We start from the raw sequence: 72,089 nt of genomic DNA on the forward strand, positions 1-72,089 counted from the left end.
TTTGCCATTAAAGAACATCAAATAGTTTCCATATAAGGATTAGAGAGACTTATGATTGAAAGTCTTTGTAATTATTCTAGGTTTAAAAACTGAGGCATTACCACTGGCATAAGCATTTAACACTCAGGGTTACTGAGTTGTATCAAACCTTAGGGTTACCACAATTCTCTTCAGATCCACTACCTTACATTTAGAAACAACCTCAGCTCTCTCATATCTCTAATTAAATAAATATGGTCTATCCTGGAGACCTTGATTCCATTCTGATTTTTTTTTCCTGAAATTAAGAAATTTCAAGGGACATAGTATTATTATACTGTATGTATTTATTGAGTTCTGTTTTTAGCATAGTAAAATTAATAAGTTTATTCCTCAGAATTTTAAAAAATAAATATTTAAAATTTTTCTCATGGAAAGTCAACAAAGCATTGAGAGAACTAGAGCTTTAGAATTAGAGAAAGATGATTAAAACTCAGGCAATGCAGTAATACAACCAAGTATTGAACTGATCTTGCTCCTATGAATAAAGAACATTATATTGCTTTCTCATTTATTGTCCAGAACATTTTAACTCAGAGACAGGAAGTGTGTTTGTTAAGGTAACTCTATGATTGCATTCAGCATACTAATATATTTTGATTCAAGGCACAAGAATAGTGATAAATAACCTTCTGGATTTTTTAAGAGAAAAAATAAGACCTTGACATATTTCATTTTTGAGGTAGGAAAATGTGCCTACTTATGTCAATTTACTGTTTAGTACATAATATTCTTACAGGAACTCTATTTTTACATATAGAAATATTTACCTAAGTTACTTCATCTTAGTAATGACATAAGGATAATTTGAACTACATTATGACCATTTATTATTTCGTTATTCTTCTAATTTGTCTATAGAAATATATTTTTATTTCTAAAACTGAAATAAGGTGAAAAAATTAATTTTAAATTACATTTTTAGTTGTGTTACCCTTGAAATATCTTCACAATAATCATGAGTATAACAATAATTGTTTACAGGTATTGATCAATTATATGCCTGGCAATGTTCTAAAAGTTTTACACATATCAATTTATTTAAGACAAACAAAAATCCCTAAAATATACATACTATTTCTATACTAAATTTAACTGGGAGAAATAAAGTACAGAAAGTTTAAAATACTTTCCCAAGGTCACACAATTTACAAGTATCAGTGTCAGGATTTGAACATATGAAGTCTAATCCCACTGTCTGTAAATTAAATCTCCTGACGGTACTACTCAAGGCGTTCGGTTCCTGGTTAAAATCCTTCGTGTTTGGGCCTACTCTAGGCGATTACAAAAGATTTACCTGTCAGGTCTCACTGGAGAAAGCTGCCGCTTATTCCTAACACATACACCAGTGTTTGTGTGCAGTCTACGTATTGCAGTTAAAGATTCAAAGTCCCCTGGTCAATCCGGATCTTAAATGTGCTTGCATTTCTACCACAGATATGTGTATTCCTAGTCTCTTTACCTGAGGCCATGGATAGAAGTCTTTTTCAAGCCTCCTTATGATAAGCAGGGGAGGAGAGGGGAAACTTTTCTTCACTCTGACTCAGTATCCAGTACTTTGTACTTCTAGACCTTCCTCTTCATCCTCCAACTACCTTCCCCACCCACCTGATTACAAAGTCCATTTGGTCAGGGCTCCTTCAACAACTAAGACTCCTCCCACATCTGTACTGACCCACCGAATTATTCCATTCCATAGTAGAAAATGGGGCACCATCCCATAGTAGAAAATGGGACAGACTAGTTTGGTGCTTTCTTCAGTTTAAACTCTTGTTTATACCTTGATATAAGTGGTTAAAGGCTTAGCTTTCAATATTGGCTTGTTGTTTACTGGGTTCCTGTGAAACCTGGCCACTCCTCTCTTTCCTGCAACTCAGCTGAACTACAGTCACTCTTGTCATGTAATCAGATGTAAATTTCAGAGGGTGAGACTAGTAGTTTCTGCAAACGTTTAAGTGAAAACCTGTTGTCATAGACTAGGTTAGTGGAGTGTAATAGAGAAAAGTAGACATATTAGAGACATATTTAATAGGTGCCACCAGCAGGGCGTGATGATTGTAGATAGGAGAGTGAAGATGACAGAAAGATTCAAGATATGTTATAGGCTGAATTGTGTTCTCTCGAAACTTATATACTGAAGCCTTTACTCCCAGCACCTCAGAACAGGACTGTATTTGGAGGCAGGCCATTCATAAGGTAATTAAAGTAAAATGTGATCATTAATGGAGTCCCTAATCCCAAATGACGGATACCCTTATATGAAGAGGAAATTTGGATCCATGGAAATTTTTAACATTCATTCCCCTTGATTCTACACATTAACACATATAAAAAGACAAATTCAGACACACAGAAAAATGCATGCTTTTGTGATTTTGAATCCTCCTATAATTTCATAGTTGATAAAGTGACTTTTGATTTTAATCTAGGTGCTTGCTTCTCCCCCTTTGACTGAGAAGATAAAAAGTTGTAATAACGCTGTGTTCAAATTCATGAATTATTTTCCAATATATTTGACCCCAATTCAATGGTCTCCAATGATTTGAATTCCTTTTCCTTCGTACTCCTCTGTGGTGATGGCAGATTTTTGAGGTGCATGTGTACTTTTGCAATGAACATAGTAAAAGATTTAACTTCAAGAATCAGAACATAGAAATCATCAGAATTTCACTAAGTTATTTCCTGAAACTGTGGAAAACATCATGCATTTCTGTTTACTTTTTGAACATATAAAATAGGCTATTGTAAACTATGATGTGGAAAAACACACTCAGCAATGGCAAAGCCTTTTTAGAATTAGCCTCTCCAAAAGTCTACAACTTTTCAAGTTGTTGAAGTGCTGCTTAAAAATATCAAACTGCAAAGATGCACTTCTAGAAATTATAAGTAATTTGTGCATCAAACAATATGTACAATAGTACTATACAGTAAATTGGACCAGCTGCCTATGCCTACCATTACAGCTGGTTGCAAAGTATATAATTTATGTTTTCTGCAGTTGAAAGTGGGAAGGTTTTTTAAAACTGCGTTCATGCTTTTATAAAAAGACTTTTCCTGTTTTATTTTTTTAACCATTGTAAGCTCAGAAGAGGTGGCATTTTGTCATTATATTTAATATTAATCCATTTCTATTATAGATTGAAGGGTTTATCAAAATACTTTGCTTATGACCTCTTATTCCATCCTTATACACAGATGATTTAGACACATTTAACATCATATTTTTCTTAAAATATAAGCCTGTTTTCTGTTTAAAAAAGGGATTGGGAATAACTAATGGAAGGATACTTGACAGCAAATAATTGGTTCTTAAACTTCAGGAAATGGCATGTATTGCATCAAAAAGTTAAAGAAACAGTTATTTCTATTGTTGAACTCTGAACAAGCTTCTGAATGGCACTTTTGTAATTTCTTTTGCTAATTTTTAGGTCTACATTTTTTTAGTTGATAACAAATAATATGGAGGATATTTATACATTAATCATTGGCTTCCAGTGTGTTTAACAAAGTGTTTCAAAATCTGGGGAAAAGATTAGATGTGGTACAAGTGTTCAGAAAACTAATCTCTGACAATTTTTGATGTTCAAATAAGTTTTATATAATTACCATACACTGTAAACATGGTTTGAAAACAAAACGACCATAATATGGTCTAAACGTTTGTGCTCCTCCAAATTTATATATCTAAACTGGCTGTGGTTCGAACATGTCCCTTCCAAAACTTAGGTTTTGAAACTAAGTGGTCAATGTGATGGTATTGAGAAATGGGGTCTTTAAAAGCTGATTAGGCCATAAGGACCCCTCCCTTTTGAATAGGATTATGGCCCTTATGAAAGAGGCTTCATACAGTATTCCACTTGCTTGCCCTTCTACCTCCTGCCACATGAGAATCCAGCAGTTCTCCCCTTCAGAGGATGTAGCTTCAAAGTACCATTTGGAAGCAGAGAACAGTCCTTTCCAGACAGCCAAACCTGCTAATGCTTTCATCTTTGACTTATTTGCCTCTAAAGCTATGAGAAAATAAATTTCTGTTCTTTACAAATTACCCAGGCTTTGGTGTTTTGTTATAGCAGAACAAATGGACTAAGACAAAACCTAATGCCCAATATGATGACATTAGGATCTTACCTAGTATATTATCTTACCATACAATCTAGCAATTTCACTCCTTGGTATTTACCGAAATGTATTGAAAACATATGTTCATACAAAAGCCTGTATACCAATGTTTAAAGCAGCTTTATGCATACTTGCCAAAACTTGAAAGCAACCAAAATATTTTTCAGTAGGTGAATGAATAAATAAGCTGTGCTACATCTGGAAAATGGAATATTATTTAGTGTTAAAAATAAATACGCTGTCAAGCTGTAAAAAGATATGGAGGAAACTTAAATGCATATTACTAAGTGAAAGAAGCCCCAATCTGAAAAAGCTACATACAGTATGATTCTAACTATATCACATCTGGAAAAGGCAAAACTATGAAGATAGTTAAAAGATCAGTTATTGCCTGGGGATAGGGGTGGGAGATAAATAGGTAGAAAACAGGATTTTTAAGGTAGTAAAACTATTCTGTATGATACTATAATGATGGATAATGTCATTTTAAACCTATAGAATATATAACCTCAAGAGTGGACTCTAATGTGAACTATGGACTTTGGGTGATTATGATGTTTCATTCTAGGTTTCATTAGTTGTAACAAACGTCTCACTCAGGTAGGAGATGTGAATACTAGGAGAGGCTGTGTATGTGTGGGGGTAGGGAGCAAATGGAATCTCTGAACCTATCTTTTCATACTGCTTGTGGACCTAAAACTTCTCTAAAAATAAATTCTTAAAAAAAAGAGAGAATGTAAAACAAATGTGCTGAAAGTTCTGATTTCTTTACCCTTATAGTATTCACTGTTTATGTGTGAATGTATTTGGTCATATTATTTTCTTGTATTCTAGGAATTTCTAAAAAGCTTCATTTTGAAATTTAAAATATCTGTCCCATTTTAAAAATCATTCTTTAAATAATTTGAAAAAAAATTGATATTTTGGCTTGGATTGTAGGACATTTTTTAAGACAGCAGTGTCACAGAAAGCCCAAAATGTAGATTAATATTTAGCATGAATGTTGATGGCTTATGAAATTTTACTGATTATTTTATAATTTTAATAGTAAATTAACATAATCAAGTTTAATTAAATTTTAAGGTTTGGGGTATACATAAAGATATTATCTAAGGGTTTTCAAACAATTATTGCACATTCAGAATATATCCAAATTAGTTTTAAATAAATTATATCACTCCAATGATGAAGATTCAAGCAATATGACTTAATGAGTGATTTATATAACTGAAAAAAAAAAAAAACACATTAATTGTCACCTGGCTGACTTTATTAATTTACACCTTCTGAAAGTAAAATGTATCTATATATTTAAATATCTAATAAAATTCTATGAGAAATATTACCAACTATTTGTTTGTTTGTTTGTTTGTTTTATTCATTAACTCATCTGGCTTTATCGCAGTTTTATTTTGACTAACCATTGGTAACAAGAAATATATTCTCAACAATTTGTCCAGGTATCCAGGGTGAAAGGAACCTAATGGGAGGATTCAATGCCCATGCACACAAGTCCATGTGGAAGGCTCTGATGTGTGTGTGCATAGGGGGTGAGACCCAGGTCTACTGTGAAATAGAGGAAAAAAATTTCCTACCTTATGGTAATATAAAAGGAAAGAAGTTGCCCCTTTGAAAAAGCTATCTCCCACAACAATGTACTCTAATCCTTGCCATGCTAGCAGTTAAGACTGTAGTGGGAGAGGACCAACTTGGGTTACCAGTAGCCTGCCTAATGTAGCAGATAAATAAAGGTGGGCGTGAGGAGAAACAGAAGCAAATATTCCTTTAAAGTTAATCCTTAGAAAATGCTGTCAGTCTATTTTTTTGAGCAATAGTTTTTGCAAACATGTATAATTATGAAATTTATATATTTATGTACTTTTATTCAACTATCTTCTTTTCTTTTCTTCTTTTTATACTTTAAGTACGGGGACACATGTGCAGAATGTGCAGGTTTGTTAAATAGGTATGCACATGCCATGGTGGTTCGCTGCACCCATCAACCTGTCATCTACATTAGGTATTTCTGTTAATGCTATACCTCCCCTAACCCCCACCCCCAACAGGCCCTGGTGTGTGATGTTCCCCTCCCTGAGTTCATGTGTTCTCACTGTTCAACTCACACTTATGAGTGAGAACATGTGGTGTTTGGTTTTCTGTTCTTGTGTTAGTTTGGTGAGAATGATGGTTTCCAGCTTCATCCATGTCTCTGCAAAGGACATGAACTTATCCTTTTTTATGGTTGCATTGTATTCCATGGTATATTTGTGCCACATTTTATCTCTCCAGTCTATCACTGATGGGCATGTGGGTTGGTTCAAAGTCTTTGCTATTGTGAACAGTGCTGCAATAAACATACATGTGCATGTGTCTTTATAGTAGAATGATTTATAATGCTTTGGGTGTATACCCAGTAATTGGATTGCTGGGTGAAATGGCATTTCTGGTTCTAGATCCTTGAGGAATTGCCACACTGTCTTCCACAATGGTTGAACTAATTTACACTCCCAAGAACAGTGTAAAAGCATTTCTATTTCTCCACATCCTCTCCAGCATCTGTTGTTTCCTGACTTTATAATGATCGCCATTCTAACTGGCATGAGGTGGTATCTCATTGTAGTTTCTATTTGCATTTTGCTAATGATGAGTGATGATGAGCTTTTTCTCATGTTTATTGGCCTCATAAATGTTGAGAAGTGTTTGTTCATATCCTTCTTTCACTTTCTGATGGAGTTGTTTGTTTTTCTCTTGTAAATTTGTTTAAGTTCCTTGTAGATTCTGGATAGTAGCCCTTTGTCAGATGGATAGATTGCAAAAATTTTCTTCCATTCTGTAGGTTGCTTGTTCACTCTGATGATAGTTTGTTTTGCTGTGCAGAAGCTCTTTAGTTTAATTAGATCCCGTTTTTCAATTTTGGCTTTGGTTGCCATTGCTTTTGGTGTTTTAGTCATGGTCTTTGCCCATGCCCATGTCCTGAGTGCTATTGTCTAGGTTTTCTTCTAGGGTTTTTATGGTTGTAGGTCTTATGTTTAAGTCTTTAATCCATCTTGAGTTAATTTTTGTATAAGGTGTAAGGAAGGGGTCCAGTTTCAGTTTTCTGTATATGGCTAGCCAGTTTTCCCAGCACCATTTATTAAATAGGAGATACATTTCCCTTTGCTTGGTTTTGTCAGGTTTGTCAAAGATTACGTTTATTGATTTGTGTATGTTGAACCAGCCTTGCATCCTAGGGATGAAGCCAACCTGATTGTGATGGATAAACTTTTTGATGTGCTGCTGTATTTGTTTTGCCAGAATTTTATTGAGGATTTTCACATTGATGTTCATCAGAGATAGTTTCCTGAAATTTTCTTTTTTATTGGATCTCTGCCAGGTTTTGGTATCAGGATAATGTTAGCCTCATAAAATCAGTTAGGGAGTAGTCCCTCTTTTTCTATTTTTAGAATCATTTCAGAAGGAATGTTACCAGCTCCTCTTTGGACCTCTGGTAGAATTCAGCTGTGAATTCGTCTGGTCTCGGGCTTTTTTGTTGTTGTTGTTGGTAGGCTATTAATTACTGCCTCAATTTTGGAAATTGTTTTTGGTCTATTCAGAGATTCGGCATCTTCCTGGTTTAGTCTTGGGAGTGTGTATGTGTCCAGGAATTTATCTATTTTTTTTTTCTAGATTTTCTAGTTTATTTGCATTGAGGTGTTTATAATACTCTCTGATGGTAGTTTGTATGTCTGTGGATCAGTGGTGATATTATCTTCTTTATTATTTTTTATTGTGTCTATTTTATTCTTCTCTGTTTTCTTCTTTATTAGTCTGGCTAGCAGTCTATTTTGTTAATCTTTTCAAAAAACCAGCTCCTGGATTCACTGATTATTTGAAGGGTTTTTCATTTCTCTATCTCCTTCAGTTCTGCTCTGATCTTAGTTACTTCTTGTCTTCTGCTAGCTTTTGAATTTGTGTGCTGTTGCTTCTCTAGTTCTTTTAATTGTGATGTTAGGGTGTCAATTTTAAATATTTCCTGCTTTTACCTGTGGGCATTTAGTGCTATAAATTTCCCTCTAAATACTGCTTTAGCTGTGTCCCAGAGATGCTGGTGTGTTGTGTCTTTGTTCTCACTGGTTTCAAAGAACTTACTTATTTCTGTCTTGGTTTTGTTATTTACCCAGTAGTCATTCAGGAGCAGGTTGTTCAGTTCCATGTAGTTGCATGGTTTTGAGTGACTTTCTTAATTCTGAGTTCTAATTTTATTGCACTGTGGTCTGAGAGACTCTTTGTTTTGATTTCCTTTCTTTTGCATTTGCTGAGTAGTGTTTTACTTCCAATTATGTGGTCAATTTTAGAAGAAATGTGATGTGGTGCTGAGAAGAATGTACACTCTGTTGATTTGGGGGTGCAGAGTTCTATAGATGTCTATTAGGTCCAGTTGGTCCAGAGCTGAATTCAAGTCCTGAATATCTTTGTTAATTTTCTGTCTCATTCATCTAATATTGACAGTGGGATGTTAAAGTCTCCCACTAATATTGTGTGGAAATCTAAGTCTCTTTGTAGGTGTCTAAGAACCTGCTTTGTGAATCTGGGTGCTCCTGTATTGGTACATATATATTTAGGATAGTTAGTTCTTCTTGTTACATTGATCCCTTTACCATTATGTAATGCCCTTCTTTGTCTTTTTTGATCTTTGTTGGTTTAAAGTGTGTTTTACCAGAGACTAGGATTACAACCCCTGCTTTGCTTTTTTTTTTCTTTTCTTTTTTTTTTTTTTTTTTTTTGGTTTTTGATTAGATTGGTAAATACTCCTCCATCCCTTTATTTTGAGCCTATGTGTGTCTTTGAATGTCAGGTGGGTCTCGTGAATACAGCGCACCAATAAGTCTTGAGTCTGTATCCAATTTGCCAATCTGTGTCTTTTAATTGGAGCATTTAGCTCTCTTACATTTAAGGTTAATATTGTTATGTGTGAATTTGATCCTGTCATTATGATGCTAGCAGGTTATTTTGCCCATTAGTTGATGCAGTTTCTTCATATTGTCAATTGTCTTTACAATTTGGTATATTTCTGCAGTGGCTGGTACCGATTTTTCCTTTCCATATATAGTGCTTCCTTCAGGAGCTCTTGTAAGGCAGGACTGGTGGTGACAAAATCTCTCAGCATTTGCTTGTCTGTAAAGGATTTTATTTCTCCTTTGCTTATGAAGCTTACTTGGGCTGATATGAAGTTCTGGATTTAAAATTCTTTTAAGAATATTGAATATCGGTCCCTATTCTCTTCTGGATTGGAGGATTTCTGCAGAGAGATCTACTGTTAGTCTGATGGGCTTCCCTTTGTGGGTAAACTGACCTTTCTTTCTGGCTACTCTTAACATTTTTTTCCTTCATTTCAACCTTGGTGAATCTGAATGATTATGTGTCTTGGTGTTACTCTTGGTGTTACTCTACAAAATTCCTGAATTTGAATGTGAGCCTGTTTTTCTAGGTTGGGGAAGTTCTCCTGGATACTATCCTGAAGAGTGTTTTCCAACTTGGTTCAATTCTCCCCGTCACTTTCAGGTACACCAATCCAACGTAGATTTGGTCTTTTCACATAGTCCTATATTTCTTGCAGGCTTTTGTCATTCCTTTTCATTCTTTTTTTCTCTATTTCATTAAGTTCATCTTCAACCTCTCATATCCTTTCTTCCGCTTGATCGATAAGGCCACTGATATTTGTGTACGCTTCACGAAGTTTCTGTTCTGTGTTTTTCACCTCTATAAGGTCATTTATGCTCTTCTCTAAACTGGTTATTCCAGTTAGCAATTCCTTTAACGTTTTTTCAAGGTTCTTAGCTTCCTTGCTTTAGGTTAGAACATGCTGCTTTAGCTTGGAAGACTTTGTTATTACCCACCTTCTGAATCCTGTTCTGTCAATTCTTCAAACTCATTCTCTGTCTAGTTTTTTCCCTTGCTAACAAGGAGTTGTGATCTTTTGGAGAAGAAGAGACGTTCTTGTTTTTGGGATTTTCAGCCTTTTTGCACTGATTTTCCTCATCTTTGTGGATTTATCTACCTTAGTTATTTGATGTTGGTGACCTTTGGATGGTGTTTCTGTGTGGACGTCCTTTTTTGTTGATGTTGTTGCTATTACTTTGTATTTGTTAGTTTTCCTTCTAACAGTCAGACCCTTCTGCTGCAGGTCTGCTTGAGTTTGCTAGGGGTCCACTCCAGACCCTGTTTGCCTAGATATCACCAGCTGAGGCTGCAGAACAGCAAAGATAGTTGCCTCTTCCTTCCTCTGGAAGCTTCATCCTAGAGGGGCACCTGACAGATGCCATCTGGAGCTCTGCTGTATAAAGTGTCTGTTGACCCTTGCTAGGGGGTGTCTCCCAGTCAGGAGGCATGGAGGTCAGGGAACCACTTGGATGCAGTCTGTCCCTTAGCAGAGCTCTAGCACTCTGCTGGGAGACCCATTGCTCTCTTCAGAGCCATCAGGCAGGAATGTTTAAGTCTGCTGAAGCTGTGCCCACAGGCACCCCTTACCCCAGGTGCTCTGTCCCGGGAAAATGGGAGTTTTAGCTATAAGCTCCTGACTGGAGCTGCTACCTTTCTTTCAGAGATGCCCTGCCTGAGAGGAGGAATCTAGAGAGGCAGTCTGACTACAGTGGCTTTGCCAAGCTTCAGTGGCCTCTGCACAGTTCAAACTTCCCCACAGCTTTGTTTACACTGTGAGGGGAAACCACCTACTCAAGCCTCAGTAATGGCGGACGCCCCTCCCTTCAGCAAGCTGGAGCATCCCAGGTCGACTTCAGACTGCTTTGCTGGCAGTGAGAATTTCAAGCCAGTGGATCTTTGCTGAGTTCCATGGGGGTGGGACCTGCTGAGCTAGACCACTTGGCTCCCTGGCTTCAGCCCCCTTTCTAGGGGAGTGAATGATTCTGTCTCACTGGCATTCCAGGTGCCACTGGGGCATTAAAAAACTCCTGCAGCTAACTCAGTGTCTGCCCAAATGGCTGCCCAATTTTGTGCTTGAAACCCAGGGCCCTGGTGGCATAGGAACCTGAGGGAATCTCCTGTTCTGCAGGTTGCAAAGACCATGGGAAAAGCATAGTATCTTGGCCAGAGTGCACCATCCCTCACAGCACAGTCCCTCATGGCTTCCCTTGGCTAGCGGAGGGAGTTTCCCAATCCCTAGCACTCTCACAGTGAGGCGACACCCCACCCTGCTATGGCTCGCCCTCTGTGGGCTGCACCCACTGTCTAACCAGTCCCAATGAGATGAGCTGGGTACTTCAGTTGGAAATGCAGAAATCACCCACCTTCTGCGTTGGTCTCACTGGGAGCTGCAGACCGGAGCTGTTCCTCTTTGGCCATCTTGCCAGCCCAACTAATTTCTTTTCATTGTAAGGAAGATACTCCAGGTTTGAAGAAAATACATCTAATTGTTATATGGGATCTCAGAAATATAATATTGATCCACTTAAAAATCAACTCATGGCCACACTAAAACTGCCATAAAAGTATATGTAATGTTACTGACAGAAAATAAAATGTTGAATTGTTTTCCATGTTTTCTCTTTAATTTCCTCTTCTTTGAGTCTGCCTTCATCTGCTTACCTAAAGATATGATACCATCAACCAGGATGTCCTTTTTAAGCCTGTTATCTCATCTATAATATGAGGATAATATTAACTCTGCATCTTCGTGATTGAGAATATTGAAGATGATAGTGCTAATGAGCCTAGCACAGACCTGTTTAGTATACTATGCATGCTACTGTTAAAATCTCTCTGATGCTTTTTCACACTCTGCTGCTCTGAGTAAGTAAAGGAAAGGATGATTGACTTTTTAAAGAGTAAAGTAGAATATGATTCCCTTCCATTGGAAAGTATGTAAGTAAAATATGTTATTTGTTGTCAGATTGAATAAGGATAACTGATGTTACAGAGCCAGACGATTAGTAATTTGGAATAACTAGATGTGGTTCAAATCCCAGCAATGCTATGCCAGCTATTAGTGGTCTGGGCTATAAGATTTATTTAACTTACCTGAGAGTCACCACACTCTTCCCTAAAGAACAGGAATTAAACCGCATATTTGCTTGCTATCACAGGGACTATCAAATTAAATATACTTATTACAAGTATAGTTGGCATTTTGGGGGAAAAGGCCCCTTTTGTTTATTCTCATTAATTTTTTTTCTCAGTTTTAAACTTCTAGAAGAAAGGCCTTTACTTTTCACCAAACTGGTTTCTGTGGGTGACCTCTTTGAAAATGTGTTTATCTGTGCTAAATTATCATGACATGCTAACTTCTTTCTCTTGTTTACACGTATAATATTTCTATACTGAATGTTTCCTCTCCCCATGTGGCTCCACATTTTCTTTCTTGATGAGCTCGTAGGTAGTTTCCTGAGAATAATGGAAGAACAGATTCCAAAATAAAGGTCAAATTCTACCTTGACTCTCAGTCCTGAATTTCAGATTTAGGTAAAAGACTGTTGTGTTGCAACTGAAGATGTCCTAGCAGGATTCTGCTTGAAGGAGGCAGTTGTTGTCTTAGCTGGGGGGTTGTGGTCAGCTCTAGATAGCCACTTCACCCATGTGTATCCCTTTCCTGAGGCAGCCTGTATCCCATGAAGGATTGAATCAATGTCATACATGCCTGGCCATCCATTTCCACTCAACATGAAACACCTTTAATAAGCTTTTTTTATTGTTGTTCCTGTCACAGTTGGTAATCCCAAGGTGACTAAAAAATAAATGTCCTGATCGCTAATTCATTCTGGAATCCACTTGTAGAAGAATGCAACCTGCAAAAAATCTCATGGACAGCTCAAAATCAATATTTTTAAAACTTGCATGTTTCCCTCAAACTGGTTTCTCTCCTGGATTTTCTTTTACATACACCCATCCCTCACCCCTGACCCCAGAATTTAAAAAAAAAAAAAATTATTTATATTTTAAAATTAGCCTTTTATTTGAAAACAATTATAGGTTTATATGTAGTATGAAATATGCAGTGAAAAAATAGAGAAATACCATTAACTTACTACCTAGTATGCCCCAGTGGTAATAACTTACAAAACTACAGCACATTATCACAATTAGGATATTGACAGTAATACAGTCAATATACAAAACATTTCTATTATCAAAAGGATCATTTCTGTTTCCATTTTATAGCCATACTTGCTTCCCTCCTGCTCCCAATCCCCCCTTCATTTCTAGAAATCAATAATCTGTTCTTCATTTCTCTAATTATCTCATTTAAGGAATGTTACAAAAAATAGAATCCTACAGTATTTCACGTTTCGGAATGGGATTTTTCACACCATATACTTGTCTGGAGATTCATCCAGCTCAACAATGCACTTCCTTTTACCACTGAATAATATCCTAGGGTATTGCTGAGTACTAGTCCATGTTTTGTTTAACCATTCACTTGATGAAGGACATATGAGTTATTTGGTGCTATTATGAGTAAAGCTGGTATAAACATTTGGGTACAGAAATTTCAGTGAACATGAGTCTTCACTTCTTTGGGTACATTTCCAGGAGTCCAATTGCTAGGTTGTGTGATAGTTATATTTTAAACTGCCAAACTGTTTTCTATAGTGGCTGTAACATTTTCTATCCCCAGCAGCAAAGTATGAGTGATTGTTTCTTTGTATCCTGGCCAAGATTTAGGGTTGTCATTATTTGTTTTTCACTTTTGCCATTCTGATAAGTGTATAATGGTATCCCATTGAAGTTTAATTTGCACTTTCCTAAGAAGTATTGAAGTTGAACAACTTTTCATGTTGTTATGTGCGACTTATCTTCTTTAGATAAATGTCCTTTTATGTGTTTTGCCTATGAGAGTTCCTTATATATTCTAGATACTAGTTTTTTGATCTATAATTTGAAAATATTGTATCACACTCTTTGGCTTGTCTTTTATCCCACTGGACAGGAACTATCACAGAGCAAATATTTTTAATTTTGATGGAATCAAATTTACCTGTTTTTTTCTTTTGTAGATCATAATTTTGGTGTCAAGTCTAAGAATATTTTTGCCAAGCCCTAGATAATGAAGACATTCTCCTATGTGTTTTTCTATTTTACTCTCTTAAATTGCATATTTATGTTTGTAATCCATTTTTAGTTAATTTTTGTATGAGGTGTGTAATTTTGGTCAGATTAATTATTATTGTTTATTGATGTCCTATTGTTTCCACATGATTTGTTGAAAAGTCTGTATTGACATAATTGAATTGCTTTTATACCTTTGTCAAAAATCAGTTGGGTGTATTTATGTCAGCCTATTTCTAGATTCCCTATTCTGTTTCATTCATCTATGTGTATATTATTCCACCAATACAACACTGTCTTGATTACTGTTGGTACATATTTACTTGAAATCAAATAGACTGATTTCTCACACTTTATTTTCTTTTTCAAAATTACTTCAGCTTTTCTAGTTCTGTCTTTCCATGTAAACTTTAGGATATTGTCCATATTGACAAAAACTGTTGCTGGAATTTTATAGAAATTGCCTTAAGCCTATAAATCAATTTTAAGACAGTTAACAGTTTTGCTATGTTCGTCTTTCAATCCTTGAACATGGTATCTCTCTCCATTTATTTGTTTATTTTTTTCTCATAATGTTGTGTTGTTTTCAGCATATAAATACTATACATATTTTGTTTGATTTACACCTAAGTACTTCATTTTGTTGGAGCAATATTGTAAACTGCATTATAATTTCTGTGTCCACATATTCATTACAATTATAAAAGAAATACAATTATTTTTTTTCATATTTATCATGTATCCTGAAGCCTCGAAGGACTCATGTATTACTTCTAGATTTTGTAATAGATTCCTTAGGATTTTCTATGAAGAAAATTATTTCACCTACTAATAGGAATTGTCTTATCTCTTCCCTGTGAATCTCCTTGACTTTTAGTTTCTTTCTTGTACCTGCTAGAAATTCTAGCACTATGTTTAATAAGAGTGTTCATGCAAAAATATATGCATAAATGTTTATATCAGCTTTATTAATAATCTCTTTATTATTTTACCTGTAATGTTTAGGGATTTTGGTTGTACTTAGTGGGAGGAACAGGGAAAACTGCATCTACTCCATCCATTTGCAAATGAAAATCAGCTCATCAAGGACCTTATTTTTAATTATATATATTTTTTGCCTACCCACTCAATTAATTGGCATTACCTTTAAATTACATCTTACAAGAATTCTCATTTTATCTCTGTCTTCTTTACTTTGTGACTTCTAGTGTCATAGTGAAACAGGAAAATTCCTTGATCCTTCTTGAAGGATATGTGACAGGGGTGTGACACATCTGTTCTCAGTGGACACTGCAGTGCACACTTAAACCCCTTTTGGGAGGGGAAGCATGCACACTGGCAGATACAGGAGAATGGACAAGCATCGCTGAGTTCCGACTCCATGGCAGTGTCCAGGGGTAGGTGTCTGCAACTCCCAAAGCCCAAGTGGGTGTGTGTTACAGTGTGCTCTTTTAGCCTTGCTGTCCTGGGTGGCTTAAGTGTTAATCAGCTCAGTGCCCTCTTGGTGCCCAGGTCCTTCTCCAGCGTACAGGAAGAATTGGGTCACACAGGGACTTGAAGGATCAATGCAGGGTTTTTAGTGAGTGGTAGAGGTGGCTCTCAGTGGGATGGATGGAGAACAGGAAGCGGGATGGAGTAAGAAGATGATCTTCTTCTGGCATTTGACCATGAGAAGATGATGTTCCCCTGGATCTGGGCCATCCAGCAGCTGATCTCCTTTCCAACCGTCCCAGCTAAACTCCTCTGGATGTTCAAATGCTCGATTCCTTCCCTCTGCTGCACTGTGCTGCTGTTCTTCTGCTCTTCTGTTCATCTCCTCGTCTGCTTGTGAAGCTGGGGGTTTGGAGTTTATATGGGTACAGGATAGGGGGACTTAGTGGGCCAAAAGACAACTTTTGGACATGAAAACAGGAATACCTGTTCTCATTTAAGGCTGCAAGTTTCCAGGCTTGAGGGTGGGGCCTTTGCCTGGGAACCACCCTCTTCTACCTAGTGTTTCTCTGTCTCCTGTCTTTATCAATAGTTCAGACTATGTACATTTACCCCCTGGATAAAGCAAAAGTTAATCACTACAGTTTCAAACTTAAGCCTTCCTCTAATATAATCTGTCTTCCATGAGGTTTCTAGAGTTATTTTTCTAAAATAAAGATACAATAATTTCACTCATATAATTACATTTTTAAACTACCCTATATTTTTTTGTTTACATTAACTCTGTCCCCAAATTATGTTCTCAACAGTTCCACTGAACACTCCTTACAAAGATGATTAAATCTGGGTTCTCAGAAGTTAAGTGCATTCTACATACTTGTACTTTTGCACACTCCTCACTTTTGTCTCATGGTACTCTCTCCCTCCTTCCTGCTTTGGGCTTTTTGACCTTTCTAAACCATACAGTGAAGTTCAAAGGTCACTTCCAAATCATTTATATTTCATTATCATCTATTGTTATGACTATAAGAACAATGTTAATATCTGATTTGTTTTTTAAAGGGGATATATGACTATTTTCTTCATCAAATTATAACCTACTTAAGGGAAAATGTTCCTTCAGTGTCCATCCGTAAGTTTCTGGGATCTAGCATGTTGGTGTGCAAGAGAGGCTATCGATAAGCCTTTTAAAAATGAATTTGTATTAATATTTTAAATTTATCAGGTTGCATCATATTCTCAAAGTTTGTTTTCCAATGCATAATTCATTATTCACAATAGTGAAACTATTTAAAAATTTTATTTATTTTCCTTTCCTCCATGATGGGATATTCTTCTATATATTCATTCTATAGTTTAGAAAATGCCTCCATTTTTTCACTGTTAATTCTACAAGAGTATTAAACTCATCTTAGTCGTGTGTGTGTGTGTGTGTGTGTGTGTGTGTATGTAGGCTTTGATAGGAATAGCTGAACACCATGCCTGCCTATTAATTGTATTTATGAATTTTTGTTGACAAGTCAGACATTTATATGAGACCTAGGAACAAAAGCCATTGCATATTTTTCTTTCTGTTCTACGTAAAGTCGAAGAGTACAACCCATTCTGAAGCATTTATTTTTTTCTTATCCCTATGCAAGAAGTAAACTATGAATAAAGTTTGTCTTTTCAGGCTAAAGCAAGTGGTATTTTCTTTAAATTGGATACTTTGTGGCTTTTTTTTTTTTTTTTTTTTTTTGAGATGGAGTCTCGCTCTGTCACCAGGCTGGAGTGCAGTGGCGTGATCTCGGCTCACTGCAACCTCTGCCTCCCGGGTTCAAGTGATTCTCCTGCCTCAGCCTCCCCAAAACTGGGACTACAGGCACATGCCACCACGCCAGGATAATTTTTGTAGTTTTAATAGAGACAGAGTTTCACCATGTTGGCCAGGATGGTCTCGGTCTTTGACCACATGATCCACCTGCCTCAGCCTCCCAAAGTGCTGAGATTACAGACGTGAGCCACCGCAACCTGCCACTTTGTACCTTTTTTAATTCAAAAGTACCTTTTAAAAGATATATTTGCCATTTTTTTTTAAATCAGCATGTCGAAATTAACTGATGGGCCTAACAGAAATTAAAATGCTCTGTTAAATTTTTATTGTAGATTACATATTGCCATATACAACATCTCTTACAAGTAATAGCATTCCAGTTCTCTATCTCTTTTCAATTGTCATGCATTCTTTTGACTTGTCTCTTACGTAAATTATTTTCTTCTCCAACATATCTGGTGAACTCTCTTCAGTTTGTGGATGATATTAAATTTGTTATTTCATTTAATGGGAAATTAAGTCTGCAATTTCTCTTGACAATGCTTTTATTGCCATTTAACCATTACTTAAACATTAAATCACAATTTTTAAACTTATTTTTCTATGCTTTGCTTTTTCATCCTATTGTGCATTCCTGGAAATCAACAGTATACAGTAGAATACAAATGCATGTTAATGAAATGACTTAAATGATATTTATACCCAAAGAACTCAGTAAATGGTCAATAGAGACCCAAAGGTTGTCTTTAAAAGCCTCTAGCAGGATCATTTTTTTTTTTTTTCTATTTTTGCCTTGAGAATATTGGCCAAATAACTGTTCAGAGTGTTTTTATAGTAATGAATATTCATATGGTCAGATCATATGATAGTTAAGAGCTTAGCTTTCTGGTCAGATGGTCTCCATTCAAATGTTTGCTAAACCATTCTTATTACTCCTATGATTGTGAGTAAATTGCTTAACCTTTCTAATATGTATTTGTAATGAAGATAGTAACATTGTTTTATTACAAAACAATAAAAATTATACTGTATAATGTTGTGTTGAAGAAAAAGTCATCAAATTTTGCTTTGATCAAATTTCAGTGAATAAATTATACTTTTGAGAAATTTATCTTTCTGTACTTCCCTACTGTGAGGATGGAAAAAAGGCAATGTATGTAAGTAAGAAATAAACTTCCTACTTATGAGCATTTGATATATGCTTATAGCCTCATAGACATATGATAAATATTACTTGTTAATGATGTTTCTCTAAAGGTATTTTATTCTATTTACAAGTTACTATGTACAAACGATTAAAATTATTTGGTAGACTATTACCTGCTACTTCAGATCATTATTATTGTTTCTACTGCTACTATCGTAGGACATGATTATCGCACCTGAAACTTTGAAGACAGATGACGAAAGCCCCAGTTTTCAGGTATTTTTCCTAATGATACATGTATTATTATAAAGAGTCTTTAATATATCTTCAATATTGGGTATTATTAATCAATATAAAGTTGTTTCACCGTGTGTTATAACTGCTGAAATTGTTCATTTTATTTTCAACAACAATCTGCCTACATTTCTAGAACACATGTTCAAGTTCAGCAAATCCTCATTCTATGAAAGACTGTAACAGTAATAACACCACTCTCCTCAACTAATTTGCATTACCAATGCTGTGTTGAAAAAAATAGTACTATTCTCTTTGATCAAACTTTGGTAAACATTCTGTGCTTCTGTGGAATATATCTTACTGGCTTCCTTTATCTCATGGGCATGATTTTAGTTAGCGGGCAGGCTTTAGGGAAAGAACATTGAAAGATCGTTTAAAGAATAAATTGTCTTTCTTCCTTGGCAACAGTCATCTTGTCTTTGGTCTAATCCTAAAGAAATTGATACTCATATTTCTGAAGGTTGTATGAAAATTTACATCATTGCTGCTCTAGCTTAATCTTATTGTTTGTCATCCCTCTAGGTTAGTATGTGTCCCAAGTGTTTGCAGAAAATTGAAATAGTGAAATAATACCAATTGAAAAAATGATTGCTATTATAGAGTATTAATCTGTGGAGTTCAAACTCATTAATCTAGATCACCTCCCTTTGAGAGAACAGGAAGCACATAGGACAATACAACTGAGATAAGCGTCAGATTGCCAAAAAAAAAAAAAAAAATTAAAGTCATATTAAAAAACTCCAAGGTTACATAATAAATCATAGTAGACTTTAAAAGTTTTGCTAAATTTCTAGCTTGCTTAAGAGGGATAGTGGTATTTCTTAAATCCAAATTCAATTTCTTTCGTTTATGATGACTTACTGACTCGGGGATGAAAACTCCAGAAATTAAACACAGTATTACTCATAAAAGGGGAAAAATCTGTTAATAAAATATTTTGAATTTCTCCATTCCATTGTAACTCTCCAGTAAGAAAAATAGAGCTTATTCCAAGAATATAATGTCTCTATGTGATTCTACTCCTTTTCTTTGTTGTTCAGATGTTACTCTTTGGAGATTTAGAAAAATACATATTGAGGACAGATGACATTTGTCACTATAGCAGCTGTGACCATTTAGATGGTACAAAGGCATTTTTTAAAGCAAGAGTATATCTAACTTATCAGCTGAGTCTTCAATGACAATGATGAAACTTTGTAGCATATCGGGACAATGACAACATCATTGCCTACAATGTTTTATATAAGCTTCCCATAACTCTGCAGGAATAAATATATGGAGATCCTTGTGGAATCTAAAAAATAAATCTAATGTCAAATGTCATAGTCATAGCACTGAGAACATAAACAGAATTTGGGGGAATTAAATAATCTGATAAAGCGGCCGGCACGGTGGCTCACTCCTGTAATCTCAACACTTTGGGAGGGCAAGGTGGGTGGATCACGAGGTCAGGAGTTCAAGAACAGCCTGGCCAATATGGTAAAGTCACAACTCACTGCAGTGTCCTGTCTCTACTACAAATACAAAAATTAGCCTGGCATAGGAGTGCATGCTTGTAGTCCCAGCCACTCAGGAACCTGAGGCAGGAATATCGCTTGAATCCAGGAGGTGGACACTGGAGTGAGCTGAGATCACATCACTGCACTCTAGCCTGGGTGACAGAGCGAGATGGTGTCTTAAAAAAAATAAATAAATAAAATAAAATAAACTGATAAACCATATGTAACAACTTTGTCAGGAAAATTTTTTGTTCAACATAAATGATAATATCCAGTGCCCAGATTTCCTTGGAAGAGCAAACTATTCTGAATAAAAGAGGAACGAGAAATTTTAAGTGCCTTAGAGGTTGAGATAGATGCATTTAATAGGGAAAATTTCAGAGGTAAAAGTCCCATGGGTGACAAGTTCAAGACAAGACTAGAAAAACTGTCAATGTCTAAGGTGAAGTTTTGTTTTTAATTTGTTTATTTGTTTTTAGGATCATTTGCTGTGTTACATGTTTGATGTGAAACTTCTTCAAGGGTCATAAAAAATTTGCTTATATTGCCTTAATCTTTAATGTTTTCTTTGAAAATTCATAGAGCCTTTAAATTTTGTGTCCAGTAGGCACATTGTAATGCAAAATCCAAACGATGAAGAGAGATATGAGCAATATATTTTGATATTAGAAAGTTTCCAGAAATGTAAACACACTTTAAATACTTTATGGTATGCTAATATCTTTTTCATGGGAAAATTATGTTTTCTAATTTATTTTTTAAATTCAGACTGTTTGTATTTCAAATTATCATTTTTTTGTCTAAATAATTGCAAAATATTCAAAATTCTTTCTTCAAATTTTTACTTACCAATTAAATATAATAATAGAGTTGAAAATAATTATAAGTAATAAAATATTTTAACCTTATTCTCTTCAGTATAGTGATATCCTGTTATAATTATAAAGGTTAAAAAAAAGTCTTACATGGCAAGGCTGAAGTACATTAATATCTTTATGAGGTTAATTAAATGAAAGTATTTGGTGAATGAATGTAGCTCTGTGTGTGGCATGGAAGGCTATCTAGAAAATGTATGTATTTATTATGTATTTGCTTATTTATTTTGTATTTATTTAAACTAGCTCTCACATCCAAACTTAATACCTAATTACTGTGTTTTAAGGGCAGGTTAGGGTGTTAAATAGTTATTAATATGTTATTGATGACTTGAAATTCAGGTTGCTTGTTCTCAAATATTTATTTTCTTAAAATAGTATTTAGTGGTAAATACTGAAGTTAACTGTTGAACTGTGAGAAAATATAACATTAAAACTGAGTTTTTATTTCTTTATTATATTCAGACAAGTTTAGATAAAGCAATTATTGGTGGAGAAGCTAAAAACACACAATATCAATATTTTCTCAGTTCAGGGTTAACGAAGAAAGAGTAAAGGAGAGACCATTTAAGATCAGAAGAACAAACACTTTCGACAAGTGCGTAGATTTCATGGAGTATACAGAGTATTCAGACTCTCTGTAGGTGGCTGCCAGATAGCTGTGCTTTTCAGCCTCTTCATAGATTTACACAAAATTACCCAGCTGTCTAACAACTAGCTGGTAGGATACTGTGTTTCATCATTTTTATGAGGTGTTGTCCATTTCTTACAGCTCTTTACAGTTCTCTTAATCCTGGGTTTGTTTGGATACATGTAGTCGAGAAAAGTTTTTCTAAAATTAAGCTCTAGAAATCAAAGGCTTCATATCTTCAATTTCAGCTTGTCCTGTCTTTGTGTCTCAGGATACTCTATTTTTTCTGTTTTTTTTTTTTTTTTTTTTTTTTTTTTTTTTTTTTTTTTTTGTTAGAGAGAGAGAGAGAGAAACAACTGCTATCTGCTATAATTAGATAATTTAGCTAAGGTATGAGAGCCTGAAGAGTCATATTAAATTTCAATCCTTTGTTGATGTTAATGACAGCCTTCTAAATCAGTAGCTGGGAGACACATGCTGCCCCGAATGGGTAGAGCTTTGACTTCTTCTTCCTGCTTTAACCAAAGATGCTCCAATTAGATCCATTTTTATAATAAGCTTCTTAATAAGCTTTAATGTAAGTAAGTGTCCTATATATTAAAAACAAAAGTTGAAAGTGAATGTACTAAAGCAAATGGGCTATTATGTCATACAGAATTTAGGGCTCGGGCTCAGGAAACAAATTCCTTAGGTTCAAATCTTGGCTCACTCAAAACACTACACACACACACACACACACACACACACACACACACACACACACACACACCCCTACCTATCTAGTCCATAAACAACTATGAACAAGTAGTTTAACTTCTTTGTGCCTCATGTTTTCTATATAGAATGAGGTTATAACAGTACTACCTATCTCACAGAACTGCTTTGAGAATTAAATGCCTTAATGCCATATGCCATGTAGAGGACTTAGAATGATGCCTGGAAAAAATAATAAAATAATAAATAATGAATCAATACAATGTAGATATTACTAATCTTTGTATTGGCATTATCATTATATTTTCATCATTATACTCCTAGGTCCTTATCATATCTCTTCTTGTGTTGCCATTGGAGTAAATGTCTAATTCTCTTTATTAAATTGTAGGCGTGGAGAGCTGCTATTCTAATTGTCCTTCCAGGTAGCTAGTAGGGTTGAACCTTCTTGCTTTTGTTAGAAATTACCATGCGACTTTCTTTGTTCAGCAGAATGTTCAGGAATGAGTGAAAATGTGCCTGTCACTTTCAGGCAAAAGCTTTAATATCAGTACATAATTTACTGAGTCCCCTTCCTGTGCCTTGTTGATGTGGAAGCAAGTGTTAAAATAGAACTTCCATCAGCCTCAGAGGCTATGATGAGCAGATTCTATTATTGACCTGCATTAAACCTGCAGCAAAAGCAAGAAGTAACTTTTTGTTCCTTTAAGCTGCTAGAGTTTGGAGTTAGTCTGTCATCATAGCATAAATTAATCTATTCTGATTTATACAGGAGCTGGGTATTGCTGTTCCTTCCCTTCTTTCCTTAACTCATTTAACAGAATAGTATTATGTCAAATAAATGAAATAAAATATCTTCAATAGAATAGTTGTTCATCATTGTATAATTCATGAAACATGTGAATTCCACAAACTACTATCTTCAATCAAAGGATTATTTTCACCTTGTGCTTGACATTTTAATATCAGTTAACTGTTGCCTAATCCTGCTTTTTTCATTTCATATCATCATAAATCCACCCTATAGGGCTGCTTTCATTGGTAAATTTATAGGGAATAGCAGTGTATCACTATAATACCATACTTTGACATTTATTTCCTTGGAAATGACAATGAAAGAGCAATTGTTTACTTGATATAATGAAAATATTATGTTTTTCTTCTTTTTATATATATTCTTAGCTGCAGAAAGGTGGATATGTTCTGGTCCTCAAAAAATGGTATAATTTCTTTTTTTTCTAAGTGCTAAATTAAGATTTTAGAAAATAACAGGGCTGGATAGATTCAGTTAGATTCAATGTGGGGTGGGGACGGAGTATTAATGTAATTGAAAAGCTCTGGGAAAGAAGGAAAAGTTTGAGAACAGGGATTGACTTCCAGAAAATTTATTGATGCAGCTTTCTAAAACCTTACAGATTTGTATGTTCCTGTTTGTACACACTGAAGACCAGCAGATGCTACTTTCATGAAATTCTGTTGGGGAGAGTGTAAAGAGACAACACAACACTTTTGGTGAGATAAAAAATGTTCTACTGGAGATGCTGTGAAGGGCAAATAGTATATCTTCTGTGCTATTGGCTAATATTTTAATGGATTTTTATGTATTCAATTTTTTCATTACATTGTGATTTCTCTGGATACAAGAGTCTGCATCTTGTTCACTGCCATTTCTTAATTTCATAGAACATCTTAATTTCACTAGCATATCTAGCATAGCTTCGAAACCTAGTTAAAGTTAATTTTACTAGGTTAAATTAGTAATTGGAAAATTAAAGATATTCATTTATACTTTAATTTTTATGTTTTTATTCCACAACATATAGTTATTGTTTTGCAGTGTAACTTTTATATTTATCAACAGTTTTTCCTTGAATCCTTATAATTGTCTGCATGTCCATGTTTATATTTGGAGTAGTTTTCTCAACTACTATAAATGATTATTTTTTTGATCCCATGAATAATTTGGAAGTATACTAATAAATTTTCAGATATTTGAGAATTTTCCAGAGCTCTTCCTTTTACTGGTTTCTAATGTAATTTCATTTTTAATATATTGAAGCTTGCTTTATTGCAAATAATTTTGTCTATCTTGGTACATGTTCTATGTACACTCGAAATGAATCTGCATTCTGATGTTTTTGGCTGGAGTGTTCAACAAAGTCAGTTAGTCCCAAGATGAATTAACCCTTTTTAATCACATGAAAGGATTGTCTGGTTCTATAAACATTTTGAAATATTTTTTCTAGTTCTGTGAAGAATGTCATTGGTAGTTTGATAGGAATTGCATTAAATGTGTAAATTGCTTTGGGCAGTATGGCCATTTTAATGATATTGACTCTTCCTACCCCTGAGGATGGAATGTTTTCCCATTTGTTTATGTCATCTCTGATTTCTTTGAGCAGGGTTTTTAAATTCTCATTGTAAAGATCTTTCACCTCCCTGGTTAACTGTATTCCTAGGTCTTGTATTTTTTTTTGTGGCGTTTGTGAATGGGATTTCATTCCTTATTTGGCTCTCAGCCTGACTGTTATTAATGTATAGGAATGCTAATGATTTTGTATGTTGATTTTGTATCCTGAAACTTTGCTGAAGTTGTTTATCGGGTGAAGGAGCCTTGGGGTCCAGACTATGGAGGTTTTCAGACAGAGAATCCTGTTGTCTGCAGGGATACTTTGACTTCCCTTCTTTCTACTGGAATGCCCTTCATTTCTTTCCGTTGCCTGATTGCTCTGGCCGAGACTTTCAATGCTATGTTGCATAGGAGTTGTGAGAGAGGGCATCCTTGTCTTGTGCCAGTTTTTCAAGGAACATGTTTCCAGATTTTACCCATTCAGTAAAATGTTGGCTGTGAGTTTTTCATAGATGGCTCTTATTATTTTGAGGTATGTTATTTCAATACCTAGTTTATTGAGAGTTTTTAACATGAAGCGATGTTGAATTTTGTCAAAAGCCTTTTCTGTATATACTGAGATAATCGTGTGGGTTTTGTCTTTAGTCGTATTTATGGGATGAATCATATATATTTATGTATGTTGAACCAACCTTGTATCCTAGGGTTAAAGCCTACTCGATCATTGTGGATTTCCTTTTTGATATTCTGCCGAATTTGGTTTGCAGGTATTTTGTTAAGGATCTTTAGATCAATGTTCATCAAATATATTGGCCTGAAGGTTTTATTTTATTGTTGTTTCTGCCAGATTTTGCTATCACAATAATGCTGGCCTCATAGAATGAGTTGGGGAGGAGTCCCTCTTCAGTTTTTTTGGAATAGCCAAAGCAATTCTAAGCAAAAAGAATAATGTGGTAGGCATCATGTTACCCAACTTGAAACTATGCTACAGGACTACAGTAAACAAAACAGCATGGTACTGCTACAAAAACAGACACATAGAACAATGGAACAGAATAGAGAGCCTGGAAATAAGTACACACACCTGCAACCATCTAATCTTTGACAAGGCTGACAAAATCAAACAATGAGGAAATGATTTCTTATTCAATAAAATGGTGCTGGGATAACTGGCCAGCCACATGCAGAAAATTGAATCTGGACTCCTTCCTTACACCATAGGCAAAAAACAACTGAAAATGGATTAAAACTGAAATATAAAACCCAAAACAATAAAAACCCTGGAAGACAACCTAGGCAGTACCATTCTGAACATATGAATGGGCAACATTTTCATGACAAAGATGCCAAAAGCAATCATAACAAAAGCAAAAATTGACAAATGGTATCTAATTAAATGTAAGAGCTTCTGCACAGCAAAAAAAACTACCAACAGAGTCAACAGACAACCTACAGAATAGGAGAAAATATCTGCAAACTATGCATATGTTAAAGATCTAATATCCAGCATCTATAAGGAACTTAAACAAGTTTACAAGAACAAAATAAATAACCCCATTAAAAAGCGTGCAAAAACCATGAACAGACATTTTTCAAAAAAAGACATATATGTGGCCAACAATCATATAAAACAAAGCTCAACATCGCTGATCAATAGAAAAATGCAAATAAAACCCTAATGAAATACCATCCCATAACAGTCAGAATGGCTATTATTGAAAGACAAAAAATAACAGATGCTGGCTAGGTTGTAGAGAAAAGGAACACATACACACTGTTGGTGGAGTGGAAATTAGTTCAGCTATTTTGAAAGGCTGGTAAGTGGTAATTAAGGTGTTAATTCCTCAAAGAGCTAAAAACAGAACTACCATTAAACCTAGCCATACCATTACTGGTATATACCCAAAAGATTATAAATCATTCTGCCATAAAGACACATGCACATGTATGTTAATTGCAGCAGTATTCACAATAGCAAAGACATGAAGTCAACCGAAATGCCCATCAATGGCAGATTGAATAAAGAAAATGTGGTATCTATACACCGTGGAATACTATGCAGCCATAAAAAGAAAGAGATCATGTCCTCAACTCAATTATGAGAAAACATGGACACAAAAAGGGGAACAACAGACACTGGGGCCTGCTCAAGGGTGGAGGGTTGGAGGAGGAAGAGGATCAGGGAAAGTAACTATTGGGTTAACAACTAGGCTTAGTACCTGGGTGATTACATAATCTGTGCAGCAAACCCTTGTGATATGAGTTTACCTATATAACAAACCTGTACACGTATCTTTGAACCTAAAATAAAGGTCTTAAAAAAGGAAAGATGAAAAAAAAAAATGGTTTGTATTCTTGGTAAAATTATTTGGTCTAAAATCTACTTTCTCTAAAAATAATATAGCTTATTCAGCCTTATTTTTTAAACTTGCATTACCATATTATTTCTTAATTCATCTCCTTTTTACCTCTGACTTATTTGTATCTCTATTCTTAAAGTGTTTTTCTCGTAGGCAAGAAATAATTGGGTATTTCTCTTTTCTCAGTTTTACCTCTGACTTTGTACTGCAGTTGTTTAGAGCATTTCTTTACCATTAAATTATTGAGATGGTGAGATTTAAGTCTTTTATTATGTTGTTGATTTTCTATTTGCCTCATACAGTTTTTGTTCTCTTTTCTATTTTGGTTGCTTTCATTTTAATTGATTGTCTTCTAAAGTTTCCCCTTCCTGGCCTAATAGTTTTAACTTTTATTTTGTTATTTTAGAGGTTGGGTTGGGATTTATATGTAAATTATCATAGCTTACTTTCATTTGATATTATGACATTTCATGTATAGAATAAGAACTCCTCCAGCCTATATGTTATCATTTCCATACATTGTGTATTTAATATAAACACCACACTACATCTATATTATTATTTAAATAGACTATTTTTTTAAAAAATATTATATAGTAAAAAAATTATACACACTTTTCTTCATAGTTACCATTTCTAGTGCCTTTTGTTTCTTGTAGAAACACAACTCTGCACTTTTTTTCTGCCAGAAGGATTTCCTTTAACATTTTTCACAGTGTGGATCTGCTAAATATAAATAATTTCAGATTTTATACGTCTGAAAAAGTATTTGTTTTGCCATCAATTATAAAAATACATTTTATACTGTGTATAGAATTCTGTGTTGACATTTTTTCAATAATTTAAGAGTATTTCTCCACTGTCTGCTTTTGTTGCATTTTTCCAATGAAAAAGCTGCTGTCAATCCTATCTGTGTTTTCTGTAGATAAAATGTCTTTTTCCCTGGTTCCTTTAAGATTTTTCTTCTACATTTCTGATTTTGAGCAATTTGATTATGATGTTCCTTGGCTTAGTTTTATTTTTATTTCTTGTGCTTGGGGTTTCTTGAAATTCTTAGAGAACTTAGGGTTGTAGTTTTATGGAATTTTAAAATATTTCAAGCATTATTTCTTAAAGTATTTTTTCAGCCCATATTCTTCTCCTTCAGGGATGTCAACTACACTATATTAGACCACTGGAAATGTTCAACGGGTCAATGACGCTCTTTACACTTTTTTAAAGTTCTTTTCTATCTCTGTGTTTCATATTAGATTGTCTATTGCTATGACAAATTCAATTTAAATTCAGTAATATATTCTTCTGTTGGTACTTACTGCATTCTTAAGACATTTTATAATTTAACAGCAATCTGTAAGAAAGGATTTAAAATTTAAAAGCAAATCATAAAGGGTTTATTTCTGTTGATATATTAAAACACTCATTGAATACTTACTATTAGCCAGAAAAAATTATATTAAACATTTTAAAATTACAAATATAAGTTTACACTTAAATTTTCTTATATTCAAAAGAAAGTTGGAAACAGGTAAAGCAATAATTTTTTAGATTTGAAACTTGAGACTATGAGTTATTTTACAGAGCTAGAGAATTATTAATTATAAATAGAAACAAGAAAGGAAATGTTCAAACTGGAAAAAAGTACTAAAAAAATTACAACCGATTTAGTTAATTAAAAAAATGTGATTCAGTTCAAAAATCAGGTATTAAATGCTTACTTTTGCAAGTTACTCTACTAAGCACTGGTGAGGGGGAATGCACAATCTCTACCAGTATTTAACATTAATATGAATGGAGTCATTTTTACCCTTGTATTTCACATAAGTACATTTTACTTTTGTTCCTTAAAAAATCAAGTATTTAGGGAGAGCTCTCATATACCATTTTGATTCTGTGAAGAATTTTAAAAATGTTTATAAAGTTTTGTGTTGAGAAATGGTGATAAGAACTTAATCTCTCAATTATGACATCAACATCATTAACATCATATATTCAAATTCATTTGTGTTAGTCTTTTATTAACACTTATCTGAGTAGTCTAATTGCCCATCACTCTTCTAATTCTCGAGAGTAGTTATTTGGACTACTTATTTTTCAACATCCTGTGTCTGTATATGCTTATTTCTCAGCATGATGAAGTCTCTTCTACCTAACTGAATAGGAAAACTGGACCAAAAACTCCAATGTTTAATGAAAAAATTATTTCATCTCATAAGCATTCTATGGCAACCTTCTATTGGCTTAGATTCTTACTTCCTTAACAATACCTTTTATTAAAAAGGTCTCATTTTGTTTGTTTTGAGAGCTTTATTGGGAAGTTTCATTTAGAAAAACTCAAGTAATTCAAACCCGAATCTGGAAAAGTATGGTGGGTAAATTTTTAACAGTCAAATTGACACAACCATTAGTCAAGAGATTAAGCCAAGTTCATTATTCATCCTACCTATAAATTTTAAAGTTATGTAACATTTGATCAACTTAATTTGTGATTGATGTAGTCTACTTAAAATATTTTATATAAAGTAACAGTTTATTAATAATTTACATCATACTATTCCACATTTGAATAATTCAAATTTACCTACAACATAAACACACTGAGTTGTAGTTATGGCACTTGTTTTATGTCACTGTATCTATCTAAAAAATAGGCCTGCGTCATTCCCAAAGATGGGGCATTTTTTCATGTAAATATCACCAAAACTGAAAACCAAAGCTGAGACAGCATAAGTGCTGAGTAATTGCTGAATGACTTAAAAGGCAAGGATAATCATACCATAAAGCAATATAATTGTTTGAAATTATCTTACATTCTTCATAAGAGAAAAAGAAGGAAGGAAGGAAGGAAGGAAGGAAGGAAGGAAGGAAGGAAGGAAGGAAGGAAGGAAGGAAGGAAGACTTACAATCAAAGAATTTATAGAAAAATATAAAGAAAATGTGTATGCTTGTATGAATATGTGTTTATATTTTATGCATGTGTTTATGTGTGTCTGCATATGAGTTTCTGCACTGGCAGATGCAAAATATTCATGTTGACTGATTATTAAACAAAATCAATTTGTAACATTTTAGGTGCTCTATTCCTTTAAATATAACTTTTACATTTTTTAAGAATAGCATAATTTCGTTGATGCCAAGCATTGTAAACTATGTCATTTGATTTTACACATTGAAAGTATTTTTAAAAGAAGTCATGATATACATTTTTAACAACTTGTCAATTTATTATTTATGAATTCTAGATTTTAAAAAATTTAGGAAAATGATTACAGCAAGTCAGTACACATATCAGAATTATTTTCTAATCTCCATTATAATTGCTGAAACAAGGATATAGTAATGGGATTAGAAAATATTATAAAAATTAAATATTTTCTTATGTTATATGCTAATCACAAAAATACTTTGCTATTATAGACAGATTGTATAAATGTGATTACTTAGATACTAACTGTATAGAAAATTAATGTAGGTTTTCTTCTTTATTTATTACCTGTTTTTTCAGATCAAACTCATAAAAGATTTTTAACTTGCTGTACACACTCATAATTGATTAAAAATATTATTTAAAATACAAAAGCATTTTTGTTACCTAGAACCACATATTAGAAGAATATCTCATAAAATAATAGGTATGTCAAATTAAAACTTATTTGTATGTACTTTTCAAATATATCTACCTGTCTCTTTTTATTAAAATTACTAAATATTTCAGTTGGCAGAATTATAAACCCTATCAGGCCACATTCTTACTCTTTAATTTTGTGATAGATGCCAAACCTATACTCTAAAAATAGCATTGTGGATTTCTTGGAAAGTATGGAGAATTGAGGGCAATGATAAATCTCCCCATATGTGATTCTCTTTGCCATCCAATCGTATAGACTTGGGGATTTTTTTTTTTTCTCTTGGGTGGAAATTTAAGTCCAATTTAGGATAGGAGGGAAGACCCGACCCATATGATAATTCTTTATATTTTTTAAGTGGCAAAATACAAGTCTTCAAATTAAAATGAAGTGCATACCTCAATATTATAAAAATGTTTTATAATTAACTCCAGTCTTTGAGGATAAATTTGTTTATATAAAGGTCCAGGAAAGTTTATGGAAGTAGAATTGGTCTTGGTTGGGAGTTCGCAGAAAAACATTTGACAGTGGAGTTTTGCCCAGAACTTTGCTATAGGATTTTCAGCTAATTAAATAAAAAAGAAAAAAAAAAAAAAAAAAGAAAAGAAATATGATATTGGGACATTTGTAATTCAACCATTATAAACTTCTTTCCTTTCTCCTTTCCATGCTCTCTTACCCATGGACAAATGCCATATGCCATTAAGAAAATTGGCTCTTTAGGTTGGATATTATCCAAAGCCCCAATGTATAAAGATGGAAAATAAATAAATACTGGAGCCAGGATGTTACACATCTTATCTTTGGAGAATTATTAACTCAGAGATACCATATGTGATGGCTGTCTATGGTTTGCATGGTCAAGATCATTATTAAGCATACTGAACCTCCAACACTAATTCTAGTGTCATGAATTCCATTTAAAAGCAACTCTTCTACAGTCAGGTTCTGGCAAAACTTCAAAGCTAACATTCAAAGTCGGAAAGCTTAAAACCGTGCAAGCTTATTTAGATTCCTTAAATGGTCTGGTTTAGGAGATTTCTGGGCATTTGAAGCTTTGTAAGCCATTGCAGAGTGAAAAAAGTTAATCTGTGCGGCTACATTTTCAATAATGTGACATTAGATTCATTTCAAAGGCTTTTCTTCTTGGGTATCAAGCCACAGTCAGGATTTCTCCAGGGTACAGAATACAGGCTCTTCCTTCCTTATTTATTTATTTTTAATGAAAGGATTGCTCCTCATGCTGAGGATTATATAGTCAAAGACTGAAGATATCTGTGTTTTTTGTTATACCAAAAGAGCAAAAAATTGGTTGTTTTCTTAAAAAAAAAAAATGCCTGTAACAATAGCAGTAAAACTGCATTTTAAGGCACAAAACTCCTAAAAATATAGGTGAACAATAGAATAAAACTAATGTGTGATTATAAGGGCTATGTCAATATGATATTTGAAATTAAAATGCTAAATATACATTCTTCCTCTCTCATTTAACATCTTCTGAAAGAATCTAGTTTTCTAAGTTAGCAGAATGCATAAGCTAAACATTTTTAAATCATTGACTAGGCTGTTTTTCTATGTAATTATTTCAATATACATTTTTAATATTAGACAATTTAAGGAGTATGAACAAAAAAATAAGATCCAGAATAGCCAAGAAATGATACATAAGTATTTTTAAAATTTATTTATATTTTAAAAGAAAAGAAAATTTGACATACTTTATCAATTTTTCCCCCCTCTGGGTACTTTTCTCCCTAAAATAGTGAGAATCTCCCATCAAAATATTTAATTACTATGTAATCAAATCTATACAGTGGCCTGATATTGTGCTCAGCTACAATCCCTGCATTCAGACACATCTGTATGTTTGAAAAAAATCAAAATAGCAACTTAAAAAATTGATACATTTAGATACATATCCAGCCTTGAATTTGTGTGTGTGTGTGCACGTGTGCTTTAAATAGTAAATTATATCATATCTTACCAACTTGATTATAAGTGTCTAGATGACAGCAACTTCATCATAAACACATTTTCTTCTCTTTGAGTAACTTTCACAATATTTCCCACAAAATAGATTAATTTTAAGGCTGTTTTGGATAAATGGACATATGAAATAATGTATTAATTATTGAATTTTGACAATTATTGGGAGATTCACATTGTTGATCCCAAACCCAAATTGAAAATTAAGTTCATTATGCATTTCTTTTTAAATTTTTGATTTTTACTTTCCAAAATAAAGCACTTTATATTGCTTTTCTGAATGTTAAGAAATAGCCTTAGCAGGCATATATATATATATATATATATATATATATATGTGTGTGTGTGTGTGTGTGTGTGTGTGTGTGTGTGTGTCACTGTCAGGGGAGGACAAGAAGAGGAACTTGTGTCACAGACCACTGTTATTCACTGGTGAACTTGATCACTTGGGCAGGGTGCTCACAGCTTGTTTGTGGGGATGTTGAGGAGGCAAGAAAAAAAGAAAGAAAAAATATGAAGTTTAAAAAATGTACAGTACAATATAGTAGGAAGCTATTAAAAAGGCAATGCCCATTTTTATGTCATTTGTCAATTCAGATTCATCTCTGCCCCTTCTACCATCTCTGGGAGGAAGCCAAAAGTTTGGATCTCATAATCTCTTTTCACTGCAGTTCCAGGTTGGATTCTGATGGCAAAAGAGGAGAACCCTCATTTTCTAGAGGCAGATATACACAAGCATCCTGTAGCACTGAATGCTCCACCTGAGGATCACCCACTTATGTACTGAGGCAGCAAAGATCTTTGGCAGCTTGCAGGTGGCTCTAGGCATTCCCTTCAGAATCTCCATCCCTGATGCTGCCATATGGCTTTAATCACTGATGGAAGCTTCTTTGCAATTGCTGCACTTCCAGATTGCCTGAAAGTGGCCTTCTAGTCTTCACTCTCCCAGTGCTTTGAGCAGCCCTTAAGCTTATGAATCCCTATAATACATCTTTTTCTATTCCAATATCCTAGTGAGACTTCTGTTTCCTTAATGGCATTCTGAATGTTTCATATAGTTACAGCATACATTTATATCTGCAGACATGGCAAGATGTTCACAATATATTATTAAGTGGAAAAAAAATAAGATAGAATAGTATGCATAAACTGGTACTGCTTTCTTCTTCTCTTTTTATAAATTTTTAATTACAAGCATTGAAACATCAAAGCGTATGTGCCACATTGACCATGTTGTTAACGGTAGTTACATTTTTATTTTCCCTTTAGATTTTTTTTCATTTTTGAACACTTAACATGGAATAATTGTTCAATAAAAATGAAAGAAAAACTTCATTAACAGTTCTAAGACATAGTTTACTATAAATATAAACAGTACTGTTTTAATTTAGAGAAGTAAACTGGGGAATGTGCTAAACTGGAATATTCAGCCTGGATTAGCCTGGTAGTAACAGATGCTCATTGAAACAAATCCTTGTGTATTATCAATTTATTTCTGATTCCTGGACATAAACTCTTTCTGTGGCAAATTTATGATAAATAAAAGTAAATCATAATTCAAATAAGGTGATTTCACAAACATGTTTCTTTTCAATGCTGAACAAAACTGAGGTTAGAGATAAATATCTGTCCTGAACTGCAAATTTTCTTATAAACTCTTGAAAATTTTGAGTTTTCCTTTGTTGTTGTTTTACTTTACAAAGTTGGAAACAATTATCTTGTTTCCAAAATGATTAATTTGTTTTGAAATGTAAACAAGAACATGGATACAGACTTTTAAAATTTCTTCCTTCTTCCTTACTTATAAATTATTGAAAATCAATTTTATTTTTTCTGTTAATTTACTTAATAAATTAAATAATCTCATGCTCCTTTGGTCCTTTTTTTTTTTTTTTTTTTTTTTTTTTTTTTTTTTAGTAAATCAGCCCTGAAACCAAAAATCTCTAAGGACTATAGGGTTTCAGTAGGTATCTAATAAAAAACAAAACAATCTCTGTCATAACAAAATAAAGTTAAGCTGTTATTCTGACTAACATTCAAAAGATAAATCTGAAAATATTTCTAAAGATAAAGTTCTTTAAAAATCTAATTAAATTATGGCATAATTATAGTATAACCATTTTTAGTAAAACAGCATAACTGTTGACTAAATCACTTGAAATGAAAACTTGTTTTCTTAATCTTTTGGAATTTTTATATATATTTTTCCCCTTTTTTGGAATTTTTATATATATTTTATAACCACTTTGCAGACTAATTTCAGAAGGGTTTTCTTTAAACGCTAGGAAGAATGAAATGAAATGAATACTTCTTGTGCTCTAAAGCAAATTAGTGTCCACTGTATTCTGGAAGAGCAAAAAGGTCTATTGTTAAGTGAGGTGCTATTTGCAAAACCTAGGAGATAAGAGAAGCTCTTTGTTGTGGTAGGAGGAGCCTGACATTTCAGTAAGAAAGTATTTTAAATATCAAAAGTGTATGTAGGAGTTAGCTGGAAAGCAACATAACTATGCTTCAACTATGTTTCTGCTTTTAATGCCAGAAACATAGTTGAAATACTTGAATATTCTTTTTTGTTTAGGAGAAACAGAGCCCAAATGGCAACCTAAAATGGACCCATTAGCTGGAAACAGAGCTGAACAAATTTAGTTGTGTGTGTATGTGTGTGTGCATGTCTGACATTTTGCTGATAATGATGGATAAATTCTAAAATAATTAACATAGAATTAAAATATATTAAGGATGAAAGCTAGTTAAATCGTTTAAAATAAATGGAATATATAACCTCAAGTACATATGACTTGCTAAATGAAGATAAAAATAATCACTAGTTGTCAAGGACTATAATTTTAATCAGATTCATTCTAATAACACCAAAAATGTACTAAAATGTAAATATTAAAACAGAATTTAGAGAGAATCATGACAACATATTTTAAGAAAGCTGCTGTTACTGGTGTTAATGAAATAAAATGTAGGTGTGTTTAAAATTATCATTGGAATTGACTACTAATGATTTAACACAATGCCCTGACACACCACAGAATCCATGTGGGAACTCTCATCTTAATTCCTTCATGCACCAGAAAGTTCATCAGTGGATGCAGAGTCAAATGAATGCTCTCACCATTAGGTTAACACAACCAAAGTGAAGTGGTTTTATTTTACACAGCGAAAACTAGAACAGTGCTCACACAACTGCTGACATGCAAACAGTTTACATAACTTACTAACTCGAAACGTCTATTCAAATAGCAAGGGCAGTATCTCCATGTTTCAACTGTTTGACACAATGATGGATTATTTATTTACTGAACAGCACTGGTGGCCAGAAAATCTGATTTCCATGCATGAAATCCATGAAACCTCAGCCACTGAACAGTTTCTTTTACATGTGGCAAAGGTCATCTATCAAGGGATTTTCTCACGTTTTGTGTGATTGGTCATGCCTCATTTCCTTGAAGAAAATATCATTTCCCTAAAGTCTGTGCATTTTAAAAAGACTCACAAAAGACCCAGAAAGTTATTTCCTCTCTGTTTGTGATAAGCACAGAATATAGAGGCTAACCTACAGGGAAAGACAAGCAACTGTTTGTAGCTAGAAACCCTATTTAATCCTATCATTAAGAAGTCTTAGCACTCACCAGGTATAAAAGGACTGCAAAATTAGACACTTAACCTTGTCATTTAACCTTGCAGAGCTTAATCTGCATTCAAACTTTAATAAATATATCCCATAGACCTATTCTTATATAGTAGAAAGGATTTGTTTCAGATAGTGTATTTCAAACTTACAATCATTTGGTGAATGGCTGTGTGAAGATTTGACAACCTTAAAAATACTGAAAATCATTATTTCCATTTTTGACCTGAAAAATCAATGAGAATGAACATTAAGAGATTATGTTTTTAGTAAAATTTCTAAGAACAGTAAATATAAAGCATGGTGAAAATCAAGAGCAATTTAAAGAGTACTGGGAACAGACTAGGACATATACTTGGAGGTTGAAAAAGCAAAACAAAACCCTACTGTTCTAACTTAATTATATTTATAAAATATTCCTTGGGTCACAGTTCAAAAGTATCTTAGAGTAGTGCAAATGTACTAAATCTATTAATGAACCTAGGTTTTGTCTAAAAAGTTCCAGATATTGAGTGGCTATTCTGTATAACTATAAACACCTCCAGATTCCTTCATTGTGGAGGGATGGGGGCATGTGTTCAATTGAGGCACTGAAGCAGGAAGGTCAGGAATAATCTCTGATTATTAATACGATTGTGATACATCATGAAGACAACAGCTATAGAAAGTCAACATAAGGATATGGCAAATGATAAGACTGTGTCAGATACTGAGCAGAGCATAAGATACCATCCAAGTAGCTTGGTTATTAATCTACTGAAGATCTGGCTTTACAGCCCCTGATTATACAGGCTCTTTTCAAGGCCTTGTATATGGGTTTGAATTAGTAAGTTTGAATTATTTTTCATAAGGAAAATATCCCTTAATTGCATAAGCTTTATGCCCTCAAAATATTAATCATCCACTTTCCACCATACCTGGATACAATAAATTTCTTTTTCTATTTTTAGCTCCCTATGTAGTAACACATGCATTTGTCCAACCACGTCTATTCAAAGTTAGATTTGGAGGATGACAAACAGGAGGTTGGGAAAATTATATCGTGCATAACATTTTTCAGCTTTCTCACAACAAATGTGTATGTGTTTGTAAATGTGTGCAATATTGAGTTAAGTTTAACTTGTATAGATATCTTTTTAGGAAGAAAAGATACAGTCTTGAAAGACACCATTACAGTTAAAGTTCTGCTTTAAGAAAGTGGTGCAAAAGTTACATTTCTTGAGGGAGTTACAAGAGAAGGGTAGAGAGTTTTACAAGCAGATGAAAGTATCTCCATGTGTTACTATCCTCTTTCTCTTGCTGTTTTCATCAAAAACAATATATTATGGTTTAGGGGAAGTGAAAATTTACTTCTAACTCTCTTAGGATCTTTGACTGGGCCTGTGAATTAATTTGGCATAAGGTAGATTAGCAGGAGAAAAACACACAAGTAACTGTATTTAATATTAGTTTTATATGACATGGAACTCTCAAAAGGAAATGCCCCCCAAAAGTGGTAAAACCTAAATGCTTTTATATTAGTGTAAACAAAGAGAGGCAATTGTGGGAAAGTAAGTAACTATACTTACTAAAGTATAGCCTATAGAGGAGGCTAAAGGAGGACAGGAATTATTTTAACAGCCTGTTTTTACGCAATTATCTTGACTAAGACTCCTCCTTGAAGAATGTTAATTTTTTCCTTGGTATAGGTAAGGCATCTTTCACTTGGGATTTTGTATCTCCTCTTTTCAAGAGAATGGGGTAGATTAGAACGCCATTCTTATACCTGCTGTTTTTGAAGTGCCTTTATCTTAAAATAATCCTTACGCCAAAGTGTCATATTCTGCCACTCTTCAGTGAGATTTGGAGAAATGACCCCTAATTTCTTAATTTTATTTATGGGTCTTTCTTGGTCATGAGCTTCTTTGATGTGCCAAAATTAATTAAAAAATGAAAATGCAATATATTTATGTATACACAAAGACACACACACAAGCCCACACACATATATACTGTCTTTGATTAAGTTAATAAATTTTTGCATGTATGGTCATGTGTGCATGTGTATTTGTGTGTGTGTTTGCACATCATTGAGACTAAATGTCAACTCAAGGGAATGTATATAAAAATGTAATTCATCTACTACTAATTTTGAATAATTGACCTGTTTTGTAATGACAAGTAGTGATTTGACTGACTTCCATTAGACACATATATCCTGGATCAACTAATGCTGAGATCAATGATAGGAGCACTGAGTTATTTTTATTAATATTTTTTGAATACTTTATTATGTAAAATGTTTCTGACATCTTTCCTAAATCATAGGGATCATTTCTGAGCCTTTTCTTATAATACTTTTATTTTTAATGTTGAATTCTTTTCAAATGTGTTAGTCTTGAGGAAAAGAGAATACTGGAAAATGAGCTACAAATAATTAGAACTTTTTTTTTTCTTTTCTGTTTCTTTTTATTTATTTTATTTTATTTTATTTATTTATTTATTTATTTTTTTGACAGGATCTCACTCTGTCTCCCAGGTTGGAGTTCAGTTGTGTGATCATGGCTCACTGTAGCCTCTACCTCTCTAGACTCAAGTAGTCCTCTCACCTCAGCCTCCCAAGTAGCTGGGACTACAGGCACACTCCCAGTTAAATGTTTTTGTTTTTCACAGACGTGGTTTTGCCATGTTGCTCAGGCTGGTTTTGAACTTCTAGGCTGAAGCTATCCACCCACCTCACTCTCCCACTCTCTCAAATGCTGGGATTACAGGTGTGAGCTACTGTACCTGGCTGGAATGTTTCTTTAAACTATTCTAATATTATGCTTATTTTAACTATATTCTCAATATTTTGTAAATTGGATTGATTTTTTTGATAGTAAATTATTTTTCTACTTAATGCTTTAGCACTTGTTGCCATGAATATTTTAAGTGACAAACAAGTTTTTACCATTGTTAGTATGAAAGCAAAATGCAGCTTTTGCATTATGGTGATATCCCTCACCTATAAAAGTATGTCTTTCTGGACGGATGCAGTGGCTTACGCCTGTAATCCCAGCACTTTGGGAGGCTGAGGCGGGTGAAACACCTGAAGTCAGGAGTTTGAGACCATCCTGGCCAACACAGTGAAACCCCATCTCTACTAAAAATACAAAAGCTAGCCAAGTATGGTGGCAGGCACCTATAATCCCAGCTACTTGGGAGGTGAGGCAGGAGAATCACTTGAACCCCAGAGGCAAAGGTTGCAGTGAGTCAAGATAGTGCCACTGCACTCCAGGCTGGGAGAAAGAATGAAACTTCACCTCAAAAATAAACAAATAAATAATAATAATTAATTAATTTTTTAAAAAGTGTACCTTTCTGTAGAAATAATAGTATATGTACTTACGGATTTTCCACTTCTTAAATGTAAATGTGTTTGAAGTTATGTGTTTTTTAAATTATGAAACACATTATCACAATAGTAAACAGATTTTTTAATAGAAACTTTTACAATTAAATGGCATGAGTTTATTAGAAATACTGTAAAGAGTTACAAATGTGTTCATTCAAAGAACTCTTTGGTATTTATTTTCAAATATAATTCCTACTAAAAGTAGGTGGGCAGTCTTTTTGGTGCTTTATTATTCACTTCAGTTACATTATGAACAAATGAGTATTTTCTGTGATTTTTTTATGAATTTTCAAAATGAATAATTACTGCTTGTTCTAAATTTTTGACAGTGTATTTTTAAAAATCAATTGCTATAATATTAATATCTAGCTTACTGTTGAAAACAAGCCTACTTCGTTGCTACTCTCTGCCAAAGAATTGATTTTTATATTTGAAATGGGCTATGTTTAAAAATTTTATTGATTTATCTTTTATTTTATAATCCACATAGTCAATGAATGTGTAATAACACACAAATTCTTATAGCAAAGTAATGTCAGTCACTAGACTTGACAATTTTACATGAATGAAAGCAGTGCTTAGTAAATTGCTGAGTATTTGAGAACAATACTAGTAATTTTTCCCATTATTACCTAAGAAGGCCACAACTGGGGCTGCTCATGTGGACTCAAATGTGAAGATTTGACAGTGTATTTAATAACTCCACAGTGCAGCTCCTGGTGCCTCATGTTCTGTATTCTCTGAATGCCCAAGGTGATGGAGAGTCACTGGAATACAGAGAAACTAAACTCTAAGAGAACATTTGTTGCTTTGATGTTACAAATTTCAAACAAGAATGCAGTAAAAAAGTAGGCTGATGCACTTTCTAGGACAAAATATGAAATGAAGAAGTAAGGATCCCAATATTTCCTGGTAATCAAAAATTTTCCTCTGATGCAAATAAAAAGTCCAGTTCACAAGAAAGTAGTGAAATTCAATTTTCATAATAATTTCTGCCTTATTGAAAAAATGCAAAGGTCCCTTGATAAAAGAAATGCAAAATTTTCTATCAAGTAAATGTAAAATATGCTAATATCATGATTGGAAAGTCAAGTGCACATGACGGCTGACGCTGGAGATTGCTTTGGTTCCTCATGTTACAGTTTGTGACAAAGATTAAAATTATTTGACACAGTAATCAGTTCCCCTTTCACTTCAAGTTCAGTAAATGATTTGTCCATTACCCAACACTCACCCCTACTTTTATTTTTCTTTCTTTTCCTCATGTTTTTGGAGAGGGTTTTCAATTCATTCAATGTCATTTTATTTAGAACGCTGTATGGTTAAAATAAATGTTTTAATTTTAGATTTATTTATCTTTCCTTAATTTAAATGATTATATGTTGGTTCTTTTCTTTTTATTTATTTTGACACAAAAGCAACAGATTAAAATATTGGGATTGAGAGAATAAACCTAAAATCTCGAGCAAAGACTTGGTGCTATTAGTTCATTTCTATTAGATTTTTTTCTGTGTTAACTTGAGTTGATGTAATGTCATATTTAAGCAGAGTGAACTCTACAATATATAAAATTGAAATAGTGCTAACTCATAATTATTCAAACCTAGTATTAAATGCTAGAAACATTTAAAATTATTACATAAATTAATAAAGGAAAAATATAATTTTCATAAAGAGGTTTGGATAATAGTTGCATGTCCTTAATTTGAAGGACAAATTGTAGGTGAATAAAATCACTGCTTACTGGGCGCGGTGGCTCACAACTGTAATCCCAGCACTTTGGGAGTCCGAAGTAGGCGGATCACCCGAGGTCAGGAGTTGGAGACCAACATGGTCAAGACGGTGAAACCTCGTCTCTACTAAAAATACAAAAATCAGCCAGGCATGGTAGTGCGTGCCTGTAGTCTCAGCTACTCGGGAGGCTGAGGCAGGAGAATCGTTTGAACCCGGAAGTGGAGGAGGTTGCAATGAGCCCAGATTGCGCGACTGCACTCCGGGCCTAGGCAACAGAGCAAGACTCCATCCAAAAAACAAACAAACAAACAAACAAACAAAATATATACACTGCTGATTTCAAAATACACTACACTGAGTTTCTATTTTAAGGAACAAAGAAATATGAGTCTGTATTCTGAGAACTAAATAGACTGAGTTAAAATATTTCCAGATTTCAAGATCCTGAGAGATGGTCACAAAACCTTGGTATCCTGTAAATACTTGCAGGGTGACAAGTTAATCACTTACCTAAATTTCTCTCAAGAACTAACATTCTCATAAACTCAGGATTTCACTTCTCTGGCTTTAGTGAATATTCAACCACTCCTCTACTATTTTTCTATCCATCACATCCTAATAGATTTCCTCCATTCCAACCGGGCCGGGTCTATAATTTTCTCTCACCAGAAATACCTCTGATATTGCTCTACTTTAAAATATATATACAGTGCTTTTAAGTTTTGTTCGATCCTTCTTCCAACACAGAAGGTAAGCTCTAAGAGAACAGAGTAGGCGAATATTACATGTACATCTCATTACTAAACTGCCATAACAAAAATAGTTCTAGGAATACTTAATTATTTAATTTATTTAATTTAATAAATAACATTCAACACATGTGACTTAATTGATAACAATAAATAAACATTTATGATGAATAACAAAGCTATAGTGGCAACCTTGATAATATGACAGTTTAGTAAGTGCATACTATGTGCCAGATATTCCAAAAGGGTTAGCTCATTTTTTTCTTCAATACAACTCTTTTGAAGGTAAAAATAATTATTTCCAGTTCACATGTGAAATGAAAGCTCTAAGATTAGCTTGACAAAGATGTTTGAAGATATTACACGGGTCACCCAGAACCTTGCCTCTTTTAAGTATTTGATTAGAAGAGCCCAATGGAGATATTCTGCATATCTCTATTATCATCACATCATGCCATGGATTATCAGTGTTCCTTTTACTCCTGGAAATGCACCATTAATGCTTTTAAATCTAATTAGACTAGGGAACCAATTGCAGAAACCCCAGAGCCAATTTAGAAAAGGAGTTTTAAAGATTTTGTTCTTTAAGATCCACTTTTGGTTGTCAGGATGAATGAGCAGTCTAAGAACCACTTTTGGTACCAAAATCTGTATCAGTCAGGGTTCTCCAAAGAAACAGAATCAATAGGATGTATGTATGGAGAGAAAGAGAGAGAGACAGAGATTGAACTGAATTTATTTATAGGGAATGGGCTCACATAATTGTGGGAGCTGGCAAGTCCAAAATCTGCAGCATGTGCTGTTAGGCTAGCAGGCTAGAGCTTCAGGGAAGAGTTGATGTTGCAGCTCAACTTCCAAGGCAACCTAGAGGTATAATTCCACTTCCATCAGGAACCTCTGTCTTTTTTTCTCTGAAAATATTCAACTTATTAGATGACACCCACCACATTCTGGAGTATAAATGGCTTTATTTCGAAGCTATGATCTACATGTTAACTTCACTTAACAAATACCTTCACAGCATCATTCAGGTCAGTGTTTGTCCAAATATCTGAGTTCTGTGACCTAGCCAAGCTGACACATACAATTAAGCATCACAGGTAGCAAAGCTCAGTTGTGATGGGCCTCCAGAGAAATATCCTCAGAAGGCTTTCAGAATTATCTACCTGAAGGGATAGGAAGGTAGGCATTTACTCATTAGCCACACCCACACTCCATTGGTTGAAGTTTACCCTCAGGGGCACTAGACACCTTGTACTTCCCAGCTGTATTTTCACGCTGGACTAAATGTCTGTGGCACTGGAGAAGTTCCTGTATAAACTTCATAAAAATCCAGGTGTGTATGATATTGCAGTGTGCTGTCCACAGCAGCTGCAGCTGAAATCATGGCAGGCAGAGAAGATGTGTCTGCCAGAGTTCCAAGTCTGTATTTTTAGCGCTGCCAACATTTGCACCTGTAATTTTAATAGGCTAATAATTATCTCAGACATAACATACCCTGATTAACAACAAATTATTTATTTTTCCCACCTGCTGGTCTTCTAGCATTTTCCTTATCAAATGATGCCAACATTCACCAAATTGCTCAGCCTTTAAAAGTGGGAGTGATGATCCCAATTCTACTCTTTCCTTTGTACTTGCATGTTCTCTTCACTTTACCAGCAATATGCATCCTAAAACTGGATATTTTCCCCATTTCAGCTGCTACCATCCTACTTCCAGTCACTGTCAATTATTGTTGAACAAACCACAATAGGCTTCAACATAAGACTTTCAAGATATAAATCATATCTTGCCATTTCCATGCTCAAAAGATGCCAATGTCTTTCCAACGCAAGTATAGTAAATCCCAAACTGTGGACATGATCTGACTCCTTTCTGACCCTACATCACCATCTCCTATTTCTTTCAGCTTCATTTGTTGAATTCCCATCATATTTCATTCCAATATCTGCTCAAAATTCACTTTCTCAGCAAGCATCCCCAAGAACTCCTTATCTGATATTGGATACCTTTTCTTTGCCTCTGATGATCACACTTCAGACTTCACCCTGTTTCATTTAGTTTCATATATTTATCAATACCTGAAATTAGATGCATTTATGTCTGTTCTTTTCCCCATTAAAATGTACTCAGGGCAAAATTTTACCTTATTCTTATCTTTATTATCTATGCCTAAAAATGAGACTTGGATACAATTCCAGTAAATTTCAATATATATGTGCAGTAATAATTAAAAGGAAAATTTAAATATTACAGCCTATTTACATATGACATAATTATAATAAAAAGAGATTCATTCAAAAAACATACTGGATATATTTGCAAAAAAGCAAAATAATTGGAGTATGTAATTACCTTAATCACTTCTGACAACATATGTACAACATTAAAATTTTCTAGTAATGCTATTCTTAATTTATACAGAATTTTAACTTATAATGTCTTTTCACTTAAATTTTATCACTTGATGGTTTAAACACTTTCATAAGGGTAAAGAGCCACAATACTATTCAGACATGTATTTTTGTTTATGTTGGTTTTATAATTGAAAAAATATGATTACAAAACTTCTTGGCACATATTTTTTTTGTATTTTAAAGTAAAAATGTGTACAGTTCCTCTTCTTTGTTTTAACAACTCTTAGCAGAATTACTTTTCATTCTCAATATGATTTCTTTCTATGCAAGTATTTGGCATCTTAGACTACATGCAATTTGGCCTCAATTAATCTGTGTTTAATACATTTAGTGAAATGAAAATAGAGGATACTGAAATCTGTAGCAGATTCTGTGCCAGAATTATATTAAAGTATCCCACAAGTAACTCATACTGAGGCTAAACAAACTAAAATCAAAAAGCATGTCTCCGACATTAGCAATACAAAATTATCACTTGAATTTATAGCTTATAATTTGACATTCTCAATAGGAAAAACAATACTATTTTGAATGTTTAAATCTAGAGCTTAAGAAAAATAAAGCTGTTTGCTTTATATTAACCTTGATCTTTAAGGCATTAAACAGGCATTATTACTATATTGATAACTGGTCTATGGTTTGTACACAATACTTGTAGGATGTATGAATAAATGAATTGGAAAGTAAATATATTTAGTCTTTTGCTTTGTGAGTGGTCCAAATGCCAACTCTTTCTTTCCCGCCAACTTGAATTTTGGTGAAGTAACTTGAGGAGCTAGACAGAGTTCTAAAAATTGTCTTAAATGGCAAATTTTAGACTTTCCCTTTAGAATGTCAGAGAATCTTCTAATGCAATCTCCTTAGTATCATTTTGGCCTAATGGCCTATATATGTCTATTTTTTAGATAAAGTTTTCTCATTAGCCTTAATGACATAGTATTAGAGAGTTTCATATGAATTCCTCTTACACGTGCAGAACTTGTCAATATATGTCTCCTCATTTTTAAAAAAAGATTTTTTAAAATCCATTCTACTTTCATGTTTAGTTGTTTTTTTTTTAATTTTTTTTCTCCCTCTCTGTCCCCTAACTCGTCAACATTTTCCCGCCACCACCACTTAGGTATGCAATCTGAATAAGATATCAGTGAGATAAGATATTGAAAAAAAATCACATTTTCAAATGCCACACCTCACTTCAGACACATACCAAGTATGATTTCTGTTATCAATCCAGGGTTTTTTTTGCCTAACTTGGTTTCAGGTTCCATTTGACCATTAAGTGTTTCAATATTATGCTATTTTCCTCTAGGCATAATTATTTTCTCAAGTTGCATTTCTTTCTACTTTTTTCAAACCAAGGAGTGAAACTGATAGTTTTGAACACCCCTAGATGCTATCTTCAGCTCCATGGCGTAGCATCATCACCATCCCACATCTGCACAACACCATCCTGCACAAATCTGCCGCTCCATATGTCTCATCGTGCAAGGAGATTACAATGGCTTGAATTTGGAACACACTCAGAGATTCCCTGGAGACATTCCACAGGAAAAAAATACTGCTCAATCCAACATTTAAATCTTTGCCTAGAGCTACCCCACTCCAAAGAGAAATATAATGAGGATGAAAACACAAGCCCCCAAATTCAATTGCCACATTTTTTTTTTTTTCCTGTTTTGAGGAGTGTCTCCTGCTCTCCTTGTTGTGGTTCCGTTTTGTTGGTACTGGCAGTTGCCAGATGGGCTTTATTTTTAAATTTAAATGCTTTATTTTATGGCACTGTTGCCCCTTGCATCTTATTCAATGCCAGCTTTTATTCCTTTAAAACACAAATGTTTGGCACATCCTTACATTAAAGATTAGAGACAAGAAACTTACATGGAGAAAATAAGAAATGTATTCATTTCTATCACACTAAAATTGAGAGAAACTGGAGCATAGAATGATTATTAAAGGGAATCTTTGAACCTAGCAATGCTTTCATTTCCATCACAACCAGTGGATAAACTGCCCACAATATGTGGACAATTAGTGAAATCTAAAAGGAAAGCTATAAAAAGGAGGCTCAATAATGCAGAGAACAGAGATATCTCAAAAACAAAGTTGATATGTAGCAGCACCCATACTGCTGCCTTATCAGCACAGCACATGAGCAATTGGCAGAAACTATGACAGGCATAAGGATATTGACATTTAGATGGTCATTTACTCATAACAAAAATATCATTCAACTTGCAAATATAAAAAATAATCTATTGTGTAGAAATACTTTTTCTTATATGAGAATACTGATAATCTAATGTTTATTGATAATGATGTCATTTATTGTTTGATGTATATAATTTTCAATAATGTTAGTTTAAACCTAATTTGGTGGACCAGTTAATTTAAATATTATATTTATATATATATATATATGTACTATTCTGATAAGTAAAGACCAGCTCCTTTGTGTATGCAAGTTATTATCTGAGTTTCAGCTAGAATCCTGATTTGAGTAAACTAACTTCTCATCGTATCCTTCTGGTACTGAAAATTTGTCCTTTAAAAAATCTCTTCATCCATTGATCATCAGTACAAAACACACTTCAATATTGTCTCTCATCTTCATTTAGAATACAGTTATCTGACAATTTCAACATTCAGAATATATTTCACAAAGAAGAGACAGTCATTGGCCTCTAAGCAATAATATAACCATAATAAAGTCTCCACACTGAAGATTATGTAGTCCTTTGCCAATACTTTCACCTTTGTCTTCACGTCTTCCTCCCCAAAACATTCTCTCTGCTTGGAGATTCATTTTTCTCCTTTTAGAACACAACAAAAGTGCTTCTCTGACTCACAGAGGCAAACTGAGTTGCTCCCTCCTCTGCCTTGCCATTTGTCATCTATTATACCTTTTATCTTCAATATGTATTTATTTTTAATTATACTAAAGTACAAGCATTTGGTCAGAAAAAAGTATTTATATTTGCCAAAATAATTATCTACTGCATAGAAAGAGCTCAATAATAATTAATTAAGTAGTGCATATAATGAATTAAAAAGTATCAGGTTCACACTTTGAGATTATTGACCTTTTCACAGTTCTATCGTATTGAATTTTATAAACAGATAAGAGAAAAAATATGTGATGCTTTTAGACAAGAGCCAGAGTTTGGGGAATTATTAAGTAGAGATGCAATGGTAACTTTTTTTTAAATGACAGTAGTCATTGTGAGACAGGAATATCAAAGGTAAAAAGTGAATAAAAAATAAATTACAGGCTATTGCAATGGAATATGATCATTGAAGTTCAAAATTACAATCCATAGTCATCAAGCACATTAATGCAGTGAAGTAGGCAAAAAAGAGGACAATAGACCGACATTTGACTACTTCGTTCTGTCATTTTTGTATATAACAAATTCTGAAAAAAGAAAACATTTCTATGAACACTGTAGTGTTTGGAATTTTTGAGTGAGAAATCTGACAATAAATTGTGGTATTACAAAAGTAAATTTTGTCTTGGTAATATATGAATCACTTGGAAGAAGTACTGTATAATGGCCAAAGACTATTTCTCTAGGACAAAATGTTTTTTGTTTGTTTGTTTTTGTTTGTTTGTTTTAAAGGCACAATAGTAAAAAAAATGTTGTTCTAGAATTGTTGTGCTTTGAATAGAGAAGAGTTACTGCTCATGTTTAAAATTTCAGCAAGGCTTCATTGTTGTATTCAGTTCACCATTGTAGGCATCAGGTTATGGAACACTTCAGACAATACAGGAAGATTGAGAAGGAGGCAGGAGCCTGATAAGATAGGTTGAATCTTGAAGTAACCAGCAATTTAATTAACTGAAGAAGAAAAAAAAAAAAAAAAAAGCAGGCTGCTCCTACCCAGAAACGCTCTCAGGATTGGTGGACAGTGTCACTAAGTGATTTTCTTTGTCCTCCTCTTATTTATTCTCTGGGTTTTTCAAAACCAAGAGAAAAATGGCAGAGTTGAAGATGGTGTTTGCAACATAATCTGGAGAGTTATTGACATACCAACCAATCTTTCTGTGCAGACTTGCTCTGAAAGAGACGCTCACCCATGATCTAGACATTGCCTCTGAACCAGCAAGGTCTATGCCTGAAAGAGCAGAGCAGAATTTCTTCAGTTAAAAAAAAATGTGTCATTAGAGTTTAATAATATTTTATAATTTAGTGTTATATTGATCCATAATAGTTTCCTTAGTTCAAAGACCAGTCTTGTATTAACAAAATGAAAAGAGAAACTCCTTTCACCTTTTGCCTTCATGACCCCTGGTTGCCATTTTCCTCAATCTCTAATTATTTTATAGTTAATAGAAGAGTTCTTTCTAAAACTTTTGCTTGCGGCTCAGGGTCTGAACTCGTGCTGCTGATTGTACTACTTAATCTGAAAAGGGAAAAAGCTTAATTATATTCTATAAGCGTTTCTAAAATTATTTTATTAAATTGGTGACTAATCAAAATTTATTTCTTTGAGAAAAAAAGTGAAAGAAAATTGACTTGAATTTTGAATAGCAAGAGAAGTTTAGTGCATACAAAGTAAATATATTTTTAAATGGAAAGATGACTACTAACTACTATAGATGTGAAAGGTAATTAGATATGCTCTCTTTTTAAATACAAATTTAAGTAAAATATATCAGAATAACACATGATTCACTTTGAAAATAACTTTTGCATGAAGGAGTGCTTTTAGATTTCATCCTAAATTAATAAGTTGATGGACATCTTTATATACCAGCTTGAGTAATTATAAGAAGCACAATAAGGTAAAAGTCAGCAGTAAATGAACACAAATCTGCAGGAAAACTTACCTGTTGTAGCTAAATCTTTAATTAATTAACAAAAATACCTACAACTACATTTTAGCAAGCACAGTTTTACTAACAATATGTATCTTCAATTTTGCACAGAAACATACTTCATTATAAAAACCATAGAAGAAAACCTCAGTGTTGTATGGAAAGTGTTTTGCTCCTTTGAGTAAATTGATGGAGAAAGAATTATGTCTTCATGGAGCTGATAGGCTATAAGTTAACTTAAATATGGCTGACATTCAGTTTTCACTAACTTTCTCCCTTAGCTCTACAAATAAACTAGGCCTGGTGCAGTAGTTCGCACCTGTAATCTCAGCACTTTGGGAGGCTGAGGCAGACAGACTGTTTGAGTCAAGGAGTTTGAAACCAGTCTCAGCAACATATTGAAACCCTGCCTTTACAAAAAATACAAAAAGTTAGCTGGGTGTGGTGGTGTATCAGCTGCTCAGGAGGCTGACATGGGAGGATAGCTTAAGCCAGGGAGGCAGAGGCTGAGCCGAGATTGCGCCACTGCACTATAGCCTGGGTGACAGAGTGAGACCCTGTCTCAAAAAACAAATATATATATATATAAACTGCTCTGCATTCTCAAAAATTCTTGTGTCAACAATGCATTTACTTCAAATATTTTTTAATCAAATACCTTAAAATACATTACTCCTCAAGGGTCAACTAAAAATTTAACCTAGGTTATATCAAGGTATTTTTGTATATACTGATTTTGCTCCACTGACCTGAGAGTCAAAACAGAAAATTTAATGTAACACATTTAAATATTATTTCAATATTTATGTATTTATTTCATTTAGAAATGATTCTTCCTCTTACAGATAATGACAAGGTAAAGAAAGTTGTAGTTTGTGCAATTCCCCTTTATCCTTACCTCTCCTCGGCTCTTGGATCATCTCCCTACTACACTTCTGCACTATGTCAGCTACTCCATTCTTAAGAAAGTCCTCTCCATTACCTCTTGGGACCTTGTGCCTTTTTTAAATTTATTTATTTTATTTTACAGAGTCTCACTCTGTTGCCTAGGCTGGAGTGCAGTGGCATGATCTCAGCTCACTTTAATCTCTGCCTCCCAGGCTCAAGTGATTCTCCTGCCTCAACCTCTCGAGTAGCTAGGACTACAGGTGCACAGCAACACACTGTTAATTTTTGATTTTTGGTAGAGATGAGGTTTCACCATGTTGCCCAGTTTGGTCTCAATCTCCTGACCTCGTAATCCACCTGCCTTGGCCTCCAAAATTGCTAAGATTACAGGGCTGAGCCATTGTGTCTGGCCAGTACCATGTGCCTTTGGCAGCTTGTAATATTTGTAATATAGTGCCTACATACCCTACTCTTCAAGTAGCCTGTGAACACCATGAGGACACGTGCATTTTCCTAACATTTGCATTCCCACTGCAAATGGAGTTAAGAACATGTAATAGGATTTCATTCTTTTAATGAATTATGAATATTTTGAATTAATCAAGCAATGTGATTAATATTTTATCTTTTCTAGGTAACACAAACAATGTTTTTAAAATATCTTTTACTTGGAGGCACTCTTTAATGAAATTAGGGGAAAGAGTTACATGTATCAAGGCAGAACATTTCAAAAGACTTTTTCCCACAATATTAGATCAAATTCCTGCAAATCATATTACCTAGATGACAATCTCTTGGTAACTATTTACAGTTCGTGCATTTTCCCTAGTAATCAATCAATAAGAGATAGCTGACTATTAGCTAAAATGTCAGGATAGAGGAGGTAAAGAGAGGTAGACACTGTTCAATTTGATATTTTAAGTATATACATTTTTTTTGTTTATCTAACAGCATGCAAATATTTTCAAGTTGATACTACAAGAGATATTTTTAAAAAGGTAAGTTATGTAATATTTTAGAATTATCTGCTAACATAGAATAAATTAAAAACCCCTAACAGCGGTACATAAATACTACATATTTCAACTTCTAATCTAAAATATACACAAGTAAAATTAAGGTGCAACTATTCAAACTATAACAAATTAGATGAAATCCTGTACTTATAGGTTGTACTAGGGTTCTCTAGAGACAGAACTAATGGAATAAATGCATATATCTCTATCTGCCAATCTATCTATCTATCTATCTATCTATCTATCTATCTATCTATCTATCTATCTATCTATCTACCTACCTACCTATAAAAGGGAGTTTATTTAGTATTATCTCACAAAATCACCAGGTCCCACAATAGACCATCTGCAGGTTGAGGAGTAAGGAGAGCCAGTCCGAGTTCCAAAAGTGAAGAACTTGGAGTCTGATGTGTGAGGGCAGGAAACATCCAGCATGGGAGAAGGATGTAGGCTGGGAGGCTAGGCCAGTCTCTCTTTTCACATTTTTCTGCCTGCTTGTATTTTAGCCTGGCTGACAGCTGATTAGATTGTGACCACCCGGATTAAGGGTGAGTCTGCCTTTCCCAGCTCATTGACTCAAATGTTAATCTCCTTTAGCAACACCCTCAGGGACACACCCAAGAACAATACTTTTTATTCTTCAATCCTATCAAGTTGACACTCAGTATTGACCATCACATAGGTATATACTAGAAAAAGAGAGGGAGAGAGTAAATGCCTCAACTTCCACGTCCATCTTTGCCTGGCCTGGTTAGGATGGTTATAAAGCATCCCTTACTCTTTGCAGTGTGCATTTGAGGTGTGTGAACAATGTCCTCCAGTGGGTATGATGAGCAGCTGCTGGAAGGCTGTAGCGTGCTGCGACAGGCCAATGGCATCCCAGGTGTAGTGACTCGGCCATCTGGCTTCCCACTATGTCTGCAGATTTGTGGTCATCTGGAGGTAAGTGTAGCATTTCTCCTTTTATAGCATATACATAAAAAATCAGTCTTTCAAGGTTATTCTGATCAGGTTTGTGTCAACCAAACATCAAAGTGCTTGGGGATTTGACAGTAGTGAAGGTTGTTACATAGTTTTTTATTTCTTACATAAGAAAAAGGATGATTACTAGCTCCCATATGAAATATGGCAGTAACGTTAAAAAGGTGCATTTCAATCCATCAATAATTTGCTCAATTTCTTTATTTTGAAATGTGAAAATTATTTTCAAGAATGTAGCAAATTTCACAAAATCATCAACATGGATGATCCATTACCTCAAATTATCCAATAACAGACAGGACATTGTGAAGAAGAAAAATGTCAGATATAGATGAATCCTGTCTACATGCTGTTAGATAAATGTATAGGTCAAAGGAATTGCCCTTCTCAATACTAGGATGGGTATTTTTAAAGAAGATTCAAAGATATTTTTGTCAACCTGTTCTTGTCCACCCACCCACACCTCTTCTCTCCTTCTCTCTCATTTGTGTACTCTTCTGAATACTATGATTCCATAGATCATTCTTTTATTATTATGGTAAATGATACCTGCACATTATTTAATCCAATTTTTAAAAATAATTGAATTAAAAATTAGACATAAATGCATAAAGCAATAGAAAATTGTGATTGAGATGGCATGGAATGTTTTCCAAGTTTCAATTTTCAATACTTTGTATCTATCCCAGAGAATTCTTGCCAAATCTCAATTTTCTTATTTTTGTTATTCATCCAGATGTGAATTTTTTTAATACATTCAGCAATTTTCATCAAACATGAGTGATTGGGGTTTTTCCAGAAAAGCAATGTTTTTTTTTTTTTTTCAAGTGTGAGATTTTTTGTGTATGTGTGTGTGTGTGCATGTCTTCTGTAAAGTTATAGAAAGCTCAGTTTTAAAAGGTGGCTAAAAAAAGGAATCAATGAATAAAGTGGATTTAAGAGTCACCCATAACCTTGATGCTAGTGGTGGTACAGATGTGTACATTTGTAAAACCTCATGGAACTGAACAGTTAAAATGGATACATTTATTTTATATACATTATATTTCAATAATATTTTTTTCTTTTTTGTGGGTGTTTTTTGGCTTTTTAAAAATTATTATTATTATACTTTAAGTTCTAGGGTACATGTGCACAACGTGCAGGTTTGTTACATATGTATACCTGTGCCATGTTGGTGTGCTGCACCCATTAACTGGTCATTTACATTAGGTATATCTCCTAATGCTATCCCTCCCCACAATAGGACCCGGTGTGTGATGATCCCCTTCCTGTGTATTAAAGAAAAAAATTAGAAGATTTGAATGCAATCTTATAAGCACAGTTACTTTGTTTTTACTTCATAAAGGGAAGTTTCCTTGACTGTAGTAAAATGTAGATGTTGAAAGATATGTACATTATGTAGCCTCAAGCTCCGAAACTTCTGAGTGCCACTTCCTTCTCTAATACTTGTCCAGCACAGGTTCACCCAGTAAGTCTCCTTCCTACCTGTCTGCAGGGAGTCCATGCTTTTTTTCACCCATTTTTCCTCTCCTCTCCTCTCCTCTCCCCTACCTTTTCCTTCCCTCCACTCCTCTCCCCTCTCCTCCCCCTCCCTTTTCCTCTCCTTCCGTATTCTTCCTGATATTGTTGCACAGGCATATCTATTGACTATTGCTGAAAATCCCAAGAGAATTCTTCTTACCTCACATGGATTATCACTTCTGTGGACTGCTGCTCCAGGAATCTCTTATAACCTCTACATGGCAATTAGTCGGTTAATTTAGGTCCTACTCTTATAATAAAAACTACAGCAGTTATTTCCCTGCAGTATACCTCGGTCTCCCTGATACACACACACATTATTATTATTATTATTTTTTAAGAGAGAGGTTCCTACTCTTTCATCCAGGCTGGAGTGCAGTGGTGAAATTATAGCTTATTATAACCTCAAACTCCTGAGCTTAAGTGATTCTACTACCTCAGCCTCCCTAATAGTTGGGATTACGGGCATGCGCCACTTGCACAATATAAAAACAAATTATTAGAGATAACATCTTGCCATATTGCCCAGTCTTATTTCAAACTCCTGTCCTCAAGCAATCCTCCCGCTTTGATCTCCTAAAGCGCTAGGATTGCAGGCATGAGCTGCTGAGTCTGGCCCAATGTTTAAAGAGTATATTAACATTAAAAAATGCATTTTCGAATGTATATTCAGTATTTCAAAGTCACCTTTATTATAATTTTGTTGCTAGTTACCTGCATCATTTTATATCGTGAATACACACACACACATACAAACATTGTATAGTAAATGCTATGATTCACTTCACTTTTCTTATAATTTATAATTAAAATGATCAATGTATTTACACAAAAGGAAGATGTTCACGTTATTTTCTTTGGTAAATGGGAATTTATTTTGTTTGAATTAGTGCTTCAATATCTAACCATGTTGTTTAGGGGACTCTGGGGATTTTACACTTACTTCTTCAAATAAAAATTGATCAAGGTTGAATATCAAAGGAAATATAGAAAACTATTTAAATATCTTTGGTCTAGAAGCTTCAAAAGTATACAGTAGCAGGTGAGACTTCTAGTTAGAATTTAGTGTGGATTTCTAGGTATTTGGCACTATGTAACTACATGAGCAATAATTGGCCCAAAATTTATAGAGTTCTATTAGGAATATCAGCTGATAAATGTTCTAGTAAAATGAAATGTAACCATTTATTTATTGTATTCAATAAATATATTAAATACTATATATTGAATATACACAATATATAATATATTGAGTATATTTATTAATTCTACAATTTAATATCTGCTTATGTTTTCCTTTATGGCCAATATTATTTTTGGTTTGCTTTCTTCTGTGCTTTTCTTTTTAATATGAGATCTAAGTATATATTTATTATAGCGTGATACAAGCTCATGTCAATTGTTATTTCCAGCTATAAATATTTAAGTATAATATACTTAAATACTTAAGTATAATTGGTGCTTGAAAATTTTCAAAGTAAAATGGAATTTTGAATCAAATAACTTTAGAATTCAACTTGTTTGGAATCCTTATCATAATTGAGCATAAATTTTTCTTTGTCCTCTGAGTCAGTCAATGGGACTTGACTCTTTCACACTGTGTTTTGAAGAGGATTTCTATCTTACAGTATCTAAAGATGAAACTATTAACATTCTTTATTAAAATCAGATGATATTTTATACATGTATGAGGTAACTATCATTAGTAATTATGCAATAATTCCCATAATTCAAACAGGAACAAGGTTAGTAGGATTACATTTAAATGTGATTTATTATATATGAAAACTCAATAAACAAGAACTGAATTTGTTAAATGTGCCATCACTGACAGAAAATACATTGAAAATTGAGCAGTAGACCCATCAGTTGATTACTTTTCTTTTTCTTTTTCTTTTTCTTTTTTTTCATTTTTGTGTCATCTACAATTATATATATTATTTGAGCGATAAATATCTGTGGAAACTCTATGTAATAATAAATACGCACTCCTCTTGTTACTTGTATAAATTTAACTTGTTCACATTGTTAAGATAATTCCATTTAGGAAAGGTAAATAATAGGTCTTTCACCTTGCTTTGCAAACAATGTCTAACCTGAATTGCTTTAAAGTATTTCAGTTTGTGGGTTAAAAAATACTTAGACTGCCATTAATATTCTCTCTGGTAGAAATAGTCACAGAATTTTTTTTTTTCTATTTTCTTCAAATACAGTCAGCTGTGGCTTCCTTCAGGCCTGCTAACCAACCCTGCATAGAGGAGCTATGTCTGACCAAGTTGTAAGAGAAATGATACGGCAATCACCCCTGGTATTCCATGTATAAAAACAGCCTTAGGCTCTTCTCCTAATACATGCTGTTAACACTTGTATATTGCTATTACATGAGATAATGGAATTTTTTTTAAAAGAAAAAAAAAAAAAACACTAGGGATTTATATCCATTAAAATCCTATTATGGAAATTACACAAGTTCTTTAGTACCCAGGGCTGGCCCTAGGCAAAATCCTGGAGCTGGCACTTGTTCTGGGCCCTGTGCAGGGTTCTAGTCTTAATATCTGTGGAACCAATATGTAAGGTACAAAATAATGAGGGCTTAAGATGCTATCTCACCCAATAGTCCCAGCATTTTTATAAAAAACTAACAAAGCAAAATATTTGATAATTTTTTTGTGTGTGTTGACAAATAGCATCACTTCCCACTCAGTCGCCCAGTATATGTGATATAGTTTAAATCTGTGTCCCCACCAAATCTCATGTCAAACTGTAGTCCCCAAATATGGAGGTGGTGTTTGGTGGGAGGTGGCTGATCATGAGGGTGGATTTCTCATGAATGATTTACCGCCATTCCTTTGGTGCTGTTCTCATGGTGCTAAGTTCTCATGAGATCTGGTTTTCGGAAGTGTGTAGCACCTCCCTCCTCACTCATGCTCTTCCTCCTAGTCCCACAATGTGAGATATCTTGCTCCCTCTTTGCCTTCTGCCATGATTGGAATCTTCCTGAGGCCTCCTCAGAAGCAGATGCTGCCATGCTTCTGTGAAAGGAAAATAAATCTTGGGACTCCAAAATCACTAAGCTAAAGGGAATAGTCAACCTGGGAACTGCTTAGGGCAAACCTGCCTCCCATTCTAACCAAACTCATCCCTCTGCTCACTGAGATAAATGCATGTCTGATTGTCTCCTTTGGAAAGACTAATCAGAAACTCAAAAGAGCAACAATTTATCTCTTATCTATCTATGACCTAGAAGCCCCTTCCCAAATTTGAGTTGTTCTGCCTTTGCTTTGACCTTTCTCTCCTCTTCGGACCAAATGAGTGTTCAACTAACATTTATTAATTGATGTCTCATGTCTCCCTAAAACGTATAAAACCAAACTGTATTTGGAGCACCTTGAACAGATGTCCTCGGGACCTCCTGGGGCTGTGTCATTGGTGTGCATCCCTAACTTTGACAAAATAAACTTCCTAAATTGACTGAGACCTGTCTCAGGTATTCAGGGTTTGCACTCCCTGTACAGACTGCAGAGCCATGAGCCAATTAAAGCTCTTTTCTTGTAAATTACCCAATATCAGGTATTTATTTATAGTAATGTGAGAATGGACTAATAGAGAATATTGGAACCAAGGAGTGGAGCATTGCTATAAGGAGACTTGAAAATGTGGAAGCGACTTTGGAACTGGGTACCCGACAGTGGTTGGAAGAGTTTCGAGGGCTCAGAAGAAGACAGAAAGATGAGGAAAAGTTTGGAACTTCCTAGAGACTGATTGGATAATTATGAACAAAATGCTGGTAGTGATATGAATAGTGAAAGCCAGGCTAATGAGGTCTCATATGGAAATGAGGAACTTTTTGGGAACTTTAGTGAAGGTCACTTTTTTTAATGCCTTAGAAAGAACTGGGCTGCATTGTGCCCTGCCCTAGGGATCTGTGGAATGTTAAACTTGAGAGTGATAATTTAGGATATCTGGCAGAAGAAATATCTAAGCAGCAAAGCCTTCAAGAAGTTTCCTGACTGCTTCTAACCACCTATCTCATGTACATGAGCAAAGAAATGACCTAAAGTTGTAACTGATATTTAAAGGGGTGCCAGAGAACAAAAGTTTGGAAAATTTGCAGTCTGGCCAAGTGGTGGAAAAGAAAAGACCATTTTCAAAGTAAGAATTCTGAAAGGGTGCAGAAATTGCATAAGTGAAAAGAAGCCAAGTGCTGACAGCCAAGACAGTGGGCGAAAAGACCTAAGAGACATTTCGGAGACCTTCATGGCAGCCCCTCCCATCACAGGCCCAGAGGCCTAGGAGGAAAGAATGGTTTCATGAGCCAGGCCCCAGAGCCCTGCTGCCCTGCACAGCCCCAGGATGCTCCTTGCATCCCAGCCACTCCAGCTCCAGCTCTGGCTCAAAGGGGCCCAGGTACAGCTCAGGCCACTGCTTTATAAGGTGTGAGCTTTAAGCCTTGGCAGCTTCCATGTGGTTTTAAACCTGTGGGTGCACAGAATACAAGAACTGAGGTCTGGGAGCCTCTGCCAAAATTTCAGAAGGCTGCTGCAGGTGTGTTGCCCTTATGGAGAAATTCTATTAGGGCAGCACAGAGTGGAAATGTGAGGTTGGTGCCCCCATATAGAGTCCCCACCGGGGCACTGCCTAGTAGAACTATGAGAAGAGGGCTTCCATCCTCCAGACCCCAGAATGGTAGATGCACTGACAGATAGAAAAGCCACAGGCACTCAGTACCAGCCTGTGAGAGCAGCCATGGTGGCCCAACCCATCAAAGTCACAGGGGTGGAGCTGCCTAAGCCCTTGGAAACCCACCTGCCATATCAGTGTGCCCTGGATGATGTGGGGCATGGAGTTAAAGGAGATTATTTTGGAACTTTAGGATTTAGTGACTGTCCTGCTGGGTTTTGTATTTACACTGGGGCCTGTGGTTGCTTTCTTTTGACCAGTTTCTTTTCCCCTTTCAGAATAGTAGTATTTACCCAATGCCTGTGTCCCAATTGTATATTGGAAGTAAGTAACTTTTTTTTTTTTTTTTTGAAACTTACAGGCTCATAGGTGGAAGAGACTTACCTTGTCTGTCATGGGATTTTGAACTTTGGACTTTTGAGTTAACGCTACAATGAGTTAAGACTTTGGGGATTATTTGGAAAGCATTATTGTATTTTGAAATGTGAGAAGGACATGAGATTTGGGGGAGCCAAAGGTGGAATAATATAATTTGGATCCTTGTTCCCACCAAAGCTCATGTCAAACTGTAGTCCCCAGTGTTGGAAGTGGGACCTCATGGGGTAGATTTCTCATGAATGGTTTAGCATATCCCTTTAGTGCTGTTCTCATGATGGTGAGTGAGTTCTTGTGACATCTGGTGTTTAAAAGCGTGCAGCACTTTCCCTCTTGCTCTCTTTCTTGCTCCTGTTGCTGCCATGTGAGACGCCTTGCTTCCCCTTTGCCTTCTGCCATGATTGGAATCTTCTTGAGGCCTCCCCAGGAAAAGATGCTACCATGCTTCCTGCATAGCCTGCAGAATCATGAGCCAATTAAACCTCTTCTTATAAATGACCCAGTCTCAGCTATTTTTATAGTAATTTGAGAATGAACTAATACAACATGTTTGGAGGTTTTTGACACTTCATCTTCACTATCATATGCAGCTGTTATCAAGTCCTGTTGATTCTCCATCCTAATGTTGTCATATGTTTCCCCTTTTCTTCTTCACACACTGATAGTGCTTAATTCATATGTTCATAATATCTCATGAAACAATTATAATACCCCCCACACAACCTCTACCTCTAGTGGAAACACATATGACAGGTTATTTTATCTCATCTTTTTTCTAGTTGTTTGTTTTTGTTTAATTACTTGTTTGTTGTTTGTCATTTTCTGTGCTTGGAATTTCCTGTTCCTAACTCTCTTCATCAGTCTGGATTGAAACAATTCAAATATAATCTGCCGACTCTGCAGTGAGTGAATACTTACTATTCTTTTGATCACCAACACTTGTTTCTAACACATTGAATGAACAAACAGATGGATGAGATAAAACCAAAGGAAGGCCGGGCGCGGTGGCTCAAGCCTGTAATCCCAGCACTTTGGGAGGCCGAGACGGGCGGATCACGAGGTCAGGAGATCGAGACCATCCTGGCTAACATGGTGAAACGCCGTCTCTACCAAAACATACAAAAAACTAGCCGGGCGAGGTGGCAGGCGCCTGTAGTCCCAGCTACTTGGGAGGCTGAGCCAGGAGAATGGCGTGAACCTGGGAGGCGGAGCTTGCAGTGAGCTGAGATCCGGCCACTGCACTCTAGCCTGGGTGACAAAGCAAGACTCCGTCTCAAAAAAAAAAAAAAAAAACCAAAGGAAAGTATTTCAAACAGTGCCCAGGTAGTGAGGACCTTACATGGCCAGGTGTTGTCATACTGCAGTGAGTAATGGAATTAATAGGAGCACGTTTTCAGAAGAAAAAAACATCTGTACAGGTCACATGTTAACATGCTTCTAAATGACTAATCCGTTGAAAAATGTCCTTTCTTTCTCTTTTTAGTACAGATATTTTGATTTTGAGTCTGTGTTCCATGGGATAGCTGAGTAGTTCAGTACATTTTAAGTTTACTTGTTTTCAAGTTGGATAGATGCTGAAGGCTCCCATCCACCTTCTACTTTCAGGACTAGGGCAACATAGAAAAACTGACACAGATAAAGAAGGGAGAGATTTGTGAATGAGTTTTGTAAAATCGATTAGGGAGGGATAGGGATTGAATGAGAGATAGGAGTGTCTGTTAAAGGTCCACTAACCCAAATCATATGTACAAAACCCTGAGTATCAAATAATTTAATACAAGTTATTTATTCATTTAGTTCCATGACTAGGTTTCCCTTGCTCTGATAAAGTGATTACTTCTTTGTGCCAATCTTATTTGACAAGATTCAAGAATACATTTCATACAGTATTTTCTTTCCACTGTGTTTTGTTTTTTCATTAATAAGATGACATTTATGTGGTTTTTAAATCAAGAAAACCTAAAAGCACAAAAATTAATATAATCTTCTCTACTGCTGTGAGACAGATTCACTTATTCTACCACTCTGGACACTTTATTCTCACATGAATTTGGACAGTTATCTTGCAGTGTCAAATGTGATCAGGTAGAGTTATGCCTCTCTTTGTCTCTTGTGTACTCTGTGAGAAAGAATATAATATCTATCTATTTTACTACCCTAAACTCTACCCTAAACTTGCACAGGTAGAGAAAAATCCTAGCATGCACGACTTAGGGAGAAATTATGTAAAGGGAGAATTGGGGAAGATCAGACATTTAGAAAGATGCTAGTTTCAGAAGACCTCTGGTGGTTTTATCCTGGTCTTGCTCTACCACAGCTTCTGCTCATATCTTTTTCAAATATCCTTAACAACCAATGTTGTCTTAAAAATTGTTGAAAGGGTATAAATTTTGGAGAGAGAACTCTAGTGTATCAACTGTATCATTTACTATCTTTCTCCTGTCCTCATGTGCTTCTTTGGTAAGCACATTTGGTAAGCATTTGCTTAGTAAGTGATGCTCTTATTTATGAATCATTCCAGTAACTGGCTGAATCCTAGTGATCTTGAACACAATTATCCACATCTGAACAAGAGCAGCTAAGCTTTCTTTGACTAAAGTCATACAATTAGATAGTAAAAATACACCTGTACTTTTACATCATAAATCAAGTTTCCAGCCATGTTGCTACATTTCCTGGTATAAATTCACTTTCTACTTCTCCAGACAACTAAACTCACAACTTCTTTACTCTCTCCAAATGTCCCATATTATTATGTTTTTTAAAACCCGAACACCAAACTTGACATGGTCACTAATATGATTGAATCATATGCCTTATTGAAAAAATTAGAATTAATTGGTCCAACTTTCTTATTTTCCCAAGACTACCTCTATAAATCTGATACCATTTATACCTATATTTTCTGTGCTTCTAACTATTTCAATAAAAAGAACTTCTGGTCTTGCATCAGAGTTAAGCCCCTTGATTTGCACTCTAAATTTCATCCTCTATAATCTACTCTGGAATGTTTTCTTCTACATTGTCCATTTCTCCCACTCTGTTAAAATACTTCCACTATTGCTGATATAAAAACAACAAAAAATACTTAAATCCATTAATGTCTTAAAACGAACACTGATATTCTCTGCTCTCCTCTTTTAAAAACTGAATCAAGTCCATATCTCCATTTTTCTCATTTACTTATTTATTCATTCTTATTTTCCATTTTTTACTCCAATAAAACTCTGTATATTTTCTGGTCACACTTGAATATAAACTCTATATAAAGGCAAGACTTATATATATGCAATCTTTTGGCTAAAATATTGAAAATGTGGAGGAGGAAATGCTTACCCTGGCAATTCAGCTAAGGCCTAAGAGATTTCATTTGTTTTACATTCCACACAGAAACCTGAAATTATTGATCACTTTTTCAAAAATAGTTACCTCTTAAAAACCTTTGGTAGTGTTACTTCTGGTACAGCAAGGAAAAATAATTACGCTGCCAATAACTGAAGTTCCCTAGTATTATTAGAACATTTCCTTTCTTCTATGATGCCAGAGGCACTCTAAACTTAGCCAGTGGGGGGTTTCTGATTTAAAATTTAGGCCAGAATAGAAGAAAATATTCCACGTGTCTAGGTGCACTATGGATGAGGAGAGAAAGTCATAGAATCAAGACTGTGTAGGATAGAGGAAATTTTTCATGGATCAGAACACTCTAAAAGGGATTTAATATGGGGCTTAAAATTTTGAACAGTATCATCACTGTGGAGATGAATGCAAATTTCTGTGATCAGTCCCTTGACACATATACGTAAACACACATATATAAAAATGCACATACCTCAAAACAGACAATAATAAATTTCCTACTTCTTGTAGTGCTCAATAGGGATTGGAGGGGAAGAAAGGAAGGAAGAAAGGAAGGAAGGAAGGAAGGAAGGAAGGAAGGAAGGAAGGAAGGAAGGAAGGAAGGAAGGAAGGAAGGAAGGAAGGAAGAAAGGGAGGGAGGGAGAGAGGGAGGAAGGAAGGAAGGAAGGAAGGAAGAAGGAAGGAAGGAAGGAAGGAAGGAAGGAAGGAAGGAAGGAAGGAAGGAAGGAAGGAAGGAAGGAAGGAAGGAAGAAAGGGAGGGAGGGAGAGAGGGAGGAAGGAAGGAAGGAAGGAAGGAAGGGAGTCAGCACATTGTATATTGAGCACAAGGCTCTATATAATTGGTAATATGAAGGAATGTAGTGATCATCAAAAATGAATTCACAAATGTTTGTCATGTTCACTATAAAAGTAACAGGAATTAACTGAGTTGTAGTCACTGGCAAGGATCTTTGACAGAGGCTTCACTAATCCTCTCCCATAGCCATGGCCATCTTCAATAATGAAGGTATATTATTTATCATTCAATAATGCTAAATTGTAGTCCTTTCATCTTTTGTAAATATATTCAAAAGTGTTCTGTCTATATCTGCTTAATTTTATTATTATTGCTATAATATTTGTTTAATTAGTGCACTAGCAATGTCATGCATAAAATTAACTGGAGGTACTAGGGACATGCAGAGATTATACATTTTTGTAATGAAGGTGTTTCTTAATATAAAATTGTTTCTACCTAAACAATATATTTTCTAGAATCATTAGATTCTGGAGAACATTTTGTTTTTGCTTTTATCCACAAGGTATGAAGTCAGTTTGATTAATTTAAATAGAATATTAATGATACCGGTAAAATTCTAACATTTATTTCCTTATCTTATTTTGAATTCAACATATTTTTAATTTTCAAATTACTTCTAGAACTTTCATTACATCTAATGTTTCATCTGTATGCTATGGCTTTAATGTGGGGTTAACTGTAGTGCAGGAATCTATTTATGGTCCATAGATTGTCTTCCATTGCCAGGTATTTTTATGTACACTATACCTCTGAAAGATATTTTGGAAGAAAATTTGTACTTTTTAAAAATATTTATTTAATAGAAAAATATAGGCATTCAGATCAAAATTCTACCTTTAATTTTTTCCAGTCCAATTCTACCATCATGATGGAACATACTAACAAAGTTTAATAAATGCTACATAGTCTAAATTGAAGGAATATCTGTAGGAATATATGTGGACCAGTAAGCAAAGTTCTCATGCTCAGAAATTCAACTGTGATTGGCATAAAAATGTCAAGGTCAGTGAAAATTAGTTCTTTTCATTCATAAACATTGATTACTTTTGATATTCCACACATATTCTTCAAATTTTCTTTGCACCATTTTAAAAAAAGGAAAATGCACACCATGAATAGAGTATTCTGCATTAAAATGATAGCTCCATTCACAGGCCACATTTTTCTGTTTTCAAAATGGCAGGACCTGGTGTGGTGGTTCATGCCTGGCGCGGTGGCTCACACCTATAATCCCAGCACTTTGGGAGGCTGAGGCAGGCAGATCACCTGAGGTCAGGAGTTCAAGACCACCCTGGCCAGCATGATAAAACCCTGTCTCCACAAAAAATACAAAAATTAGCTGGGCATGGTGACAGATGCCTATAATCTCAGCTACTCGGGAGGCTGAGGCAGGAGAATTGTTTGAACCCGGGAGTCAGAGGTTGCAGTAAGCTGAGATCGAGCCACTGCATTCCAACCTGGATGGCAGAGTGAGAATCTACCTCAAAAAAAAAAAAAAAAAAAAAAAAAACAGGAAGAAAATTTGAGTGGATGGGAATATGAAACAAAATCATTTAAAAATTGAATAATATTAGAAAAAATTGAATGGAATAAAAATTTCTTTCCTATGTTTTTGTTTGTTTGTTTGTTTGTTTTGGTTTCATTTTTGTCCTCCAGGATCCTGGAGTAGGAGGAACTTTTTCCTTCTTTTTTCTTCCTCAGCATATAGCACAGTACCTGGCACATCATGAAGGCTCAATAAATATTTGGTCAATGAGTGAATGTGTGAGTGAAAAAAAAAATCACACTTGCAATTAACTAAACTCCAAGTCATATCGTGTATGTGCCATTACCCATTCTTGCTTCAATTTTTATGTAAAAAATGACTACTGGAAACATTTTTAGAAATTTCAACCAGAATGACTCACATCTGATTCAAATCAGAAGAACAATCATTTTGGCGCCATTGTAAGAGCTCTCAGATGTTAAAGGTGACAAAATGGGCAGAGCTTCTCCTAACAGATTATGAATACCATGTGAGACAGAATTAAGTGAAAAAATGTTCATAAAGATGTTGAAGTGGAAGGCATGTCATGCCCATGTGGCTTGGCTGCAGGATAGGATGCATTCACTGACATGATGGCAAAGTTGGGTAGCATATCACATATGGCATATGGCAGGCTTCTGCTTCAGCAAAAATGCATAGCACATGCCAAAAAGTGGTGTAGTTTCTACTGATTACTGTTTTTTAGTTTCTTTTAAAGAGTTCAAAATTAATATTAAAGATTTTTAGCAACTTCCCAAAAAATAGAAAATATCCAAACATACACTTTAACTCATTCAACAGCAAATTTCCATATTAATGATTTACCCACCTAAAAATGTATAATGTATGCATTATCTCTAGAAATATAAACTAAAAAGGACACTAAAAGGAAAAAAAAAACCTCATAATTTAGTCAAAACAGACTCACTTTCAAAACTTAAAGTATGCATATATATACTTAGTACATATGCTTTCATATTCTGCTTTGTTCATTCATTCAAAAAAACGTTATTGAGTGTATATGCTACTCACTGTGAATCCAGAGATCAAGCATTGGTCCCTTCTGTCAAGAATCTTGTAGTCTAGATAGTGAAATAAGAATAAAAAGAAAATTAAACTACAGTGGGATAAGTACAATAAGAATTAAGAAATGAAGGTGGGGCTGGTCATGAGGAAGGTAAAAAATATTAATAAATAAATTGGGAAGAATATCTGGTTGGATAATTATTGTGATTGGCCTCCTTAATGAAATTATGTGTTAACCATGTAAGAAGAAAAAAAAAATAGTACAAGCAAAAGAAAGAGCATTTGAAAAGCAAAGAAATGTAAGTTAATAGGTTGATTTTTCAGATGCTGCAAATAATTTAATATTGATAGAGCACAGTGTACAGCTACTAGGCAATGATCTAGAAGATGGAGACCAGAACCCCACTCTATGTTATGTTGAGCTTAGATGGTGTGCTGAAGGGGATGCAAAACCATAAAAGCATTTTAAATAGAGAGCAATGATCAGATACTTCTATTAAAGAAATCAATCTGCAGAGTTCAAAGAATGGTGAAAATGGTAAGAAGATGACAACAATGAAGTCTGCTGCATTATTTCAAATGGTAAGCAGAAGGGCCTATCTAGAGTATTATTAATGTAAATGGAAAAGAGAAGGTTGCTGTTACCGTGATATTGACAATACGCCTGGCAGGACTCAGTTAACTGATTGGAAGGCTTGGGGTAAGCAATGGAAATAATTTATTATGACTCCAAGAGGTGATGCTTCGTAAACTGGCTGATGTGAGAAAAAGAGGATGTGAGAAAGATTTGTTAAAAAGAAAAAAATCTCATTTTGAAAATTTTGAATTGGTGGACTTACGAGATTATCTAAGTGGAACTCTGATATAGGGTTTAACGTGTGGACATTATCAAAAAAAAGCTTACACTGGAGAAAAATTGTTCTTGAATAGACTGTGAAGTTTCCTATTGCTAGGTATAATGCTTTATATATGTCCATTAGATCACTACTATGAATTCTATATGAGGAAAAACATATTTGCTTTGCTAACACCTCGTTTAGATTTGCACTTAGGTTCTTGAGTAAGATTGCCCCTTATTTTGTTGCTTTTTTGGTATTATCCTTGTCTAATATTATTAAAGTTATGCTTGCCTTATGAAAAATAAAAGTTTTCTTTCTTTTTCTCTCTCTGCAAGGATTGTGTTAAAATTGGATTATTCTTTGAATGTTAACCATCTTAGTCAAGTGTTTCTCCATGGGAAAATATTTAATACATTTAATTTCACTAATGATTGCAGGACTACTACTATATCATGTTAAATCAACATTAATACATTGTTTTTAAATAAATGTATGTATTTCATCTGAGTTCTCTAATATATTAGTATGCAATTAGTCACATTAATCTTTTATTATCTTTTTGATTTATGAAACATCTGTAGTGAAGTCCTTCTTTTCATCTTTCATATTGTTGGCTTTAATTAAGTGAATAATGCAATTTATAAACCAAACTAAGACACTTTTGAGAATGAAAGGGGATGCTGTTACTTACACCATGGTGTAACCTTGCAGTGTCATGGCAAGCTGTGACATATGGCCTTCATGTGAATATCTAGTTTGCTTTATACCCTTGTGATTCATCAGTGACATTTTAAAAAATGTAGCCATTCTTGCAGTTGTGTCACATAAAATATGTTTTAATAAAAATTAAATTAAATATATCTTTAAAAATAAGCAATCAATACAATTAATAAAATGTCACATTTTGTAGACCTCCGGGGCTCATGCTAAATACTTAATGAGATTACATGAAACTACTATGAGATCTTGAACAAGTGAAATCTATTTGTACTACAAATGAATATCTAGCATTCATCGAGGATTTACTATGAGTAGATCTCATGAAATCCTTATTAAAGCCTATGTGCCCAATAACAGTCCCACTTGGTAGACAGAAAATTTGTGATTCACTTTATTCAAAAATCACAAATAGCTGCGAAGTGGTGAAACCATGATAGAAGTAAGGTCTGGATTTGCCCATCTCTTACTTACCATTTAGCATACTGAGAATTTCCCATAAGTAAATAATTATTCTCTACTCAAAAAACTTTTCAAAATATAATTATTAACTGTGACCTTTATTTTTTAATAAAAATACTGGCTTTAGTTATCTTATGAGGATTAACTGAACAGTTATCCATTGAAACTTTTAAGTATCTATTTCATACTAATATAACCAAGTGCCTAGAAATTATTTCATTAATCCTTGAGAATTTTGAATCACTTTTTCAAGCTAAACCTCAGAATGAACTACATTCTGAGTTCAGCAAACTGATAGTTATAGGACTGTTAAGATTGCTAGCCTGGGTATATATCCAAAGGAATGAAAATCATTCTGTCATAAAGACACATGCATGCATATGTTTATCACAGCACTATTCACAATAACAAATACATAGAATCAGCCTAAATACCCATTAATGGCAAATTTGATAAAGAAGATGTGGTGCATACACACAATGGAATACTATGCAGCCATAGAAAAGAACAAGATGATATCCTTTGTGGGATCATAGATGGAGATGGAGACCATTATTCTTAGCAAACTAATGACAGAAGAGAAAGCCAAATACCACATGTTCTCACTTTTATAAATGAGAGCACTGCATTTTTATAAATAGAAACAAAGAGGAGAACAACAGATACTGAGGTCCACTTGTGGGTGGAAATTGGGAGAAGGGAGAGGTTCAGAAAAAATAACTATTGGGCACTCGACTTAGTACCTGGGTGATGAAATAATCTGTACAGCCAGCCCTGTGACATGAGTGTACCTACAGAACAAGCCTACACAGGTACCCTTGAATCTAAAAAAAAAATAAAAGAAAGAAAAGAAAACTGGAGGCCATAATTCTAGGCAAATTGATACAGGAACAAAAAGAAACAAATACTGCATATCCTCACTTATAACTGGAAGCTAAACACTGAGCACACAGGGACAGAAATATGGGAATAATAGACCCTGTGGACTATTAGTGAGTCCGGGGTGGATTCAAAAACTACCTATAGTACTATGCTTACTACTTGGGTGACAGGCTCTGTACTCCAAACCTCAGCATCGCACAATATCCCCATGTAACAAATTTGCACGTGTACCCCTCATATCTAAAATAAAAGTTGAAGAGAGAAAAAAAGATTACTAGAAACACAATGTTTAAGAAGAGTCACAGTTTCTTCTTTCAAAAAGTTTTAATTCTAGTTTGAAAGCAGAAAATAAGTAAACAAACTTAAGGTAATGATTAGTTCTTGGAATAAAAATGAGGTAGAATGAAGGCATGATGAGTGACCAACATGGATATGATAATTGACTGTACTCAACTGAAGCAATAGAGAAACTCCTGTAAAATTTTGCATGCAGCATCCCAGGCCAGGGGATAAGAATGGGCAAAGTTCTGTCCACCTTGTGGAAAACAGATCAGTAAGGCAACCAGAAGGAGAACAAGGAAATGGAGTGGTAGATATAAATTTTGAAAGGTAGGATATTGGATTCTACTGGAAATGAAATATTAAATGTTTTCTGTCTTGTTACTGCAAACAATGTACAATGTATTTCCCACTATTTACAACCACACATTTTCCTCAGGATTCACGACACCCTTGGTATCTCTGCTACTCTGGAAATTGTCAGTAATGGGGTAAAGTAAGGGACAAAGTGAAGATGTGTATTTGCAAAACACAAGTTGTATTAAAAGACTATGAAATATCCTCCTGGGTATAGACCTTAAGGGAAATTAAAAGTTGCAGGATAAAAGAGGCACTACTCCCACCCCAAACTGAGGGTCTGTCATGACTCAGTGGTATATCAACTTCTTCAGGATAAACTACACTAACAGGAATTTCCTTTCTTGTATGTATCAATATTGGGTCAGGGTGATTCAAAAGATATTATCTTATAAGAGTCTGAAGAAGGAAAGAAAGCAGCAGTCATTGTATAGCATAAACATGTATGCATATACACACACACACACACGGAAACACACACACACGTGTGCACACACACACCTTTTCCCCAGTTTTTCAGTCAATCAGAAATCTAAGTACTGATGTGAAGGGACTTTGCCAATGTAACTAACATTCCTATTCAGTGGATTTTAATTTAGATTATCTTGGGTTGTCCTGACTCAATCAGTTGCTAGTCCTTTTGAAAGAGGGCATAGGCCTTTCTTAATAAAAACAGTGGGCAACAAACTTTGGCCCTTGCTCTTGGGTTTCAATCCACTTGGTCTCTTTTCTTCCTGACTGTCTGCCTTGTGAATTTCAAACTTACTTAGCCAGTCCCCACAAGTGAATAAGCCAATTCAACAGAGTAATCCATATATTTCTTATAGGCCCCCTTTCTCTGGGTGGACCTGAACAGACACGGGTGTACTCATCTCACGTGCTTTGTAGTGGAGACTCTAAAAACACATGGAAATATTTTTGAGTCAGATTTAAACATTTGCCAGATCCAAAGAACCTGAGGACAGATTGTAGACATACCAATACCTATCTTTTTAATATTATTTTTATTTCCTCAGTTCAAACTTGATGAACTCAGAAATTTTAACAATGGGAGCTAAGTGAGGTGAAAACATGGAAACCAAGAGGAGAACCACAGGTATTGAGGCCTACTTGAGGGTGGAAGTTGGGAGGAGGGAGAGAAATTTTGAATGGAAAGCTAGTGGAGCTTTTTTATGTTTGTAATTTGTTTCATTTTAAAGGGCTAAGACAAAATATGACCACATCCAAAAACAAGATATATGATATATTACTTATGAATGACTCTTGTGATTAATACACGGTGACTTAAAACAATATGACTTTATTGTTTTGTAGTTCTCTAGATTATAATTACTACACAGCTCTTACTGAGCTAAAATTAAGGTATCAACAGAGCTGCATTCCCTTCAGGAGGCTGTAGAAAAGAATTTTTCTTCTGCCTCTAAAAGTTGCCGTATTCCTTGACTCAGGCCCTCTTTCTTCATCTTCAAAGCAACAATGGTGAATGCAATCTTTCTTACGTGACATCATTCTTTCTCCTCTGTCTCCCTCTCCCATGTTTAAGGCTCCTGGTGATTATATTGATCCACCTAGCTAATCCAGGATCTCCACATTTTAATAGCATCTAATTAGCAAGCTTAATTACCTTTGCAATGGTAATTTCCCTTTGTCATGAAACATAACATAGTTGCTGATTTTATGGATTAGGAATTTGACAACTTAGGAGGTAGTGGTGGTGTTTATTCTGAATGCCACATCTGAGCATTCTGCCTATTTGGATCTGGAATAACTATATATTTCTGCACTTCTTTTCATAGTTTGATATAATAGAACTTTACTGAGACAAATGTATTGCCATTGACAGGAAATCACTCCTGTAATTAAACTATAGAGGGAAAAACTTGAATGTGTCAACTAACTGGCAATTGGATCTATATCCAAACATATACTTTTCTTTACATTGCTATACATCTTGCATAAGTTGTCCGTTTCATCTGGAAATTCACTGTTATACAGGAAAGGGATTATCATTAAGGGTACATTTCACTGTAAATATAATTTTTCAATAGATCTTAGTTGTATCCTATGAGTATTTCTTTACATGTATTTTCTAATGTATTGCTAAAAGGTAGCATTTATTGTGAACAGAATAATAGGCAGTTGGTCTTATGTTCAAAGCCATTTCAAAAAAGCATTAGTTAAAAATGTTAAAAATGGAGGTCATTATACAAAATTGACTCCAAATGACTTCTTAGTCAAAAAGAGATAATTAGGTGCTTCCCTGAAGAAAGTGCTATATTAGGAAATTAATCCCCACGGAATCAGCAGCCTTTCTGAATTTCAGTGATTTTGTAGTACTCATATTTGATTATGCAATATGGAAACCTCAAAATATATCACCAAGCCCACAGGCCCTACTGACAGCTGCTTGAACAGCCAAGCAAAGGAAGAGAAAAATAAAGAAGAATGACAGGCCGGGTGCACTGCCTCACTGCTGTAATCCCAGCATTTTGGGAGGCCGAAGCAGGCGGATCACCTGAGGAGTTTGGAACGAGTCCGGTCAACATGGTGAAAGAGACGGGGGTCTCTACTAAAAATACAAAAATTAGCCGGGCATGGTGGCGGGTGCCTGTAATCCCAGCTACTTAGCAGGCTGAGATAGGAGGATAGCTTGAACCCAGGAAACCAGGAGGCGGAGGTTGCAGTGAGCTGAGATTGTGCCACTGCACTCCAGCCTGAGCAACAGAGC

The 72,089-nt window shown here is 34.6% G+C and overlaps 1 long non-coding RNA gene across 1 annotated transcript; it reads right to left on the reverse strand.

The window, feature by feature from the left end:
- Nucleotides 1-22,304: 22,304 nt before the first annotated feature.
- LOC139363152 (uncharacterized) lies at nt 22,305-41,862 on the reverse strand. The gene is made up of 4 exons (XR_011623072.1): nt 41,680-41,862; nt 36,715-36,788; nt 28,627-28,661; nt 22,305-22,404 (listed from the first exon to the last, which is right to left on the reverse strand). It is a non-coding gene; the product is annotated as an uncharacterized lncRNA (long non-coding RNA).
- Nucleotides 41,863-72,089: the final 30,227 nt, after the last annotated feature.

The sequence above is a fragment of the Macaca nemestrina genome, chromosome 5 (assembly GCF_043159975.1).
Source record: "Macaca nemestrina isolate mMacNem1 chromosome 5, mMacNem.hap1, whole genome shotgun sequence".
In the NCBI taxonomy this organism is placed as follows: Eukaryota; Metazoa; Chordata; class Mammalia; order Primates; family Cercopithecidae; genus Macaca; species Macaca nemestrina.